At 33.7% G+C, this 66,606-nt stretch overlaps 3 protein-coding genes, 3 long non-coding RNA genes and 1 pseudogene across 9 annotated transcripts; all 7 read left to right on the top strand.

Annotated features, from left to right (window-relative positions):
* The first annotated feature begins 16,365 nt into the window (after positions 1 to 16,365).
* Positions 16,366 to 18,704, top strand: LOC136272162 (E3 ubiquitin-protein ligase TRIM71-like). The gene is made up of 2 exons (XM_066073293.1): positions 16,366 to 16,485; positions 16,863 to 18,704. Exon 2 carries the CDS (start codon positions 16,870 to 16,872, stop codon positions 18,532 to 18,534), a length of 1,665 nt encoding a protein of 554 aa, XP_065929365.1. The 5' UTR covers positions 16,366 to 16,485; positions 16,863 to 16,869; the 3' UTR covers positions 18,535 to 18,704.
* A 1,423-nt stretch (positions 18,705 to 20,127) lies between these two features.
* LOC136272173 (uncharacterized) lies at positions 20,128 to 23,644 on the top strand. Of its 2 annotated transcripts, XR_010710116.1 has the most exons (5): positions 20,128 to 20,227; positions 20,361 to 20,407; positions 21,072 to 21,384; positions 23,236 to 23,307; positions 23,545 to 23,644. It is a non-coding gene; the product is annotated as an uncharacterized lncRNA (long non-coding RNA). The 2 variants fall into 2 exon arrangements; XR_010710115.1 differs by lacking the exon at positions 23,545 to 23,644 and having other exon boundaries at positions 23,236 to 23,360.
* A 2,765-nt stretch (positions 23,645 to 26,409) lies between these two features.
* Positions 26,410 to 29,670, top strand: LOC117684413 (uncharacterized). Of its 3 annotated transcripts, none has more exons than XR_010710111.1 (4): positions 26,410 to 26,490; positions 27,403 to 27,612; positions 28,311 to 28,451; positions 29,089 to 29,668. It is a non-coding gene; the product is annotated as an uncharacterized lncRNA (long non-coding RNA). The 3 variants fall into 3 exon arrangements; XR_010710113.1 differs by having other exon boundaries at positions 26,417 to 26,786; positions 27,406 to 27,612; positions 29,089 to 29,670; XR_010710112.1 differs by having other exon boundaries at positions 26,417 to 26,786; positions 29,089 to 29,669.
* A 15,559-nt stretch (positions 29,671 to 45,229) lies between these two features.
* LOC136272380 (uncharacterized) lies at positions 45,230 to 48,038 on the top strand. The gene is made up of 2 exons (XM_066073863.1): positions 45,230 to 45,334; positions 45,682 to 48,038. The coding sequence occupies exon 2, from the start codon at positions 45,689 to 45,691 to the stop codon at positions 47,360 to 47,362; it is 1,674 nt and encodes a 557-aa protein (XP_065929935.1). The 5' UTR covers positions 45,230 to 45,334; positions 45,682 to 45,688; the 3' UTR covers positions 47,363 to 48,038.
* A 3,162-nt stretch (positions 48,039 to 51,200) lies between these two features.
* LOC136272170 (probable transcriptional regulatory protein HY04AAS1_0501) lies at positions 51,201 to 56,092 on the top strand. Its single transcript, XM_066073307.1, has 5 exons — positions 51,201 to 51,529; positions 52,154 to 52,263; positions 53,979 to 54,109; positions 55,652 to 55,727; positions 55,962 to 56,092. The coding sequence occupies exons 1-4, from the start codon at positions 51,205 to 51,207 to the stop codon at positions 55,659 to 55,661; spliced, it is 576 nt and encodes a 191-aa protein (XP_065929379.1). The 5' UTR covers positions 51,201 to 51,204; the 3' UTR covers positions 55,662 to 55,727; positions 55,962 to 56,092.
* A 1,121-nt stretch (positions 56,093 to 57,213) lies between these two features.
* LOC136272403 (uncharacterized) lies at positions 57,214 to 59,922 on the top strand. The gene is made up of 3 exons (XR_010710403.1): positions 57,214 to 57,369; positions 57,676 to 57,965; positions 59,796 to 59,922. It is a non-coding gene; the product is annotated as an uncharacterized lncRNA (long non-coding RNA).
* A 1,669-nt stretch (positions 59,923 to 61,591) lies between these two features.
* On the top strand, positions 61,592 to 64,131 carry LOC136272211 (polypeptide N-acetylgalactosaminyltransferase 5-like; annotated as a pseudogene).
* The last annotated feature ends 2,475 nt before the right edge of the window (positions 64,132 to 66,606 follow it).

The following is a 66,606-nucleotide window of genomic DNA, read 5'->3' as shown; positions in this document are numbered from 1 at the left end:
ATGTAATACAAAATTCACATGACAGGTATAATATAACAAACATTTCATACATGCTAACTACACCCCCCCCCCCACCTACCCATGATAACACCCCCCCCCCCCCCCTTCACACTTAGCTACTTCCTGTATAACTTTGGATCTGTTAGTGACTTACTATAAGTGTCTTTAGACTTTTTCTTGAAGAGCTGATGTCTTTTAGATCATTCTGTTTTATATATTAGTAGTTTTTGTTTCATTTTAAAGTAATTTTGCCTATTTTGCTGTTGTTTTAGATGATGGACCACTCTACTACCTTCACAACAGGTGCCCCTACAGATTCACGAAGTTTCAATGTTGAATTTCCATGACCTCGATTGAGTGAGTGCACAACTTTATGTATTCTACTTTCAAAATTTCTACTACTTGTAATACATTTTGGATTTGATTTTAAATATGCCCTATTCACAGATTCAGATTTTTGTGTACAAGTGTGATATTTAATTCTAGATTAAGATTATTATGTCCCAAAGCCAGATTTATACAGTCTTTTAACAACCACATGTCTTCTTCTGTCATGCTTAATTCAAAATCACGAGGCAACACTGAAGAGTTCCACTTGTTGTTTTTCAGTCTGCGACAGGGGAAGGAATGAAGTTGGCAGAACTTTCCGCCCTGTCCTTGGTAGCAGCTGATGATGGAAAGGACAGAGTTGACATGGCTCATTTCATCAAAGGTAAGTCACTGGAGAAGTGTTTGAAGCAGTTTTCGTACTCGGTCCTGCATCTAAGCTTCAGTCCAGGGCAAATCTTCGCCGCATGGATTCTCTCATAGCTTTTGTTCTTCCAGGAAACATGTGGCTGCTGAAAAGAGCATTAGCAGTCTGTTTTCTTTGAGAGTCAAAGAAGTGGCGCAAGTCTTTGAGGTTTTCAATCATATGCCCTTGCTTTTCAGATGCACTGAAAGCAGCGGCACTATCTCCATCACTGGTGAAATGGGAAATGACAAGTGGACGGTCATCACTTTGCAGCTCACTGATGCATTCTGCAGCCGATCTCTTTTCGTCTCCAATGGTGGTCTCTGGAGGAATGGTTGCAGTGCAGTCTTCATGTCCTGGGCAGGTAACTTCCTTTCCCTTGGCTCTAAGATGGGTGCCTTTCTTTCAGTTTATTGCCACAAAACACTGCCATAGCATTCTTCTTCTTGGTAACATTTTCACTTAAGGTGTATGTCACTTGTGTGGCAGCTTGGAATGGTGTTTTACCGATTGCACTGACGGTGGCATTGTTATACTGGGCGTCTCCTTCTGCCCTTATAGGTGTATTGGCAAGTCCACATTTCTCATTAAGCTCTTGAATGCCCTGCCTTATTTTCTTCATGCTGTTTTTGTTCACATCAGTGATGATTTTGCCTACTTTGTTGCAGGTCTGATGAATGTTGGTGCCTGATGCTGGTTTGATGTTTGCGCCAAGAAGCATACCACGCATACCCTCTGTTGTAAGGCTGGTACCCAAGTGACCGACAGCCATGGCAACATTAAGCTGTGTGGCTCTCCGTCCCCTTCCTGATCGACTGACTTCCTCGTACAGCTTTTCACGGTGACTGGTGTAATGGCACTTCTTACATCGAATGGAAAGGATCGATGCCAGGCCTCTCCTTTCCTCCCGATGCTGGTTCCAGTCCAGTGAACCGTCACAGTCTGGTAATTTCTGTAAGTGCTCTTTAAATGCATGGTTCCATATGTAACGGACGTGAGTGCTTGCTATTGCACAAGTATATATACGCAATCCTGCACGAGAATAACCCGTGAATTTAATTCTACCAAATTACGAATTTCTCTTAAATATTGCCCCTTTCGTTAAAACACAAGAATTACCTGTGTTTGGACTCGTATTTAAATTATTATCGAGGGTAATTAAGTATAAGACTTATTTAAAGTTTACGTAAATTTATTCAATAAAGAAATAACAAGACGTATAACTAATCAACAATAACAACTACACCTACAATTAATTCACTGACAATCGGGATTACCCAAATCAAACAGTGATACTACAGCACAACCTTCGTGTGTACGTTAATTCAATAAAGGGGGGGGGGGGGTTTGCACTAAACGAGAATGACCCAATTATTGTACAAATAAATTTAAACAAAATCGAGAAATAATCTAGAATTACCAGACTATATCTCACTTAACTGTTAACGCAGAACTTTGCAAATTATTTTCAACAATAAATCTGAATATACGTATAAACTATTTCTACTATAACAATATTATAAAATATCGATAATTCAATTATTTAGAATAATAAAATTCCAAAGAACTACTAACGATTCCTAATTATTGAATCGGTAAGACTTCAGAGATTAAACCTTTGTCTAACCTTAAATGAACTATGTCGTCTGTATCGAAATTTATCTAATACAAACTCTCTAAATATAAATTAATATCGTGTAAACGAGATTAACCCGTAATACCACGATGTATTAAAAAAATAAATTATTTAAAATCCCCTAATTCTACCTAAAATAATCGAAGTAGTTAAAAACACCCTCTAACCTCAATTGCTAAACCCAGAGTCCACCGGATAGAGTGATCTCCCCTTTTTATACACATACGGAGTCCCCCCGGTGACCCACGCCCTTCCCTAGGGATCACCGGCAATAACATAGACTAATGTATAAAATATAATTCAACAATTGAATTAGGTGATTTACACAATACATGACAAGTAAAATTATTGCAATTCATACAACAATACAATTTAATACAGAAATCCCAATAAAACCTAGTGCACAAAAGTTATGATTTGCATCGGGCGTGATATACTGAAATTCCATAACACTAATGGCGGTATGTAAAAACGAAAAGTACATACTTGGAAAAATCATGAAAACATTTAAAGTGGAGTTTGCCAACGAAAATAAAAGACCTGGAAGATTGAAATACAATCAAATAATCACGTTCATCTGATGCAGTAAGTAATAATAGTACAAATTATGACATCTCGCTGTGAAATGCAAATGGTAAATAAGGGGGACATGTCAAAAGTAGTACATGCGTGTGCAATATCAAAATACAATTTTATATCGTGTCACAATCGTCACACATAGTTTAGCAGTTTTTTTCGTGATGGAGTACTTTGTAAAGTCTGGAATTGGGGTTCGGTGACTCTGCATTCATGCAGGAGTCTACCGGCTGCACTTCACTCAGCCTGGGTCGCAAAATCTTCATTTGACTGCTTCTACGCTAAGCATCGCTTACTGTGAATATTCCATCCTTCTGCTGCTGTACGACGTCCTGAAACTCTTCTTTACTCAGCCTTCTTATAGGACATAGACACTGTACTGGGCTGGTGGTCCCTGTACTTTTCTGGCCCTTGTTGAGAGGAATGCTTCCTTTTTTGTACTGATGTTGATGCAGCTACTTTGGTCCTTTCTTTGGCATGATTTATATTGAACTGTACACTTGTAGACTTTCTAAGAATATGATGTTGTGTGTGGTGCCAATTTTTAAGTATAATTGTAAACTTTCATACTGTTTATTTATTTTAGAGCTGCCATGTCTTCTAAGAGGAACCCCATCTTTGATGACTGATGGAAAAGCTTCATCACCCCCCATTGCTTAAGAACCTCTTATCTTAATCACTAGCCATTAATCAGTGACCACCGTTATCAAAGTTCCAAGGTACATTATTGAAAACTCTTCTGGCACTATTTTTTCCAGTCTCTGTCTTTGTCTTAGAATTAAAATTAACAACTTTTTGCTGATTAATTCTAATGTTCAAGTCAATTTCCTTTTTCCTATCTAATTAATGTCTATTAATTAGAGCTGATTTTTTTTTAAAGCACATACACATAAACTCTAACATTTCAGGTTTCATTTTATTCCAAGCTCTTTTCACAACATCTCACTAATCAAATTTTATTTAGTTTTGAAAACATGTATTGTTGATGAATTTTAGCAGAAATTTACTCCAGATTTCAGCAATCTATTAAGAAGAGTTATCTCCTACTTTTTTAATCCCTTCCCGTCAAAAGTAGATTTTTATACACTAGCATATTGGAAATAGATACCTACTAGACATTTACTGCATATTTCATTAAATTTCATGAACTTTTAGTTGTCTTAAAGGTCTTACGCAAGGAAATAGCCAATCAAACTGAACTTAGTCAATTGTAGTTCCATATATATAGAGACAATTTCTTTTCTTTCTTCCTTTTTGGCCTATAGTATTGATTTTAGACCCAGTGGCTAGGAGAATTATTACTTTAGTGGAATTGTCACACAAATTTCAATGGAACTATTTTTTTTAGATGCACATGATGCAACTTCCTGGATGGTGCTGAGCCTGTTGGTCAACATGTGGAACCCCTGTGTACTTGGGGGTAGGTATGTTTACTCTCAATTGTCTCTCTTAGAAACCGCATAAGGCGTTATTTTTCTGATGTAAAATTTTTCTTGAAGCATTTAACTATAATATCTCTATCATGAATTATATGCTGAGAGTATAGTTAAATAATTAACTGAATTAAAGCTTTATAGTAACATATAGTGAAATTAACTCCTTGTGTGAGACCTTAAGAGAAACATGTAACTTTTGTTTAAACTGCATTTTTTCTAATTTCAGGAGTTGTCTCCCTTGTTAAAGTTAAACAATGTGGGATGCTGTCTTGTCACCAACGGTGAAATTTGACACCTGTATACCCGTATTTCTACCAATCGTCTCAGTCCTCTTTGTTGTGTACATCAGACAGGTAAGAAATTAAGTTAATGGAGGAAAGGGATAATGTACCTTAAAATACATTGCATACAGTGCAACTGTTTAAATCAACTTACTTATCACTCAATTTTTCAATAATTTTTTTAGATTTAAAGATCATTGATATTGTTGATTGAATTAGTTTTACTGTATTAATTAGAATCCAAATTAGAAGTGCATGCATTTTGAATCGTCAATTCCGATACTTTTTCATCTGCTTGCTAGAAAAATATCGTCACAGTGACATTATTCTGCTAGTTATAGAATTTCTTTTCCAAAACATGCAACAAAAGTATTGACAAAAAAATTGTGTGTTTATAAGATTTTTAAACTTAATCAAATATTATGGAATTTTTATGTTGTAAAAACTTTTTGTCTTTCAATATTTTTGTTTTGTTTAATGAATTTAAGACACTTAAAAGCCTAGAATCATTAACTTTCATGTATGTTTCAACAAAGACCTGAATAAAAGTAAATGACAAGCAAATTTTATATACTGAACTTTGAAACATCCTTTTATATTTCAATCCTATGTTATTCTTAAACTAATGATATCACAGGTCGCCCATGATGGCCGGAGGTCTTTTCTCCATCAGTAGAGAATATTTTACGGAACTTGGTACCTACGACCTTGGAATGGATATTTGGGGAGGAGAAAACTTAGAACTGTCATTTAGAGTAAGTAGGATCCTGGACATGGCACCAAATTTCTTTTTCTTGTCCATTCTTATATGTTGAAAGAACATTTACTGTTTGTAATATAATTTAAATTCATGTTTGATGAATCATAACATTTTTCAAAACTCATTTTCTGCAATACTGTTTTATAACTGGTTACTGGTTAAAAAAAATATTATGATATCATGACAGTTTTGTATCATTTAATTTTTCAGTTTGAAGGTCTGGATGTGTGTAGGTACCTAAGAAATCATTCCATGCTCTCATGTTGGTCACATTTTCAGAAAGAGAAGTCCGTACAAGTAGAGGACTGGTGTCAACGTTGTCAAGAAAAACTCAATACGATTGGCCGAAGTTTGGATGGACGAATACAAGAACTATTATTATGAAAGATTCAACTATGATCTGGTATGGAATTTCAAAAACTTCTTTTGATTTTTAGTTCCCTGAATGTGAAACTGAAGGAGAATAATTATCTGTCTGTCTGTCAGTTAGTCTGGCCAGGCCCTCTTGGTTTGCAGCCTATTTTTTCTACATGGTTTAAAGAACTGATTCAGAAATAAAAATGGGGACAGCTGGTAGATTACATGTTTTGGTTGTGCAATACTCTCAAAATGTGTAATTTGTTATGATTAAGACATTTTTATTTCACTTCGATTTATAATATGATGTTTTGTTTCTACAGTTAGAGTAAGAGTTTAAAAAATGACATACTCTTACAGCCAGTAAGTTGTTAAAATCATGACCCCCGGGGGTAGGGTGGGGCCACAATTGTGGGGTCGAAGTTTTACATAGGAATATATAGAGTAAATCTTTAAAAATCTTCTTCTCAGAAACTAATCAGCCAGAAAAGTTGAAACTTGTGTGGAAGCATCCTCAGGTAGTGTAGATTCAAAGTTGTGAAAATCACGACCCCCGTGGGTAGGGTGGGGCCACAATGTGAGATCGAAGTTTTACAAAGGAATATATAGAGTAAATCTTTAAAAATCTTCTTCTCAGAAACTAATCAGCCGGAGAGCTGAAACTTGTGTGGGAGCATCCTCAGGTGGTGTAGATTCAAATTTGTTAAAATCATGGCCCCTGGATGAAGGGGGGGGGGGCCACAATGGGGGTCAAAGTTTTACATAGGAATATATAGAGTAAATCTTTAAAAATTTCTTCTCAGAAACTAATCAGCCAGGAAAGCTGAAACTTGTGTGAAAGCATCCTCAGGTAGTGTAGATTCAAAGTTGTGAAAATCATGACCCCTGGATGTAGGTAGTGGCCACAATGGGGGGGGGGGTCTAAGTTTTACATAGGAATATATAGAGTTAATCTTTAAAAATCTTCTTCTCAGAAACTAATCAGCCAGGAAAGCTGAAACTTGTGTGGAAGCATCCTCAGGTAGTGTAGATTCAAAGTTGTGAAATTCATGACCCCCGGGGGTAGGGTTAGGTTACAATGGGGGGTTGAAGTTTTACATATGAATTTATATATAGAGTAAATCTTTAAAAATCTTCTTCTCAGAAACTAATCAGCCAGGAAAGCTGAAACTTGTGTGGAAGCATCCTCAGGTAGTGTAGATTCATAGTTGTGAAAATCATGATCGCTGGGGGTAGGGTGGGGCACAAGGGAGGTCGAAGTTATACATAGGAATATAGAGAGTAAATATTAAAACATCTTCTTCTCAGAAACTAATCAGCCAGGAAAGCTGAAACTTGTGTGGAAGTATCATCAGGTAGTGTAGATTCAAAGTTGTGAAAATCATGATCCCTGGGGGTAGGGTGAGGCTACATTGGGGGGTGTTAAAGTTTTACATAGGAATATATAAAGTAAATCTTTAAAAATCTTCTTCTCAGAAACTAATCAGCCAGATGATTCTTTATAATTGTTAAGACTTTGGCTCCAGGACAATTCTTCGGCCTCACAAGAAGGTTCAGAGTTTGATGTAGCTTTATATCGCATATATAAACAATTGTTAAAGATCTTTTGAGAACTGCAATACTCAACATGTGATATGACTATAAAATCATCCTGTTAGAAAAGGGACTAATGATTATGAACATAAGAATATGCAGGGGGAAAATGGATTTTATTTATACAGGATCTACATGTATTATTGTACAATGTCCAGATAGTTTGCATTATGAGTCCATTAAGCTGATTTTATCATACTTATTGTTCCTCAGGTGAGCGATGTGGCCCATGGGCATCTTGTTTTTTTTTTTAATACAGACAAAATTGAAGTAAACAAAGAGCTAATCCTGTGCCATATTTGATATTAATGGCCCTAAGAAATAAACTTGCTTTAATTTATGTTGCTATATTGAATTTCAATGTTGGATAGGTCAGCCACAACAGTACAGTTAATTTTCTCAAAAAATTCCTTTTCCTATTATAAAAATGATGTCACAAAATTATAAAATATCACCAAAATCGAACAAAAAAAATGTCAAAATTATAAATATAATATAGAAGTTAAGACACATTCTTGACAAGAAATGAAGAGTCACATGCATGATCAGGTTATTTAAAATGTGAGCAATATTATGATAATACTGCATAACAAATAATATATATTTATCTTGTTCAACACATGTACCCACTGCCATTGAAGTCTAATATATTAGAAAATTGGCAATTTCAAAGTTTGCATAAATTTTAACGTTAAGTTATGCATTGCTTACAGATCCGCAGCAAGGCCAAGCCGATGTGTATCGACAGTGTGGTGGATAACCACAACTACCACAAACCGGTCAACATGTGGCCTTGTCACAACCAGGGGGGCAACCAGGTGGGTGTGGTCAAATTCACAGATATTACTTAATTTATTGATTGATTTAATTTGATAACTATTTTATTCAAGTATAAATGAATACATTGAATTGGATTGAACAGCAGGTACAATGCCTATAAATGTTCTCTCCTAAAATTATTTCAAATTATGAATATGATTATAAACATTAAAGTTACAAATTATCTACTATTTATTAAAATTGGTTTTGTAAAAATAAATTGTCCTTAGTAGTACTTAAAATGTCTTTTTTTTTTAAAATCAAATTTTATGATATGTTTGAGATTTACCAATAATGTTATGGTTGAAGGGTATGCACTAATTCAATGAAGATTTATATATAAGAACAGTATAGTATTTAAAGTCTGGAGTGCAAGATTCTATGGATTTTCAAATCCGACAGGAATTGATGATTTTATTGTATAATTGTAGTATTGGATGTTGAGTAAGAACGGAGAAATCCGTCGAGACGATGGATGCCTGGAATATTCCGGAGGAGAGAGCGTTATTGTTTATCCATGCCACGGCCAGAAAGTAAACCAGGAGTGGCAATACAGAGAGGTAGGTCAAGGTCAAGGAAAGAAAAAAATTATCATAATTTAATTACTGTGGAATCATTAAAGTTCGTTGGGGCAATTTTTCATGGATTGCTGAAATTGTAAAGGTTTGTGGGGACTTTATTCGTGTATTCTCTTGAACCTGCAAAGGAAATATGCCTTTTTTTCCTATTTTATTAATTCATGGAGGATGTTAATTCATGGATGAGAGGTACCCATGAATTCCACGAAAATTGAGCCACCATGAAATCTATTGTTTCCACAGTAATATGCAGTGACTTTATATTTGTGGCAACTTCAATCCATGATTTACTTAAAATAAATGGTTTAGGGTGACCAATAAAAAAATTATTGTTATTCAGCTTTTATTTACGCTGCTTTTTATTAATAATTTTCTAGAGATTAAATGTTTTAGAATGACTCAAATTATTAAAATGACTGGTTTGCGGAAGATATTTTATCAACTTTTATAATTTTTTTCTTGTACACGATAAAAGTTGGTTAACAATATTGGCTCCATCAATTAAAGTGGGGTGAACAGTACATGCATACCTGTACATTCCTTTTCATACATTGTAACTTTCATGAACAGGACAACTCCATTTACCATGCCAACACACAGAAGTGCATGGAGACCAGCGTGGACGGTCAGAACTGACCATGAAGACATGCACAGGGAAAGAGAAATATTCACCCACCAAAAAAAAAAATGTACAACTGCCAAACCCCAATATTTGGGATAACAGTTTAACATCATACTGCTTAAAAAACACGTGTGATAAACTTGATAGTATATTTGAAAAAAAAAAGAAAGAGGAATATTTTTCTATGCAAACAGTATTTTTCTATGTTGATGTGACAATGGTTTCTTAGTCGTAAACACTTTGCTAGATCTGTGATCTCTTTCTGTATGCCATATATAACTGCAGGAGGGAAAGAAGAGGACATACATTGTCATCGGAGAAAAAAAATCATGTTAATATTATTCATATATCTTGAAGAAGTCAGTCATTCAAAGAAGGAAATATGCTACCTTGACAGTACTTTAAACATAATGTACTTATAGCTTTAGATTTTTGGAATCTAGAAAGTACTTTAACTTTAATTCAAAATATTAGATTAACAACTAATTGATTTGATTTATTTTTCATTAAAGAATTTGTTTTGCTCAGATTAATTTTTTCATAGGTGTGCAAAAATCTTGAGGCGAAATAAAGTCTCTGCAATGATCAGTTATTTTCATTTGGGGTTATTTATCATGTTTCTACGCTTTATCATACAAACAAATGTATAAGTTACACAGTTTTATTGCAATAATCATTTAATTTTTCAAAGTTGCGGTCAAGCTTTCAAGATCTAATTGGTGCTAGTTAGTTAAGAATTATATTGTTCACATTTTGCGATAATTTTATTTGTCATACAGAAAAGTCTGTGATTTTTTGCCAGACTTTCCTGCCCCATTGTTGTTGGTTTTGCTCAGAGAATCACAAACTACACAAAAAGTTGACTTAAAGTTGATTAAAGGATATGCTTGTTTGTTAAAACTATCTTAAATTATATATCTGTGTTTTAATTGTCGGCTACAAAATATTTTAGCAAAATATTCAAAGCGTTGTTTTTATTGTTGGAGATTGTTCATGCATGTGAATTTATTTATCACTTTTTTTTTCTTAAAAGAATATTTCTTCAAATAGCTTCAGTATTTTTTTTGTATACCGGTATCTGAATGGACACAATATACTAACATAGCCTTATCTTGAAGTATTGTACAATGTATAACTGGTTATTAATGCAGACATGTTAAGATCCAAAAAGTAGGTACATTTATATTTTGTTATTTTTTGCAATCTTAAACCAATGACTCAAATTTTAAATAAGAATAAGTATATAATTTCTCTTTGGCTAATAATCTTTTTATAAGCAAAATTATCCCTTTATCTCCTGAAAATTCCAGTTAAACACACAATATTTGATCTTCATTTGTGGGATTTTTCAAGTGTATGTACATGTATTTGGCATTTAGCTTGGTTTTGAATATGAAGTCAAATTGACTAATATTTTATTGACTTTTAATTCTTTTTGACAAGCCTCTATGAATACATGAAGGAGAAGTCCAGATTGTCAAACTTTTAGCAGATAGCATGCATTTCTTACTGCATAGACCCAGCTAAAGGTCTTGGACAGCTTTGTTGTAGAATTTTAGGGGTCCAAGCTTTAAACATCCCTTTATCCAGCCTTTATTTGCAAAAAAAATATGCATATATATTATGGACATGCCATCGACCTAAGGTCGAACTGTGTGTCTGCTTAAAGCCTAAAGTATAGAAAGAAAAGTCTCCTTTATACGACACATTCCATGTTTGTTTTTTACTTTGTGTATAATGAAGAGTATATATTTACTTTGATGTTGTTATATGCTATTGAATAATGTGGAACGTGTTTGGTTTTGTATATTTTAATGTATATATATGTAAGAATTAGTATTACATACTTCTTTAATCAGTACCAATGAAATCCAATACCCATTGTGTTATATATGTGATTCTGTAGAAGTGGGCGAATATTTGAGATAATTAACTTAATTGGTTATTTTTTGTTTTGTTTTAGAATGTATGTATTAATTTGCATATGTTACATGTACTAGAGGCTGTGTCCTGTATGTGTATTCTGACCATATTTGACTGACCAGATTATATAACCCCCCTCCCTCCCTCTCTCTCTCTCTCTCTCTCTCTCTCTCTCTCTCTCTCTCTCTCTGTCCTTCTCTCTTCCCTTTTTCTCTCTCTCTCTGTTGAAAGGAGAGCAAGAGCCAACATAGGTAATGTTGAAAAATCATAACTGGATACCTAAATTATCTGTCACCTGTTTTCTTCAGTCTGCTTGGTTTGGTTTAGAATTTGTTCTGTTTGCTTTACACATGTGGTTGATCTGCAAATACAAGTTAATTGGAATACATGTAATCAATTTTGAAGCGCATTTACATATGTTTATCTATCAAACACCTTTTTTTGTTTACAACAATCCTACTTAAGGAGGGTGGGCGGTTAACAAATTATCCATTAATTCTGTTCCAAAAAAAGTTGATGGTAATATGATATTTTTGGCTTGTATCTAGTGAAACAACAAATTATCTAACAGATCTGTCTAAAACAATTACCTGTATTATATTATTTTTGGCTTATAACTATTTTTAACAAAAATTCAAATCTTTTAGCTCTAAAATGTTAATATTTTGCCTAATTCTCTGTATAGAGCTCTTTGTTTCAAGAAGATTATTATAGTCTAAAAATGGCAATGACCAACAAGTCCTACTTAATGAATTTGGAACTTATGAAATTGCTTTAAAAAGACAATATCCTCAAGCTGTTGAGCAAAATCATTCTGATCAGCATGTGTGAAATTAATATGAATGCCTGTTTTTCAATCTTCACATATGTTTTTGAGAAATAGTAACGCAGTTAAAATGGCATTCTGATTTTTGTTTTAAATATGTATAAACTAGTAAATTTTTAAATTTCTCTCTATTCTGAAGCACAATCCATGATACATTCATTTATTATTGTTACTTAACAATTTTATAATCAGTTTTAATTATGTATTCTTCATTACAAGTCTTAAAGAATGACAGAAAACTAAACCTGTGTGATCTATATGTCAATTTAATCTCATGTATTATCCTTTAAATTCACATGTTGATTTTTGAATAAGTATTGATTAAAACTGTATTCTTTTGTTCTCTTTCTAATTTTTTTTAAAAAATAATTGTCTATATCTACATAATGATGTTTCAGTATTCTTTACTTTTCAGTATATTAAGACAAGAATATTTGATATTTTTTAGCTCTCAAGTCTTGTTGATGTTTCATAAAAGAATACATTATTAACTGAAAATGTATAATTAAATCTTCTTGTTTTCTTTTATATTGTCTTTTATGGTATATACCATATGTTTTAAATATGTACATGTATCTAATCAGGTGCATCAATATATTTGTCAGAATTGAAAAGAAATGCATTGGCTGTATTATATAAATGTAAAACCATCTATTTATTTTATTTTTCAATGGCGAATAAGTGGGAGGGGTCATTTAGATGTTTATGTATGTATCAATTCTGGTGCACATCAAAAAAGGATAGAAATGCAATAAATATGTGCACACTTGTATAAACTTGTCAGAATTGCAAGTCTGTAAAGATTTTCTGTAATTCTTCTTTTTTTCATAATGTGGTATATACATATGTTTATTATATATAAAGATAAAACTGGTGGTGTATGACTGGGGAAGCGAGGGCTGGTAACTAGCCAAGTGTGCCTTAATAAATTTAACTTACAAATGATACTGGTGTTTTGTTTTTTTACAACCGATTTGAAATCTATAACAAAACAGAACTGTTACATATCTCTATATTCTGCATGTATAACGTGAAAAATAAGGGCAACAAACAACCTATAACTAAGGGGGGGGGGGCAAATTAAAACAAGATAGATGATTTGTTGATGTCGAGATGGAGGTGTAACTAAATAGGGGGGTGAACACCTCAAAAGGTTAAGTGCGAGTCAGATAGTGTAAAAGGGGGAGATAGTTTGCTTGGGGCAAGGATTGCTATCATGCCATTCCATGAGTACCACTCTAGAACAAAGTCCATGAGTTTTGTACATCCTTCATTTATGCTCATTTTGACCGGGGGAGGGATGGGTACATGTATGACCAAATAAGGACAAAGGAAAAGAGAAAAAGTGTTGTTTCGACCTTGGCATTAGAAACAACTCGAGGTCACTGCACTCTTCATGTTAACACTGAAGATGAAGAATGAGTCGCACAAAAGGAAGAGAAAATATTCTTGGACAAGGATTTTGCATGAATTCATAAGACCTTGACCTCTGACCAAGTGACCTTGACCTCTGGCTATGGAAACTTCGAATCCTTTAGGTGATGTGAGTATTCTTTGACTGTTTGAGCAAAGTAGTAAAAAAATATGCTCCTGACTAAGATTTACTCAGCGATGTGATATGACTTTGGTTCAAGGGCATAGTACGTTTGTTACGAAGGAAAGCTGCAGATCTGTTTACTAGCTCTCTGGTTGAAAAAATTTGTATAGACAAATCAGTTTGTTTATCCGATTATTTTTCAACCAGAGAGCTACAGATCTACATCTATTACGAAGAGACACCCTGTTGGTGAAGTTTGAGCAATACGAAATGGCTATAGAGATACGAAACTTTACATCTTCATAAAAATGAGATTTCCATGTATTGCTTGTTTGATATTGTGATATTCCAAAAAATATGATTGTATTCATTTGTACAACATATTACGCATTACGTTTTAAAAGGCATAATTAGTAGTAAATGTGGTCTACTTTCTACATCATTTAAACTGGTATGCTTTTCTAATAGAACTATGCACATTATATAAATAGTGCCTGTTTGGGAGGGTAGATGTTGAAAGTGATGCCCCGAGAAAGCTATTGTCAACCAACGCGAAGCGGGGGTTGACAATGGTTTTCGAGGGGTGTCAATTTCAACAGTTACCCTCCCAAACAGACACTATTTATTTTATTATCCTGAATGTCTTATTTTTAAAGAAAATTTTACTGCTTTTATATAGAAATGAAGTGAATTCTACGGCGAACCGTACGCGCATAATTTACGCGCATGTAACAATTCGTTGTGTTACCCGTTCCCAAGTGTGTTACTGAGGCTGAGGGTATTAGAACGGATTATCAACTGCGTCTAAACCAATCAGATTTCAGTATTTCACAGGGAAGTATAATAATTGTAAATGTTTTACGCGGAAGAGATTTTCCAAGTTATCTTCCGTCCATCCATGAACCACGGCCAGGGAAAAGATTTCAAGTTTTTAAAAGACAAAACAAAAACAATAGACTCTCGTGTTGATACAAGAATAAAATATAAGAAATGGTCAATATTGTGTGCTAATATGATCAGTTTAATGTAGGTAACTTTAAATATATATATATATATATATATATATATATATATATATATATATATATATATATATATTACATGTACATTGTTTTATATGTTTTTCAAGCACGCCCATATACATGTACTTCAACTCTAAATAGTAATGGGAATTTGGCCAATTCATACACACCTATTTTTTTAAAAAATATTCAATATAGCATGAGAGCCAGAATTATGAAAATATTCATCGAAACTCAGTTTGAATCAAAAATCAATATTTGTACACCCCGATGTTGCATATAACTGCATTCATCTTTACAGTTGGTTCGTGTTGCCGAATTTTTATTTTTTGTAGACAGTGCTGAAAATTGAACATAAATGTAAGTATCATGGAACACATGCACTGTACATAGACCTTCATTTAGGTAATTATTTCATAAATTATATAGTTTGACAAATTATACAATTATATGCATAGGTCTGTGTTCTGAATTTGTAAATGAAAAAGTTTTAAGAATGTTTTGAATAAATATATCAGTCAATCTGTCTGTTTGTGCAATTTTGTCCAGGCTAAACCGGCCACTGTTTTAGAGAATTTTGGAATGTCAACAATATCAACTTTCTATATAAAGAAGCAATATCCAACCCATGTAATCTTAACAATCATTCAAGAATGTGATATATCTTCAACACATTTCACATCTTTTGGATGGTATGCATGGTCATTCTTCAATAAGAGACACCCCGATTTCAAATAGTAATGAAAATAATGAAAACTGATCATTTTATAAATTTCAAGAATTTTTTGATTTGATTTGATTTGAATTATTTTTGATAATTTTATCAATGAATATGTTTTAATATTTTATAGAACAGAAGATAAAACTATGAATATCTTAAAACTTCATAATTTGTCTTGTATACTTGGAACAGCTTTCGAACAGTGAGCAGCTATTCCTCCATGTTTTCCAGAGCTCTTCCTGAATCTTTTCGAAAAGCAGATTCCACTTTCATGTCAGTTGCTAATTTTCATAAGAACCCCCTTAATTTAATCACAGTATGCTTATACAGCCTTCAGTAAGCTGGCAAATTTAATTGTTGGAAGTCATGGTTTATTTTTAATTTATGAACCTGCATTGAATTTTGTTATCCATGATAAAACGATATTTAGTTTACAGGACTTTTATTTACATTATTTATGTAGGTGTGAAATGTTTACACATAATTAATAGCCTTTTATTTTTAAACCCATAGAATACTCAAGCGCAATTAGGCGCGTGTTTTCCTTTGTTCAGATACTAGTAGGTTAATTAAATAAAAACAAATCAAACTTAGTAAAACTTGACAGCACGTACAAATTATCCGATATACGGCATTAGATGTTTTACATTACAAGGCGTCATTTAAAAAATGGGCCGCTGAATTGTACGTGCTAATAAGATTTCATCGTATAATATAAGCATAATGAAATTCATGCACAACAAACTGCATTGATTTATTTGGAATTCTATACTGTATACAGTATATGTCAAAACTCCAATATTCTTGCATACATGTTCTTCATTTGAAATTAAATCATCGCATCGTGACCATGTTGACTGTTCAGTAACGAAAGAGAATAGACTAGAAGGGTAGTTTTGATAAAAGGTTATAATACATGGGGAATAACTCTAATTGCTTTCCATTCTTGATGTCATGTGACTACATTCCATACAAGCAAACTCAGCCATGTTTAAGTTACGTGTACACGTCTGCATGTTTGATGTCCGATTCGACGAATATGTAAATTGATTTATTTTAAACAAGGTTTGTATCGCTTATAATTGACTTAATTTATTAGACGAAAATTGAGATACCTACAAGTAACGTTAGTCGTTTTAAATTAATATCTTTCAAATAAGTACTTTCGTTTTAATTTTCTTTATGAGTTGACCTTCAACAAATATATTTTATGCTTAAATGCTTATCAATTAATGCAAGTTGATTATTCTATTTGGTTATTGTAACCCTTGATAAAAGCAGGGCTGCATCATACGGTTTTCACGTTGGCTCTTAATATTAACCATTAACACCCAGAGACATAAATAATGTTATTTATGTCTCTGTTAATACTACATTTTCTTCTGGATTGAAAACAAACAGTATATTTAATTTTTCATTTAATTTTTTCATTATATTTTTAGAAAAGCGATGGATCCTCGTTCTAGTGCCCAGGACGTGCACCGATGTGACCTTTGTGAGACCGCCATAGTACACAGCTACTGTGACTTTTGTCATACCAACCTCTGCAAGCCTTGTGTAGTAGATCACATCTCAGATAGATATGACAAACATAAAATAGTCCCTTTTAAGGAGCGAAAATCTACTCTGATTTACCCAAAATGTGTGACACATTCAAACAAAAATTGTGACTGGCAGTGCAAAAATTGCAACGACATATTTGTTTGTTCTTCTTGTACTGCATCAGAAATACACAGAGGACATATTTTTGTAGAAGTTTCAGAAGTTTACACGACAAAGAAAAATGCTATTGCGGACGAGGCAAATAAGTTAGAAAATGTTATTTCTCCTACCTATGAAGAAATTGCACTCGACTTGGAAAATCAGCTTGCCGACCTGGATGGAGGATATGAGAAACTTACAACAACAATGTCCAAACAAGGAGAGCAATGGCACAGAGAAATTGACATTGTTGTCAATAAAATGAAAACTGAAATCAGTGAGATTAAAGTAAAACACAGAGATATTTTACAAAAACACTTGGATGAAATCAAACAGAAACAGGCTCTCATAAAACAAACATTACTGGCCACAGAAGAAATCAAGAAATCCACTGAAGTATCTCCTACCATTGAATACAGCTCTAAGATCAGAGAGTTCAGCAAGCTGCCTCCCAAATTGAAGATCACAGTGCCAACATTCATTCCAAAACCATTAGACCATAAAAAGTTGAATCGCTTGTTTGGAAAGATCACTCCTTTGTCTACTGCTACAGAAGAGAATGTCTTGTCATTAAACCAACCAAACACTTCAGTGAGAGAACTACTGGATGAACCGGAGCTTGTTGCCACAATCCAAACAGGGTATGAAAACGTTTACAATGTTACCTATCTAAATGAAGATTGCGTTTGGACATTCGGATCGACGAAGGATATTAAATGCTTTAACATTAAAGGTGAATTGCTTCATACAGTTAGCAACAGATCAAAACAACGACCCAATGATATAGCTGTAGACAGTGAGGGGAATTTACTAATCAGTGACGGGATATCAAGGACAGTGAATAAAGTAAAGAATGGACAGACAGAGGAGTTGATCAGATTACGGGGATGGAGTCCTGGTTATCTGTGTGTCACCTCTAATGGTGATCTCCTGGTTTCCATGTTCAGTGATGATTTCACTCAATCCAAAGTTGTCCGTTACTCGGGATCTACAGAGAAACAAACAATTCAGTTTGATGATGAAGGTAAACCTCTGTACTCAGGGAATAGTTATATTAAGTACATCACTGAGAACAGAAACCATGACATCTGTGTAGCTGACTCTGAGGCTAATGCAGTTGTAGTGGTTAATCAGGACGGGAAACTCAGATGGAGATACATCGGTCATCCTTCAGTTACCAAAAAAAACCCATTTAAACCATTTGGTATCACAATAGACAGTCAGAGTCGTATCCTGACAGCGGACAGGGACAACCATCGTATCCACATTCTGAATCACGATGGACAGTTTCTCCGTTACATTGATAACTGTGATCTGGAGTATCCGCTTGGTTTATATGTGGACAATAATGACAATCTGTTTGTATCAGAAGTTTTAAACGGCAATGTAAAGAAAATAAAATTTCTCAGATAGACACCAAACTGGGTGATAGAGATTAATCAAGACTATTTCCATGAATTTGATGATTTGTTGTAAGTAAAGTAAACTTTGTTCATATCAGGGGTGCAGAAAAGGTGTATTTCATACTATGTATTAATAAATATTTACATTCAGTGTATATTATTATCATTGCATTGAAAATCTGCGATGTTCAATTTCATGTGAATACACTTAGCCTAGTCATGCGTCATGAGCTCAAAGAAAAACGTCATCACGCATTTTGAGTTATTGTACGACTAAAGGAAATGTTCACGCTAATTTGATATTTACTTATGATATATGATATACTGTTGTAATAGTATAATGCACACAGCACAATACATGTAAACTTAAGATTACTGCAGGTGCTATTACAATATATCACTGAAGGTTCACATCAAAACATGGCTGAGGCAAAATAATTCCCGAATTTTCCTTTGAATTTGGGGCGTTTCCGCATGCGACCGGAGCTGATTTTTTATGAGATGATAAGAAATGTGTAAGAGGTCTAACTATCCAAGTTTTGTAATAATGTGAGGTCATTTGAATTTTTGATGCTTGTTGTTTCTGGAGGGGGGTGAAAAAGGCCCGGGCCTGATTTTCAAGAACATGTGTAACTTCGAGGTAAACAAAGTATCACGCCTTGCTGGATGCACGTGTGTATTTTGGTAGAAAATTGTAAATGAAGTGTTGTTTAAAAAGATGTCAAGAGGATTTTTTCCAGAAGTTTGATTTGAATTTTTAATCTGTATGTAAAGTTGTGCAATTTTTGTAAGAAATTATAGTAAAATTTAATACTGTAGTGCAACCTGCTGCTGATTACAAAAAATCGTGTATATTATATAGGTATATAGTCGTTGGAACCGGAGGGGGGGGGGGGCTAGGGGGGGGGGGGGGCTTTGTCCCCCCCCCCCTCCCCCTACTTTTTTTGCAAAGTTAGCCCTAACCATTAGGCATATAGTATTATAGAGGGTTCAGCTCCCCCCCCCCTCCCACGGATTACGAATGTCATGATTTGTGAAAGAATTTTTTTTTCTTTTAAGTATAGATATCCCCCCCCCCCTCCCCATGCGGTTTTGTAACGTTAAAACGTTAAATATCACGAGACTCTGAAAATTATAAAATTATAAAACAGCAGTTTCTCTAGCAATTTAGCTATGTCTTATCAGAGACATAAATTACAATTTATTATGTTATATTATTTATATCTATGGTCTTATCTATTAACTAACGGTAAAAGCATAACAATTACAGCAATATTATAGCTTTATGGCAATAAAAAGAAATTCTGTCAAGGAAATATAAGGAGCTAAATCAATAAAACTCTTCAGGTATTTCACCTTATTGAATAACAGTTTAATTAAGGTGCAAAACTTGTTTGTGTTTGGTCTCTCTCTCTCTCTCTCTCTCTCTCTCTCTCTCTCTCTCTCTCTCTCTCTGAGTGTTTTTTTCTGTTAAGAAAAAATAGAGAGAGAGGCATACAACAATTATTCAGTGTTGTATTTTGAATTATTTTCTCCAATCCGGAATTATACCGTATCGTTTACGGTTTAAATTTTATGAATGATGTACTAAAATTACCTTCCTTAAAAAAGAGTAAATTTGTTTGCCCGACCAAGGCCGGTTAGCCGTTATAGTCGTTTAGGTACAGCCCAAATGTAGATAACTAAGGAGTGAATGCTGACAGGTATGCATTTTACAAACCAGTTAATGATGCTTAATCTAAACTTTAAATAATAAAGTTCTAACCATTGTTTTCTTCGTCAACATTACGAAACGTGTTTAGACCGAATTTCCTCTAAATAACATATTCGTTACAGGGTACAAAGTTACTTTGGAGTAAAGAAAATTGTTTGCAGACTAGAAGGTAATATTTTTAAAGATTTAGTTCCAAACTTATTTTCCTGGCAAGATAAAAAGACGCTTCTCTCTAGTGGAATTTACAATGTCTCATCACTCTCGAGATCATGTTGAGGTACAATATCTGGAGAATTATGTAAACAGGTTGGGACCAGCCGTCAAATGGAATATTATAGTCTGTTTGGGAGATAATATCTTAAATGGGATATGAATTTTAAGTGCAAAAATTTTGAAATTAGCTAAAAATATGGTAAATCTGCATATGAATACATGTACATGAAATGGAACAACTTATGACTAACAACTTTTTCTGTAACCGTTCTATTACACAGATTGTTCCCTCAGTATATCCAAAACTTCTTGAGGGTCAATCTTGCAAACTATATGCTTACAGGAAAACTTGCTAACCAAAAGTTGTTGCATGTTAAAAATTACCTAATCCAATAAAAATAATTTTTTGCACTTTAAATTTACCCATTTTGGCTATTATTGGTAAAATTGTTTTTATTGACATATGTCTGTGTTGTTCAAGATTTTCCATTACCTTTAAATTAAATATCAAATTTTTATTTCGGAATACTAACTTTACCAAAAGCTTGACTAATTAAATTTATAAACCTCATTTCTCTTTTTCTTGTAGAATTTTTTCAACATGTCTATTGATTTTGCAGATAGTGACTGTGATATTTTGAAAATGGAATTAACATTGAGAACTTTACCTCGTGTTTTACACAAAACACAGACTGTGAGTTGCCCCAGAATCAGCCTGTGTCACACATGTCTCTTTCAAAATTGTGTGAGTAAAAAGTCATCAATCCCAGCTAGATTGAGCACAAAGACAGATATTGTAGCTGAGAGGACTCTGTTCCAAATGTTGCCTGTTGTTTACTGGCAGACTGACAGACATATGAGGAGATTGCCATAGAGTGTGAGGCTGAGGACATACCCAAGGAAACAAACGAAGAAGGTCAATAAGTGATCAAGGTTAGTCCTGGGATCTTGTTAGCTAAACGAGGCCAAAAATAAACAAAAATAAATGATTTGTCACTCCAAATGCTGTTGCAATGATTAAATTTACTGATAACTGGAAAGAAAAATAAACTCAATTTTAGGCTTAAATATTAATTTATTTCCCTTTGCAACTCTTGCAATAAAAAAATAAAATTGCCTACTTCATTAGATTTTGAACATTTTGTTCAAGAACCAATACATTAATTTTGTTTGTCTGGCCTACCCTAAACCGCCTCCCCACTCCTACTTTCAGTGGGGTATTTTTTTTTATAGAAAAATAGATAGGAATAAATCAACTGAGCTTCCATGAATATCAATGATTTGGTAATATAGATATATAAAGTAAGATATTGACATTAAAGGGAAGTTCAGTTTATTCAACCATTTAAGATTATAAATCTCTTTTTTTCCATTTTTTTTTTGGGGGGGGGGGGTTAAAAAACTTAAAATACACATCATTTACAACTTACATTATTTATTATAAATGCAGATTTACTTCAAAGGAGGCATGTAGTCAACAAATTAACCATCACATCTACATTTTATTTTAAAAAATGATTTGTTTAGCTATTAACTATTATTTAATAAGGCCAATAAAAAAAAAAAAAGTGTGTTTCATAATTCATCAAATTTTAAAATAGGGTAGGTAGGTCGTTTTTTTTTTTTTTTTTAAATGAGCTTTTAAGTTTTCCCCTTTCCTAGCATATGCTTTTTCTATACAATAAGAAAATGTATTACAGGTTGAGCAATCGTGGATAGAGACAACTGTTACAGAATTAAAGCTTTCTTAAATCTAAGGTTTATTTAGAATGTATACGAAGATTTTATTTTCATGTAAATAGAAAATATAAATATGACAGCCACTATAAATTAACAGAGTATAATACTCATTACCACAAATATATCATAAATTGGTTATTAGTACTATTTTCCTGGTCAACTGGTCAACTGACATAACAATAAACATTAATATCGTAACTGTAACTGTAAGTGTTGAATTCAGAAACAGAGGAAATTCTGGTTGATCAGACGAGAGCCTTAGTATTAAATCTTTTCAATAACTCCCCCCCAAAAAATGAATACATAATTAATGGTTTAAGACTAATTTTAAAAATTTCATTTGCAATTGAACTGTAGCATTTTAAAATCATATTTATAATATGTGAATGATTGTTGGGCCTATTCAAAGACTTACGATGTCTGCAGTCTCCACACCCAGAAATAAAAAAAAACTTTGCCTCTGCTTTTTTCTTGTACATCTTTATATTAATTTTCAACACATCACTGCCCTATGAAACTATTTATTGCATTGATAATTAAGCTAAAATAACCAAGGATAACTTTCATCCATACTGTCAATCTGCACTTAGAAATCTTTAAAACGCTTTGATAAGTGGTGTTTTCTATTGAATAGTTACAAGTGTTTTTTTTAACTCTGATTTGTAAGACTCTATTGTTTAAACCAATTACGGTTGGTAATCTGGATTTGGAATAAATAGTGTTAGGGTCGGCGCATAAAAAATAGGGTCGGTCGGGAAACCGGAAACACAAATTTTTTTTTTGGCCTAAAGAAAATTTCATTTATTTTCACTTTAAAATTTCAATGGTTCCCCTATATCTTTATATAGAGCTCTTTTTTAAAAGGAGATTTATATAGTCTTAAAGGTCTTGCGCAAGGAAATATATATAGAGACACTTTCTTTAATTTCTTCCTTTTTTGGCACCTTATTTTAGGCCTATAGTATTGATTTTGGACTAGGTGGCTAGGAGAAATATTACTTTAGTGGAATTGTCACACAAATTTCAATGGAACTATTTTTTTAGATGCGCATGATGCAACTTCCTGGATGGTGCTGAGCCTGTTTGTCAACATGTGGAACCCACATGCACTTCGGGGTAGGTATGTTTACTCTCAATTATCTCTCTTAGAAGCCACATAAGGCGTTATGCTTCTGATCTAAAAATTTTCTTGAAGCATTTAACTATAATTTCTCTTTCATTAATGATATTCTGAGAGTGTTCTAGTTAATTGATTTAAAACTGAATTAAAGCTTTATATTAACATATAGTGAAATTAATTCATTGTGTGAGACCTTAAGAGAAACATTTAAACTGCATTTTTTCTAATTTCAGGAGTTGTCTCCCTTGTTAAAGTTCAACAATCGCGGATAAACAATGCGGGATGCTGTCTTGTCACCAATGGTAGAATTTGACGCCTGTATATCCGTATTTCTACCAATCGTCTCAGTCCTTTTTGTTGTGTACATCAGACAGGTAAGAAAATCAAGATAATTGTTTGCAAATATTTCAATAAGATAACAATGAGAAAAATAACATATTTACATGAGCAGAGCACCTCATAAAAGGACATGTCACATGTTACACACTCTCATCATTCACACATTACCATACATTCAGTGCACATTATTAAAACATAGCAATCATTAAATGTAATACAAAATTCACATGACAGGTATAATATAACGAACATTTAATACATGCTAACTACACCCCCCACCCCACCTACCCATGATAACACCCCCCCCCTTTTCACACTTAGCTACTTCCTGTTTTACTTTGGATCTGTTAGTGACTTACTATAAGTGTCTTTAGACTTTTTATCGAAGAGCTCATGATATCTTTTAGATCATTCTGTAAAATTTTCTTTGGAATTTATATTTTAATAGTTTTTGTTTCATTTTAAAGTAATTTTGCCTATTTTGCTGTTGTTTTACATGATGGACCACTCTACTACCTTTTACAACAGGTGCCCCTACAGATTCACAAAGTTCCAATGTTGAATTTCCATGACCCCGATTGAGTGAGTGCACAACTTTATGTATTCGACTTTCAAAATCTCTACTTCTTGTAATACATTTTGGATTTGATTTTAAATATGCCCTATTCACAGATTCAGATTTTTGTGTACAAGTATGATATTTAATTCTATCAAGATTATTAGGTCACAAAGTCAGATTTATACAGTCTTTTAACAACCACATGTCTTCTTCTGTCATGCTTAATTCAAAATCACGAGGCAACACTGAAGAGTTCCACTTGTTGTTTTTTTAATCTGCGTCAGGAGAAGGAATGTAGTTGGCAGGACTTTCCGCCCTGTCCTTGGTAGCAGCGGATGATGGATAGGACAGAGTTGACATTTCATCAAAGGTAAGACACTGGAGAAGTGTTTGAAGCAGTTTTTGTACTCGGTCCTGCATCTAAGCTTAAGTCCAGGGCAAATTTTCTCTGCATGGATTCTCTCATAGCTTTTGTTCTTCCAGGAAACATGTGGCTGCTGAAAAGAGCCTTCGCAGTCTGTTTTCTTTGAGAGTCAAAGAAGTGGCCGGGTCTTTGAGGTTTTCAATCATATGCCCTTTCTTTTCAGATGCACCGAAAGCAGCGGCACTATCTCCATCACTGGTGAAATGGGAAATGACGAGTGGACGGTCATCGCTTTGCAGCTCACATGCATTTCGCAGCCGATCTCTTTTCGTCTCCAATGGTGGTCTCTGGAGGAATGGTTGCAGTGCAGTCTTCATGTCCTGGGCAGGTAACTTCCTTTCCCTTGGCTCTAAGATGGGTGCCTTTCTTGCACAGTTTATTGCCACAAAACACTGCCATAACATTCTTCTTCTTAGTGACATTTTCACTTAAGGTATATGTCACTTGTGTGGCAGCTTGAAATGGTGTTTTCCCGATCGCACTGAAGGTGGCATTGTTATACCGGGCATCTCTTTCCGCCCTTATAGGTGTATTGGCAAGTCCACATTTCTCGTTAAGCTCTTGAATGCCCTGCCTTATTTTCTTCATGCTGTTTTTGTTCACATCAGTGATGATTTTGTGTACTTTGTTGCAGGTCTGATGAATGTTGGTGGCTGCATGATGCTGGTTTGATGTTTGCGCCAAGAAGCATACCACGCATACCCTCTGTTGTAAGGCTGGTACCCATGTGGATGACAGCCATGGCAACATTAAGCTGTGTGGCTCTCCGTCCCCTTCCTGATCGACTGACTTCCTCGTACAGCTTTTCACTGTGACTTGTGTAATGGCACTTCTCACATCGAATGGAAAGGATCCATGCCAGGCCTCTCTTTTCCTCCCCATTCTGGTTCCAGTCCAGTGAACCGTCACATTCCGGTAATTTCTGTAAGTGCTCTTTAAATGCATGGTTCCATATGTAACGGACCTGAGTGCTTGATATTGCACAAGTATATATACGCAATCCTGCACAGGAATAACCCGTGAATTTAATTCTACCAAATTACGAATTTCTCGCAAATATTTCCCCTTTCGTTAAAACACAAGAATTACCTCTGTTTGGACTCGTATTTAAATTATTATCGAGGGTAATTAAGTATAAGACTTATTCAAAGTTTATATTTTATTCAACAAAGAAATTACAAGACGTATAACTAATCAACAATAACAAGTACACCTACAATTAACTATCTGACAATCGGGAATTACCCAAATCGAACAGTGATACTACAGCACAACCTTCGTGTGTACGTTAATTCAATAAAGGGGGGGGGGGGTACACTAAACGAGAATGACCCAATTAGTGTACAAATAAATATTACCAAGATCGAGAAGTCTAGAATTACCAGACTATATCTCACTTAACTGTTAATGCAAAACTTTGCCAATTATTTTCAACAATAAATCTGAATATATGTATAAATTATTCCTACTGTAACAATATTATAAAATATCGATAATTCAATTATTTAGAATAATAAAATTCCAAAGAACTATTAACAATTACTAATTATTTATTTGGTAAGACTTCAAAAATTAATCGTTCGTCTAACCGTAAATAAAATGAACTATGTTGTCTGTATCGAAATTAATCCAAACAAACTCCCAAAATATAAATTAATATCGTGTAAACGAGATTAACCTGTAATACCACGATGTATTAAAAAAATAAATTATTCAAAATCCCCTTATTCTACCTAAAATAATCGAAGTTGTTAAAAAACACCCTCTAACCTCAATTGCTAAAGGAATGAGAGTACCAATGCACCGGATGTTGACATCAGAGAAGTGTTAATACAAGATTGAGCCGCGCAGAAAAAGGTATGGCTAAGGTGATTGGCTGAATTAATTGCTGAAATAATGATTATTTCAAAGTAAATTTATCACTGTTTAAAATGAATGATGGATTGAAGAAGTACCGCTAAAAGTGAAGAAATAAGAGGGGTTGAAATAGGGGGTGGGTGTCAATTTTGGGACTTGGATTTATTTGCTGCAGATCGCTGTAAGTTGTAAACAAGCTCAATTTTGACCTATAAACGCCATGGGACCCTATGTATTTCTATTGATTTTGTGTTAGTGCTTGGAATGAACTTTCAAATGTGACCAAGGATATGTCTGTAAGTATAATAGCAAACTAGCCAGGTGGGTTTAGGTTAACATTGAGCCCTATGGGAAATGAATTGGTACTCTTTTCCCTATAGAGACCCTATTTTTTAAATGTTTTGTTGCTTAAAAATTGAAAAAGGTTAATTATTTCATAATGAAAAGAGCAGATATAACATTTTAAAACACTAGAAGTAAAATTAATACTGTAAGTGTAAATTTGAGGGTGGGAGTGGCTGTCATTTTCAAAATAAGGGGGGGGGGGGGTACTGAATGAGTGTAAAGGGTAATATAAGGGTGACCAGGCAAGAATAAATGCAAAAAAATGTGGGGTTTTATGGTAAATTGGATAAAATAATTGTTGATCACCTGTGTTGCACTCCACTATTTCAGTTCTTTGCTTGTATATTTAATTTAATTGTACAAGATTTTTTAGATAAATCTTGACTGACCAGCTGTTCAATATAGAATCTGGACCAAACTTAGGTTTAACTCAGACTTTTTTCTGATATTCTGTTATTTTTGTGTGCTCCATATTACCATTGACTTCTCAGAAGTGTCTAAAGTCTTTTTAAATAGATTAAATGATGCTAGCCAATGCCAATTGAATTCGTCTGAGTTATTTTTCAGCAGACCATTTATTGTACATGGATTGCGCAGCTTGATCGAAAGAGTGATTCGGATCAAATACTGCCTCCCATACTTTTCAGCCATCCTTGCAGAGGAGTTAGGCAGTCTTCTTTCAAGCCTGAAGTGGTCTCGTGCAATGAGGTTGATGTAAAAGAAGGTTTGCGTCACACACCCTGAGACTACATCCACTGTCAACATTGTCAGCATCTGGTAGGTTGCCATGTTTCATTTTTTTTTATCCCCAGTTCAATGATTTGGAGTTTTTGGGCTAGAAGGAATACAGTTTAGAGTTTGGGAATATGTCTAGTCTGGAATGTAGAATGAGTGCCCCCCCCCCCCCCTCCCCCAGGGTTGGGAAAGGGAATGTTTAATTTACATGATCATTACACATGAAACAGAATGGGGACCACTTTCTAGTCTTGGGGTGACACCTGGGACTCATGTCAGCTGAATATGGAATATACTTTATTTGCATGATAATATTTTATGAGTGGGGACTTTTTGTGAAGTTTTAATGGTTCAAATGCTTGAAAATGTCAACTGTGTAGAGAACAAGACAGCAGTTTTTAGAGTTACTTCCCTTTGGCTTACTGGTCAGTGTTGCAAAATTTCAACATAATGCAATTTCTTTTATTTAGACTAGCTGCATCTTATTTTAAATTTTTTTCCTTGAATGTTATTCTGACTGCATAAATCACATGTGGTAATACATGTAATTACATGTAATTTCATGTAATTGTGCTTTTTATGTACCCCACCCCTGAATAATCATTTAATTTTGTATTTATGTGTGTAATATTGATATATATGTATATTTGTAAGACATGTATGATAAAAATTGATGTATAAACATTGGTTTGTGCAATGAATAACTTGTAACACTGATTTTCTCTCATTCGTGCACTTAGGAGGATTTTCATTTTTTTGCCTCCTCTGTCTTCGGAGATGGTGGCACCAGGGCAGCGGAGTCATTTTGTCCCTTTATAACGCTGATAGAGAGTCCGTATCCATCAGATCCATCATGACAGATATTTTTCTTCATGATGCAGGTAAAATTATTAGTATACTAGTCTCTGTCTCTTTACTGTGAGACATATTTGTGGTATCAAACCAGAACAATTACCCTTCTAGATTTTTTAACATTGTCAAAAAATTCTCTTTTTCTAGGTGTAAATTCCAAAAATTTTACAATTTATCAGTTCTGTTTATTACTACAATGACTGAGCTGTAATATAATGTCAAAAATATGTACCTCTCCTTTTTCAAAATTACTGTAATACAAAATGACAGGGGGCACCTGCTAGTTCTCTAAGCTACATTAGACTGGGGGGTGGTGATATTGTTCACACCTGCTAAATCAACAGGAAAGGCCAGATTAGGATTATTTGACTTATCAGAGTCAATAATGATTAAATTTTCATGATATGAATGTTTTTTACTTATAAGTCAATATTTAGCCTGTTTAATTTGCATAATTCACCAGGTTTTCATCTAATTTAAGAGGTTTTCTTAAATTCTGGGTAGAATCCACCCTTATTTTAAAAAATTATCAAATTTGTTCATGATACCCTTAAATACATTTAAACAAACACATTCATTCCGTTTTTCCATGTATTTTATTTGTTAAAGTCATTAAAAAGCAGTCAATTCATCTTGAGTCTCACTGTGAGCCCACTCTCATTACAGCATTTGCCGAGGGAGAGAGCCTGATACTCAGATGAGCACAGCATAAATATAAATCAAAATCCAGGACTCAAGTTTCACACACAATTAGAGGTATGTATAAGGTTCATGAAAAACACAAATTTGCCTAATTCTGAGGTGAGTAAAATTATGAGTATAGGAATGAGAGTACCAATGCACCGGATGTTGACATCAGAGAAGTGTTAATACAAGATTGAGCCGCGCAGAAAAAGGTATGGCTAAGGTGATTGGCTGAATTAATTGCTGAAATAATGATTATTTCAAAGTAAATTTATCACTGTTTAAAATGAATGATGGATTGAAGAAGTACCGCAAAAAGTGAAGAAATAAGAGGGGTTGAAATAGGGGGTGGGTGTCAATTTTGGGACTTGGATTTATTTGCTGCGGATCGCTGTAAGTTGTAAACAAGCTCAATTTTGACCTATAAACGCCATGGGACCCTATGTATTTCTATTGATTTTGTGTTAGTGCTTGGAATGAACTTTCAAATGTGACCAAGGATATGCCTGTAAGTATAATAGCAAACTAGCCAGGTGGGTTTAGGTTAACATTGAGCCCTATGGGAAATGAATTGGTACTCTTTTCCCTATACCCCAAGTCCACCGGATAGAGTGATCTCCCCCTTTTATACACATACGGAGCCCCCCGGTGACCCAAGCGCTTCCCTAAGGATCACCGGCAGTCACCGGCAATAACATAGACTAATGTATAAAATATAATTCAGCAATTAAATTAGGTGATTTACACAACACATGACAAGTAAAATTATAGCAATTCATACAACGATACAATTTAATACAGAAATCGCAATAAAATCTAGTGCACAAAAGTTATGATTTGCATCGGGCGTGATATACTGAAATTCCAAAACACTAATGGCGGTATGTAAAAACGAAAAGTACATGCTTGGAAAAATCATGAAAACATCTAAAGTGGAGTTTGCCAACGAAAATAAAAGACCTGGAAGATTGAAATACAATCAAATAATCACGTTCATCTGATGCAGTGAGTAATAATAGTACAAATTATGACATCTCGCTGTGAAATGCAAACGGTAAATAAGGGGGACATGTCAAAAGTAGTACATGCGTGTGCAATATCAAAATACAATTCTATATTGTGTCACAATCATCACACATAGTTTAGCAGTTTTTTCTTGATGGAGTACTTTGTAAAGTCTGGAATTGGGGTTCGGTGACTCTGCATTCATGTAGGAGTCTACCGGCTGCACTTCACTCGGCCTGGGTCGCAAAATCTTCATTTGACTGCTTCTTACTGTGATTATTCCATCCTTCTGCTGCTGTACAGGGTCCTGAAACTCTTCTTTACTCAGCCTTCTTATAGGACATAGACACTGTACTGGGCTGGTGGTCCCTGTACTTTTCTGGCCCTTGTTGTGAGGAATGCTTCCTTTTTTGTACTGATGTCGATGCAGCCACTTTGGTCCTTTCTTTGGCATGATTTATATTGAACTGTACACTTGTAGACTTTTTGTAAGAATATGATGTTGTGTGTGGTGCCATTTTTAAGTATAATTGTAAACTTTCATACTGTTTATTTATTTTAGAGCTGCCATGTCTTCTAAGAGGAACCCCATCTTATTGATTGAAAAGCTTCATCACCCCCCATTGCTTAAGAACCTCTTATCTTCATCACTAGCCATTAATCAGTGACCACCGTTATCAAAGTTCCAAAGTACATTATTGAAGACTCTTCTGGCACTATTTTTTCCAGTCTCTGTCTTTGTCTTAGAATTAAAATTAACAACTTTTTGCTAATTAATTCTAATGTAATATGAGAATTAATTTTCACCTTATCAGATATTTTAAGCATTGTAGCTGCTAATTATTTTGTACATATATTTAAATAATGTATGAAATTGTGTTTTATTTTAAATGAGCCGTTACCCTGTCTGCTTACGCTGTATTGATAATTTATGCACAAACTGCCAGTTGTGACGTTTACATGTAACTCTGTATCTGGACTGCATAAACTATATCACTGCGATAATTGGCCAAGAGATCTCACAATAATCACTTCTTGTTTTTTTTTTATGATGTAAACAATTGTCAGAAACACACTATTTAAACTGGTTCGCCATTTCATATTTCAGCAATTATGCTTCATCGATAAATTCAGTAATTTTCAACACATTAGTTTTAGTTGAGGCTGTATATTTATTTTGTTGTAGCTTATTCCAAAGAATTCACAACAGATACTGACAATGAATATTACATTACATTTTATTGAACCGTGTGCAAGTGTGCATGTGTTTTCAAACATAGTGATACAAAAAACTTTAAAGGACTATATATGATAAGGGCCTAAAATGGCCCCCTAAAATGAACATAATCATTTTACTATCATTCTTTGTTTTCTTTGTACAGATATGTATGTGATGTGTTTACATAATATTCATTTTGGTTCAAGTGCCCACAATTTAGAAATACGACATTGTAAAGACAACCTTTTCCCGCCATTTTTGCATTTTTAGCGTAAAACAGCTTGTTTTCAAGCAGTTTTTCCTTCCGAAAACATAGAGCGCATTCTTGAACAAATAAAATGTTTTAATCAGAGATGTATCAAGCCAAGACTAATAAGTGACAAAAAAAATTTCCTTTTTCAAGCATGCGCTCTATATTTCCCATTCGTAAATAGATAAGAAAAATGTCAATTTTTGGCTGATTTTGATTGAATTATAGAAATGGCGTCACTTCTGACGTCATAAATTGTCAGTGAGTGCAAATAAATCAAATAAATAGATGAAAAATATATCTTATATCAACTCTTCTAAAAAATTAGTTAACATTTTATTGTATCCGAAACACTTAGAAAATGGCAAATTATGGGGGCCAAATTTAACTCTTATCATATATAGTTCTTTACGATACAAATGTGTTTAATTTTGGACTGACCTGTGATTTACATGAACCTTATTTTGTAACCCACTCAGTCTATAGGAACATTAATTTTATAACAGGAACCTTAATATTCATCAGACAATATTTACTGAATTTGACGCTTTACTTGCTGCTGACTTTCTCTCAAACACGCTAATCGATCGACCTCGGATTGTAAAATTCACGTGCAAATCGAGTCGCCATATTACAATTTTACATATATAATTAAACCACATTTTACGAAGTTTCAAAGATTTTCAGTTCAGATTTTTTGTAAGCAGATATATGCTGTAAAACGTCTTATGGATTTCATGGCGTGTCAGCTTGTGTATCTCTAAATAATTTGCAGCAAACTCTGGCTTTTCTGTGAGAAAAAACAATCGGTTTAACTCATGCAATATTCCATATACATTTATGGTACATTGTGAACGGTAATGTAAGATATAATAGTTTTGTTCACTAAACAGTTTCTGATGAATTTTTTCACAATAAACTGAATAACGCAATTTGATGAGCGAAGTACAATTTCATTCTGTGACTTTAATCCATGTGCGCCCGTCGACGTCTCTGCCATTAGAGAACCTTTTCTTTGGTTTTGGGGGGATTTTTTCACTAACAGATAACATTATTACACATGTACGTAAATATCGCCCCTTTTGTTCTCAAATAATTTTTATTTCGCGAGTACAACTCTATTATGAGCTTTCTTCGACATTTGTTTCCATAATAGGCAGGCCTGATATATAAATGCGCCAGTTTCTTGCGACTCGCAATCGAAATACACAACGGTTAGAAAATGTCATCACTCAACGAAATGCTACATCATCCATAGCATATACATCCATGCTATATTTGCGATAAATAATGAAACATGAAGGCAAAAAATGTGCTTCATAGATGACTGTAGTTTTCTGCTGAGCTACAGAACTATAGCTTTCCGGAAATATTGCTGGGATTTGCTAACCCTAGGTATAGTGTACATAGTACATGCAAAGTATATACACTGCTGTACGGTCAGAAAAACATGCGTTCAACTTGGATTTTGTTTGTTTGTTTTTTTTGAAAACTAATTTTAAATAAATAATCAATATTTGTTGTAAGTTTACTAGAAGGGTTTAATGTAGCAAGTAAATTATGCGTGTTAAAATGTACTGAGAAGCAATGAAATATACATGTGACTTTCCCAAATCCATTCAAATGATTTGAATGAATCTATAGCTTATTGCAATTAATGATTAATGAAACTGCCGCGACTGAATATTGTATGATATTTTTTTTTCAAATTTTTATTCACTAGCCTTTTTGAAAACAAACACATAGACTGTAAACGTATAACATATAATATGATTTCGAATTTCCTCTGTTCTGTAAACACGGTAACAATTTATTACAATAATGCATAAATAACAAGTGATTTTATATCAACCCTATATACAGGATTCAACTCTTCCAGATCACGTATATGTAATCTTATTATAATCATTTTATAAACATTACATTATGAATTATGAATTCACATACATTCATATGGCAAAAGGACATGGGGAGGGGAAGTGGCAAAACACATATTTTGACCTATTCAAAGATTCATGTAAGAACCAACACTCTACAATATCATGACAGTTTGGTATGATTTTATTTTTCATTTTGAAGGTCTGGATGTGTGGTGGTACATTAGAAATCATTCCATGCTCTCATGTTAAAATTGGTCACATCTTCAGAAAGAGAAGTCTGTTCAAGTGTAGAACTGGTGTCAACGTTGTCAAGAAAAACTCAATCCGATTGGCCAAAGTTTGGATGGACGAATACAAGAACTATTATTATGAAAGATTCAACTATGATCTGGTATGGAATTTCTTTTCTTTTGATTTTTAGTTCCCTGAATGTGAAACTGAAGGAGAATAATTATCTGTCTGTTTGTCAGTTAGTCTTGCCCGGCCCTCTTGGTTTTCAGCTTATTTTTTGTACATGGTTTAATGAACTGATTCAGAAATAAAAATGGGGACAGCTTGTAGATTACATGTTTTGGTTGTGCAATACTCTCAAAATGTGTAATTTGTCATGATTAAGACATTTTTATTTCACTTCGATTTATAATATGATGTTTTGTTTCTACAGTTAGAGTAAGAGTTTAAAAAATGACAAACTCTTACAGCCAGTAAGTTGTTAAAATCATGACCCCCGGGGGTAGGGTGGGGCCACAATTGTGGGGTCGAAGTTTTACATAGGAATATATAGAGTAAATCTTTAAAAATCTTCTTCTCAGAAACTAATCAGCCAGGAAAGCTGAAACTTGTGTGGAAGCATCCTCAGGTAGTGTAGATTCAAAGTTGTGAAAATCATGAACGCTGGGGGTAGGGTGGGGCACAAGGGAGGTCGAAGTTTTACATAGGAATATAGAGAGTAAATATTAAAACATCTTCTTCTCAGAAACTAATCAGCCAGGAAAGCTGAAACTTGTGTGGAAGATTCAAAGTTGTGAAAATCATGATCCCTGGGGGTAGGGTGAGGCTACATTGGGGGGGGGGGGGTGTTAAAGTTTTACATAGGAATATATAGAGTAAATCTTTAAAAATCTTCTTCTCAGAAACTAATCAGCCAGATGATTCTTTATAATTGTTAAGACTTTGGCTCCAGGACAATTCTTCGGCCTCACAAGAAGGTTCAGAGTTTGATGTAGCTTTATATCCCATATTTAAACAATTGTTAAGGATCTTTTGAGAACTGCAATACTCAACATGTGATATGACTATAAAATCATCCTGTTAGAAAAGGGACTAATGATTATGAACATAAGAATATGCAGGGGGAAAATGGATTTTATTTATACAGGATCTACATGTATTATTGTACAATGTCCAGATAGTTTGCATTATGAGTCCATTAAGCTGATTTTATCATACTTATTGTTCCTCAGGTGAGCGATGTGGCCCATGGGCATCTTGTTTTTTTTTTAATACAGACAAAATTGAAGTAAACAAAGAGCTAATTCTGTGCCATATTTGATATTAATGGCCCTAAGAAATAAACTTGCTTTAATTTATGTGGCTATATTGAATTTCAATGTTGGATAGGTCAGCCACAACAGTACAGTTCATTTTCTCAAAAAATTCCTTTTCCTATTATAAAAATGACAAAATTATAAAATATCACCAAAATCGAACAAAAAAATTGTCAAAATTATCAATATAATATAGCAGTTAAGAGACATTCTTGACAAGAAATGAAGAGTCACATGCATAATCAGGTTAATTAAAATGTGAGCAATACTATGATAATACTGCATAACAAACTCTATATATTTATCTTGTTCAACACATGTACCCACTGCCATTGAAGCCTAATATATTAGAAAATTGGCAATTTCAAAGTTTGCATAAATTATAATGTTACGTAATGCATTGCTTACAGATCCGCAGTAAGGCCAAGCCGATGTGTATCGACAGTGCGGTGGATAACCACAACTACCACAAACCGGTCAACATGTGGCCTTGTCACTACCAGGGGGGCAACCAGGTGGGTGTGGTCAGTATAGAATTTGAAGTCTGGACTGCAAGATACTATGGCTTTTTAAAACTGACAGGAATTGATGATTTTATTGTATAATTGTAGTATTGGATGTTGAGTAAGAACGGAGAAATCCGTCGAGACGATGGATGCCTGGATTATTCTGGAGGAGAGAGCGTCATTGTTTATCCATGCCACGGCCAGACAGGAAACCAGGAGTGGCAATACAGAGAGGTAGGTCAAGGTCAAACAAAGAAAAAATTATCATTATTTATTTACTGTGAAATCATTAAAGTTTGTTGGGGCCATTTTTCATGGATTGCTGAAATTTTAAAGGTTTGTGGGGACTTTATTCGTGTATTCTCCTAAACCTGTAGATTTATCCCAATTTATTAATTTATGGAGGATGTTAATTCATGGATGAGAGGTACCCATGAATTAAACGAAAATTGAGCTACCATGAAATCTATTGTTTCCACAGTAATTTGCAGTGACTTTATGTTTGCGACAACTTTAATCCACGATTTACTTAAAATAAATGGTTTAGGGTGACCTATAAAAAAAATCACTGTTATTCAGCTTTTATTTACGCCAACTTTTGTTAACAATTTTCTAGGGATTAAATGATTTAGAATGACTCATATTAAAAGGACTGGTTTACAGAGGATATTTTATCAACTTTTATAACTTTTTTTCTTGTACACGATAAAAGTTGGTTAGCAATATTGGCTCCATCAATTAAAGTGGGATGAATAGTACATGCATACATGTACATTCCTTTTCATACACAGAAGTGCATGGAGACACGCGTGGACGGTCAGAAGCACAGGGATAGACAGATAGATCTGGACCTGGAAGAGGAAGTCACGTAGTGGGATAATCAGGAACAACTAAGGGGCAGACAACTACTGCTGTTGTGTGAAGGGTTCTCTCCTTTTGGAGAGAGAAATATTCACCCACTAAAAAATAATGTACAACTGCCAAACCCCAATATTTGGGATAACAGTTTAACATCATACTGCTTAAACAACATGTGTGATAAACTTGAGAGTATATTTGAAAAAAAAAGTAAGAGGAATATTTTTCTATGCAAACAGTATTTTTCTATGTTGATGTGACGATGGTTTCTTACTCGTAAACACTTTGCTAGATCTGTGATTTTTTACTGTATGCCATTAAACTGCAGGAGGGATAGAAGGGGAAATACATTGTCATCAGAGAAAAAAATCATGTTTATATCAACTTGTGTCAGTTTGCAGATTTCATTGAAATTGATGGCTGATGAAGATATATTCATATATCTTTAAGAAGTCAGTCATTCAAAGAAGGAAATATGCTAACTTGACAGTACATGTATGTTAAACATAATGTACTTATAGCTTTAGATTTTTGGAATCTAGAAAGTACTTTAATTTTAATTCAAAATATTGAATTAAAAATAAATTGATTTATTTATTTTTCATTAAAGAATTGATTTTGTTCAGATGATAAAGCACATGAATTTATTCATAGGTATTCAAAAATCTTGAGACGAAATAAAGTCTCTGTAATGATCAGTCGTTTTGGGTTATTAATCATGTTTCAATGCTTTATCATACAAACTAATGTATAAGGTACCTGCCAGAGTTTTATTGCAATAATCATTCAATTTTTCAAAGTTGCGGTCAAGCTTTCAAGATCTAATTGGTGCTAGTTAGTTAAGAATTATATTGTTCACATTTTGCGATAATTATGTTTGTCATACACAGAAGTCTGTGATTTTTTGCCAGACATTCCTGCCCCATTGTTGTTGGTTTTGCTCAGAGAATCACAAACTACACAAAAAGTTGACTTAAAGTTGATTAAAGGATATGCTTGTTTGTTAAAACTATCTTAAATTATATATCTGTGTTTTAGTTGTCGGCTACAAAATATTTTAGCAAAATATTCAAAGCGTTGTTTTTCTTGTTAAAGATTGTTCATGCATGTGTATTTATTTATCACTTTTTTTTCTTAAAAGAATATTTCTTCAAATAGCTTCAGTATTTTTTCTGTACACCGGTATCTGAATTGACACAATACACTAACATAGCCTTATCCCGAAGTATTGTACAATGTATAACTGGTTTTTAATGCAGACATGTTAGGATCCAAAAAGTAGGTACATTTATATTTTGTTATTTTTTCCAATCTTAAACTAATGACTCAAATTTTATATAAGAATAAGTTTATAATTTCTCTTTGGCTATTGACCTTTTTATAAGCAAAAATATCCCTTTTTCTCCTGAAAATTCCAGTTAAACACACAATATTTGATCTTCATTTGTGAGATTTTTCAAGTGTATGTATATATTTGGCATTTAGCTTGGTTTTGAATATGAAGTCAAATTGACTAATATTTTATTGACTTTTAATTCTTTTTGACAAGCCTCTATGAATACATGAAGGAGAAATCCAGATTGTCAAACTTCTAGCAGAAAGCTTGCATTTCTTACTGCATAGACCCAGCTAAAGGTCTTGGACAGTTTTGTTGTAGAATATTAGGTTTAAGCTTTAAACATCCCTTTATCCAGCCTTTATTTGCAAAAAATATGCATATATATTAAGGACATGCCATCCACCTAAGGTCAAACTGTGTGTCTGCTTAAAGCCTTAAGTATAGAAAGAAAAGTCTCCTTTATACGATACATTCCATGCTTGTTTTTTACTTTGTGTATAATAAAGAGTATATATTTACTTTGATGTTGTTATATGCTATTGAATAATGTGGAACTTGTTTGGTTTTGTATATTTTAATGTATATATATGTAAGAATTAGTATTACATACTTCTTTAATCAGTACCAATGAAATCCAATACCCATTGTGTTATATATGTGATTCTGTAGAAGTGGGCGAATATTTGAGATAATTAACTTAATTGGCTATTTTTTGTTTTGTTTTAGAATGTATGTATTAATTTGCATATGTTACATGTACTAGAGGCTGTGTCCTGTATGTGTATTCTGACCATATATGACTGACCAGATTATATACCCCCCTCCCTCTCTCTCTCTCTCTCTCTCTCTCTCTCTCTCTCTCTGTCCTTCTCTCTTCCCTTTTTCTCTCTCTCTCTGTTGAAAGGAGAGCAAGAGCCAACATAGGTTAATGTTGAAAAATCATAACTGGATACCTAAATTATCTGTCACCTGTTTTCTTCAGTCTGCTTGGTTTGGTTTAGAATTTGTTCTGTTTGCTTTACACATGTGGTTGATCTGCAAATACAAGTTAATTGGAATACATGTAATCAATTTTGAAGCACATTTACATACGTTTATCTATCAAACACCTTTTTTTTTGTTTACAACAATTCTACTTAAGGAGGGTGGGCGGTTAACAAATTATCCATTAGATCTGTTCCAAAAAAAGTTTATGGTAATATGATATTTTTGGCTAATAGCCATTACATTGTATCTAGTGAAACAACAAATTATCTATCAGATATTTTTGAAACAATTACCTGTATTATAATATTTTTGACTTATGACTATGATTTAGTGAAACAAAAATTCAAATCTTTTAGCTCCAAAATGTTAATATTTTGCCTAATTCTCTGTATAGAGCTCTTTGTTTCAATGAGATTATTATAGTCTAAAAATTGCAACGACCATCTAGCCCTACTTAATGAATTTGGAACTTATGACATTGCTTTAAAAAAGACAATATCCTCAAGCTGTTAAGCAAGATCATTCTGATCAGCATGTGTGAAATTAATATGAATGAATCTTCACGTTTGTTTTTTTAGAAATAGTAGAGCAGTTAAAATGGCATTCTGATTTTTGTTTTAAATATGTATGAACTGGTAGTATGTGTGCATGCATGAGAAGATCTTTTTGTTTTTTAAATATCTCTCTATTCTGAAGCACAATCCATGATACATTCATTTATTATAATTGTTACTTAACAATTTTATAATCAGTTTGCATTATGTATTCTTCATTTCAAGTCTTATAGAATGACTGAAAACTAAACCTGTGTGATCTATAGGTCAATTTAATCTCATGTATTATCCTTCAAATTCACATGTTGATTTTTGAATAAGCATTGATTAAAACTGTATTCTTTTTTTCTCTTTCTAATTTTTTTTAAAGTAATTGTCTATATCTACATAATGTTGTTTCAGTATTCTTTACTTTCAGTATATAAATTAAGACTAGAATATTTGATATTTTTAGCTATCAAGTCTTGTTGATGTTTAATAAAAGAATACATTATTAACTGAAAATGTATAATTTAATCTGCTTGTTTTCTTTTATATTGTCTTTTATGGTATATACCATATATTTCAAGTATATACATGTATCTAATCAGGTGCATCAATATAATTGTCAGAATTGAAAAAAAAAATGCATTGACTGTATTATATAAATGTAAAACCATCTATTTATTTTATTTTTCAATGGCAAAAAGGGGGAGGGGTCATTTAGATGTTTATGTATGTATCAATTCTGGTGCACATCAAAAAAGGATAGAAATGCAATAAATATGTGCACACTTGTATAAACTTATCAGAATTGCAAGTCTGTAAAGATTTTCTGTAATTCTTTTTTTTTCATAATGTGGTATATACATATGTGTATTATATATAAAGATAAAACTGGTGGTGTATGACTGGGGAAGCGAGGGCTGGTAACCAGCCAAGTGTGCCTTAATAAATTCAACTTACAAATGATACTGGTGTTTTGTTTTTAGCTCACCTGAACCGAAGGTTCAAGTGAGCTTTTCTGATCACCCGTTGTCCGTCGTCCGTCCGTCCGTCCGTCCGTCTGTCCGTCCGTCTGTAAACTTTTCACATTTTCAACTTCTTCTCAAAAACCACTGGGCCAAATTTAACCAAATTTGGTACAAAGCATCCTTATGAAAAGGGGGTTATAAATTGTTAAAATAAAGGGCACAGCCCTTTTCAAAAGGGAGATAATTGCGAAACAGTAAGTTTAGGGTGCATGTCTTTAAAATTCTTCTTCTCAAGAACCACGGCACCAGAAATGCCAATATTTACACAAAAGCTTGTATATATAGTGAAGATTCTAAATTGTAAAAATCGTGACCCTCGGACCAAAACTGGGGCCCCAGGCGGGGTTCAAAGTTTAACATAGAAATACATAGGAAAATGTTTAAAAAATCTGCTTCTCAAGAACCACTGCACCAGAAATGCCAATATTTACACAAAAGCTTTTATATATAGTGAAGATTCTAAATTGTAAAAATGGTGACCCTCGGACCAAAAATGGGGCCCCAGGCGGGGTTCAAAGTTTAACATAGAACAACATATGGAAAATGTTTAAAAAATGTTCTTCTCAAGAACCACTGCACCAGAAATGCCAATATTTACACAAAAACTTGTATATATAGTGAAGATTGTAAAAATCGTGACCCCCGAACAAAAAGTGGGGCCCCAGTAGGGGTTTAGATTTTAACATATGTAGGAAAATGTTTTAAAATCTTCTTCTCAAGAACTATAGTGCAACTGTTTGGGATATCACTATGCATACATGTACATCCTTAAATAATGTAGATTCAAAAAATTGTAACTCCCGGAAAATTGATGGGCATCAAGAGGGGTTCAAAATTTAAACATTTTAAAAAACATAAAGGAAAAGTTTAAAAATTTTCTTCTCAAGAACTACAATGTTTTAGTTTGTGGAATTTCTATGCATGCATCCTTCGCTTATGTAGATTCCTAATTGTTAAAATCGTGACCCCCGGACCAATACTGGGGCCCCAAGATGGGGTCAAAATTTATTAAAGAAATATAAAGGTAACATGTTAAAAAATCTTCTTCTCGAGAACTACAATGCTTCAATTTGTGAGATTACTATCATGCATACAACCTTGGATAATGAAAGTTCGACAGTTTTAAAATAGTGACCCCTGGACTAATACTAGAGACCCAAGATGGGTTTAAAGTTAAATGTAGAAGTACCGATATATATGGAAAATGTATAAAAATCTTCTTTTCGAGAACTACAATGCATCAATTTGTCAGATAACTACGTCAGCACCCTCAAATAGTGTAGATTCGAAATTATAAAAGCCGTGATCTCAATCTAATACTGGGGCCCCAAGAGGTGTTCAAAGTTTAGCATAGAAATATAGAGGGAAAATGTTGAAAAATCTTTTTCTAGGGAACTATAATGCTTCAGCTTGTGAGATAACAAGGCAAGCATCCTTAGATAATGTAGATTCCAAATAATTAAAACTTTAGCCCTAGACTAATACTGTGGCCCCAAGAGGGGTTCAAAGTTTAACATAGAAAGATATATTGAAAATGTTTTTAAAAAGTTTTTCTCGAGAACTATAATGCTACAGTTTGTGAGATTACTATGCAAGGATCCTCAAATTGTGTAAACTCTAATGTAGTGGAACCAAGAGTTATCTTTCTTGTGTTCTGTACAGTCTGAGAGTTATTCCTCTTGAAGTGGAACTCTGTTATGTTCAGTTTTTCAGGTTGTGTACGTGCGGTCCCACCGCAGTGCTTCACATTTTCATTCCTATGTTACTATTTATGTTGTTCAAGCCAACCATAAACCTCGGACCATAACTGGGTCCCCAGAAAAAGGTTCAATGTTTAAAATAGAAAAAGCATATGCTACGAAATGTAATGTTACAAGGAACTGCTGTTCAGGTGAGCGATGTGGCCCATGGGCCTCTTGTTTTTACAACCGATTTCAAATCTATAACAAAACAGAACTGTTACATATCTCTATATTCTGCACGTATATAACGTGAAAATAGGGCAACAAACAACCTTTAACGGGGGGGGGGGCAAATTAAAACAAGATAGATGGTGTTTAGATGAACTTTTTACTAAACGGGGTACATGTAGTGACCATCTAAAAAGGTAAAGTGCGAGTCAGATAGTGTAAAAGGGGGAGATAGTTTGCTTGGGGCAAGGATTGCTAATATAATCATGCAATTCCATGACTACCACTCAAGAACAAAGTCCATGAGTTTTGCACATCCTTCATTTATGCTCATTTTGACCAGGAGAGGGGTGGGTACATGTATGACCAAATAGGGGTAAAGGACAAGAGAAAAAATGTTTCGACCTTGACATTAGAAACAACTCAAGGTCACTGCACTCCTCATGTTAACATTGTAGATGAAGAATGGGTGGCACAAAAGGAAGAGAAAATATTCTTGGACAAGGATTTTGCATGGAGAATTCATACGACCTTGACCTCTGACCATGTGGCCTTGTCCTTTGGCTATGGAAACTTCAAATCCTTTAGGTGATGTGTGTATTTTTTTACTGTTTGAGCCAAATAGAGATAAAATATGCTCCTGGCTAAGTTTAACCCAGAGATGTGATATGACTGGTTCAAGGGCATCGTACATTTGTTACGAAGATAGCTGCAGATCTGTATACTAGCTCTTTGGTTGAACAAATTCGGATAGACAAATCAGTTTGTCTCTCCGATTTTTTTCAACCAGAGAGCTACACATCTACAGCTATTACGAAGAGACACACTGTTGGTGAAGTTTGAGCAACACGAAATGGCTATAGAGGTGACAAATCTTTACATCTTTATGTAAAGGAGATTTCTGTGTAATGTTTGGTTGATATTGTGATCATATTCCAAAAATATATGTATTCATTTGTACAACATATTAAACATTACGTTTTAAAAGTCATAATCAGCACTAAATATTGTCTATTTTCAACATCATTTAAACTTTCGAATACAACTATGCACATTAGTACACGTTTTATGCGGAAGGGAATTTTCTAAGTTATGATGTAATCTTCCGTCCATACATGAACCACATGGGTAACATTTAATTTTTTTAAAAGACAGCAAATACAATAGACTCTCGTGTTGATACAAGAATAAAATATAAGAAATCGTCAATATCGTGTGCTAATACGATCAGTTTAATGTAGGCAACTTTTTAAAGAAATATATAATACATGTACATTGTTTTGTATGTTTTTCAAGCATGCCAATATACATGTACTTAAACTCTAAATAGTAATAGGAACTCGGCCATTTCATACATACCTATTTTTTAAAAAAAAAAATATTCTATATAGCGTGAGAGCCAGATTTATGAAAATATTTATGGAAACTCGGAATTAAAATCAATATTTGTACACCCCCAGGTTGCATATAGCTGCATTCATCATTTTACAGTTTGGGTTTCGTTTTGCCGAGTTTTTATTTTTTGTAGACAATGCTGAAAAATTGAACATAAATGTAAGTATCATGGAACACATGCACTGTACGTAGACCTTAATTTAGGTAATTATTTCATAAATTACATAGTTTGACAAATTATACAATTATATGCAAAGCTCTGTGTTCTGAATTTGTAAATGAAAAAGTTTTAAGAATATTTTTAATAAATCCATCAGTCAATCTGTCTGTTTGTGCAATTTTGTCCAGGATAAACCACTGTTTTAGAGACTTTTGGAATGTCAGCAATGTCAACTTCCTATATAAAGAAGCATTATCTAACCCATGTAACCTTAACAATCATTCAAGAATGTGATTTCTTAAACACATTTCACATCTTTTGGATGGTATGCATTGTCATTTCGAAAATATGTCGACCAGACGCTACAAAATTGTAAACTTGATCTGTAGTTTGACATTTTGAAGCTGTTCAGCAAATTTCATATTATTCCTCAAACGCATTAAAAAAAGTGTTGAAAACTGAAGTGGGACAGACAGACGGACGGACTGACGGACGTAGAGGAAAAATATAGTCCCCTCCGGTGAATCCGATTTCAAATAGTAATGAACATTATGAAAAATGATCATTTTATAAATTTCAAGAATTTTTTTATTTGATTTTATTTATTTTTGATAACTTTATAAATATGTATATATTTTTTGATATTTTATATCATATAACAGATGATAAAACTATGAACATCTTAAAACTTTATAATTTGTCTTGTATACTTGGAACAGCTTTCGAACAGTGAGCAGCTATTCCCCCATGTTCCCCAGAGCTCTTCCCTAATTTTCCTATTGTGTTCAAAAATTGGATTCCACCTCCATGTCAGTTGCTCATTTTTATAAGAATCCCCTTAATTTTATCACAGTATGCTTAAATACAGCCTTCAGTAAGCTAACAAAATATAAATCTTGGAAGTCATGGTTTATTTTAATCTATATGAACCTGCGTGTTTTTTTTAATCCATGATAAAACGAAACCTTGTTTACAGGACTTTTATTTACATTATTTATGCATGTGTGTAATGCTTACATATAATTAATCGCTTTTTATTTTTAAACCCATAGAATACTCAAGCGCAATTAGGCACGTGTACTCCTTTGTTCAGATACTAGGCCTAGTAGGTTAATGAAGTAAAAAAAAAATAAGTAAAACATGACAGCACGTACAAAATACCCGATATACGGCATTATCTAAAGAATGTAAGATATATTACATTACAAGGCGTCATTTAAAAAATGCGCCACTGCAGCTGAATTGTACGTGCTATAAGATTTATTTCTAGAAGCATAATGAGATTCATGCATAAAACGCTAGATAGGTTTTTTTTTTTTAATTCTATACTGTATACAGTATCTGTCAAAACTCCAACATTCTTGCATACATGTACTTCATTTGAAATTAAATCATCGCATCGTGACCATGTTGACTGTTGAAAAGAGAGGGGTGGTTTTGATAAAAGGTTATAATACAAGGGGAATAACTCTAATTGTATCCATTCTTGATGTCAGGTGACCACATTCCATACAAGCAAGCTCAGCCATGTTTAAGTTACGTGTACACGTCTGCATGTTTGATGTCCGATTCGACGAATATGTAAATTGATTTATTTTAAACAAGGTTTGTGTCGCTTATAATTGACTTAATTTATTAGACGAAAATTGAGATACTTACATGTTACGTTAGTCGTTTTAAATTAATATCTTTCAAATAAGTACTTTCGTTTTAATTTTCTTTATGAGTTGACCTTCAACAAATATATTTTATGCTTAAATGCTTATCAATTAATGCAAGTTGATCATTCTATCTGGTTATTCTAAACTCTTGATAAAAGCAGGGCTGTAACATATGGTTTTTACGTTAATGGCTCTTAATATATTAACAATTATTCCTCCTACTTTTTCTTCTGGATTAAAGACAAACAGTTAATTTAATTTTTCATTTAATTTTTTTCATTTAATTTTTAGAAAAGCGATGGATCCTCGTTCTAGTGCCCAGGACGTGCACCGATGTGACCTTTGTGAGACCGCTATAGTACACAGCTACTGTGACTTTTGTCATGTCAACCTCTGCAAGCCCTGTGTAGTAGATCACATCTCAGATGGATATGACAAACATAAAATAGTCCCTTTCCAGGAACGAAGATCAACTCTGATTTACCCAAAATGTGCGACACACTCACACAAAAATTGTGACTGGCAGTGCAAAAATTGCAACGACATATTTGTTTGTTCTTCTTGTACTGCATCAGAAATACACAGAGGACATATTTTTATAGAAGTTTCAGAAGTTTACACGACAAAGAAAAATGCTATTGCGGACGAGGCAAATAAGTTAGAAAACGTTATTTCTCCTACCTATGAAGAAATTGCACTCGACTTGGAAAATCAGCTTGCCGACCTGGATGGAGGATATGAGAAACTGACAACAGCAATGTCCAAACAAGGAGAGCAATGGCACAGAGAAATCGACATCATTATCAATAAAATGAAAGCTGAAATCAGTGAGATTAAAGTAAAACACACAGACATTTTACAGAAACACTTGGATGAAATTAAACAGATACAGGCTCTCATAAAACAAACATTACTAGCCATAGACGAAATCAAGAAATCCACTGAAGTATCTCCTACCATTGAATACAGCTCTAAGATCAGAGAGTTCAGCAAGCTGCCACCCAAAGTCAAGGTTACACTGCCAACATTCATTCCAAAACCATTAGACCATGAAAAGTTGTATAATATGTTTGGGCAGATCACTCCTTTGTCTACTGCTATAGAAGAGAATGTCTTGTCACTAAACCAACCCAACACTTCAGTCAGAGAACTACTGGATGAACCGGAGCTTGTTGCCACAATCCAAACAGGGTATGAAAAACTTTTAAATGTTACCTATCTAAATGAGGATTGTTTTTGGACAAGTGGATTGACAAAGGATATCAAATGCTTTAACATTAAAGGTGTATTGCTTCATACAATTAGCAACAAATCAGAACAACGACCCAGTGATATAGCTGTAGACAGTGATGGGAATTTACTATTTAGTGACGGGATATCAAGGACAGTGAAAAAAGTAAAGAATGGACAGACAGAAGAGTTGATCAGATTACAGGGATGGACGCCTGGTAAACTGTGTGTCATCTCTGATGGTGATCTCCTGGTTACCATGTTCAGTGATGCTAAAACTCAATCCAAAGTTGTCCGTTACTTGGGATCTACAGAGAAACAAACAATTCAGTTTGATGATGAAGGCAAACCTCTGTACTCCGGGAATAAAAACGTAAAATACATCACTGAGAACAGAAACCATGACATCTGTGTAGCTGACTATGAGGCTGGTGCAGTTGTAGTGGTTAATCAGAACGTTAATCAGAACGGGAAACTCAGATGGAGATACATCGGTCATCCCTCAGTTACCAAAAAGGTACCATTTAACCCAATTGGTATCACAACAGACAGTCAGAGTCGTATCCTGACAGCAGATTATTACAACCATTGTATTCACATTCTGGATCAGGATGGACAGTTTCTTCGTTACATTGCTAACTGTGATCTGAAGGGTCCGTATGGTTTATGTGTGGACAATAATGACAATCTGTTTGTATCAGAACATTTGAACGGCAATGTAAAGAAAATAAAATTTCTCTGATAGACACCAAACTGGATGATATAGATTAAGCAAGACTATTTCCATGAATTTGATGATTTGTCGTAAGTAAAGTAAACTTTGTTCATATCAGGGGTGCAGAACATGTGTATTTCGCAGCATTGTTAAGGCGTCCCGATGCTAAAATACGGCTGGAAAACGATATTATTTGAATCATGGCAAAAATAATTTTACCGGGAGTATTTCTTTAAATCTATGTTACATTTATTGACATCGATGTTAAACATTATATTTGATGCATTTTTGTGACGTCATATATACTTCGTAATCACGTGACAGGCGAATCCTAATATTGCAAATGATCTAGTTAAAACGCATCGGCGCAGGTGATTAATGACATTAAATCATACATATTTTTAAGAAAATCCTTTGTTAAGTCATAAACTTTGAAGTTCTTGCTTGGGAAAGAAATAGATATTTCGTTTATAGAAGATATTGTTGAAACATTCCACAAAATCATCAAAATAATGCACATTTTTACTAATCAAAAGCGATTTACAAAAAAATGGGGTAAATCCGTAGGTTTCCGCAGCACGATTCACATTGGTACTTATATTCTCTACCAATTTTACGTAAAATATTCTAAAATTGTGTTGATCTTTCACCTGCGCCAAGCTGGTTTTACATGCATTAAAAGGACTATGTGCGGTTTTATGCATTTTTTGCCCCCAAAATTAAAGTTTTATAAAGCGCTTTAAAAATAAGGGTAAGATAGTTAGAATCATATTAAAATAAGGGTGCAAAAGGTTATCACCACAGTGACGTCATAGTGTAGAAATGACGTCATGAAGATTGCCTAATTTTGATAAATTGATGTTTTGAGGCAAAATATGGGTGTTTTCCGATGATTTTTCGACTGGGAAACATTGAGCGCAGGCTTGCTCAAGTACCATTTTTTAGTATAATGGGTATAATTATCTGAAGAAAAACATATGTTAAAATCTTACTTGAGCAGACTTGCGCTCTATACTTCCGAATGCAAAATATAAAGGAAAAATGAGAATATTTTCATCCGTTTGCAAATTTGCGGGAATACGGTCATAAAGTTGACGTCATAGATAAATAGCCAATGAGCAATGGTGGTTCAAATCAAGATTAAAGTGATAGGCGTCCACTGTACAATAATTTATGAAGATTTGATTTTTATACGACACTATTTAAAAATTGGTTAAAATTGGGGGCAGATATTAGACCATACCACACATAGTCCTTTCTTCATTCAGTTGTTTACACGTAGCAGGGAGGGTCTCCAAACCACTAGTTTATAAATAGTCTTTAACTTAAAACGAAGCTTTAAAACTGCCGATTATTTGATACTGGTTTTTAATATGAATGAATTCTGTACGTCTAGAATTAACTGCAACATCTATATAAAGGAAACATGGGGTATTATACTGGTTTGATATAATTCACTTTTAACGTTAAGATACATTCCCTGAGAACTATCGACAGGAATGCAGATCGTGACGTCAAAGTTAATTATGACGTCATATCGTATGAACTACAGACAAGTGACTTTCTACATATCGAATCGGGAAGCCTTAACATGCCCGCGTTCATACTATGTATTAATAAATATTTACATTCAGTGTAATTTATTATCATATTGCATTGAAAATCTGCGATGTTCAATTTCATGTGAATTCACTTAGCCTATTCATGTGTCAAAGGACAAATAAAAATGTCATCACGCATTTTTGAGTTACGACTAAAGGAAACGTTCACACATACATAACCAATTTGATATTTACTTATGCTATATGATATACTATTGTAATAGTATAAAGCACACAGTACAATGCACATAAACTTAAGATTACAAGAAATCATGTATAGCAACCAGATTAATTAATTGTCTTCGTTTGTACTAAACATGGTGGCGGTAAATGATTCATCAAAATTAGGCATTTTATCCACAGGGACCAAGCCTGTTTAACATTAATTTCAATGTAACCATAAAATTTTCTTCATTTATCATATGTTTACATTGAAATTAATGTTTAAACAGGCTCAGTCCCTGTGATTTCGTCTGCATGGAGGGAAAGTGTCGGGGGGTATGGGGGCTACACGGAGGTGATTGTCTTAAATAGACAAAATGACGAATCACATGTATGTCTACCTGATATTGGATCTATTAGGATCCAATAATTGTTTACAGCATCTCATACACTGATCACGTGACACATTATTTTACAAATTTCACTTCAAGAGAAAGTGATATACTAATACATTGTATTTTCATTGGGAGTGGAATGGGGGGGGGGGTGGCGAGGCCTATGTCTATTTTTTAATACTATGTTTGATTTCTCTCCCCCCCCTCCCCCCCCCCCCCCAATCTAGATCAATGCACTTTTTATTTTATGTCAGTGGACTTTCCTCCTCGGCAGATTTAAAGAAACATGCAGTTTTCTAACGTTAAATATCAGGAGACTCTGAATATTATAAAATTATAAAATAGCAGTTTCTCTAGCAGTTTAGCTATGTCTTGTCAGAGATATAAATAAATTATGTTATGTTATGTTATTTATATTTCTGGTCTTATTTATTAACTAACGGTAAATGCATAACAATTACAGCAATATTATAGCTTTTTGGCGACAAAAAGAAATTCTGTCAGGGAAATATAAGGAGCTATATCAATGAAACTCTTCAGGTATTTCACCTTATTGAATAACAGTTTAATTAAGGTGCAAACCGACTTGTTTGTGTGTTTGTGTGTGTGTGTGTGTGTGTGTCTCTTCTCTCTCTCTCTCTCTCTCTCTCTCTCTCTCTCTCTCTCTCTCTCTCTCTCTCTCTCTGAATGTATGTTTTCTGTTGAGAAAAAATATAGAGAGAGGCATACAAAAACTATACAGTGAAATCTTTGATGTCACTAATTTTTTACTTCTCCAATCCGGAATTATACGTATCGCTTACGGTTTAAATTTTATGAATGATGTACTAAAATTACTTTCCTTTCAAAAGAGTAAATTTGTTTGTCAAAGGCCGGTTAGCCGTTTGGGTCGTTTAGGTACAGCCCAAATGTAGATAACTAAGGAGTGAATATTGACAGGTATGCATTTTACAAACCAGTTAATGATGCTTAATCTAAACTTTAAAAAATAAAGTTCTAACCATTGTTTTCTTCGTCAACATTACGAAACGTGTTTAGACCGATTTCCTCTAAATAACATATTCGTTACAGGGTACAAAGTTACTTTGGAGTAAAGAAAAATTGTTTGCAGACTAGAAGGTAATATTTTTAAAGATTTATTTCCAAACTTATTTTCCTGGCAAGATAAAAAGACGCTTCTCTCTAGTGGAATTTACACTGTCTCATCACTCTCAAGATCAAGTTGAGGTACAATATCTGGTGCAAAAAATTTGAAATTAGCGGAAAAAAATGGTAAATCTGCAAATGAATACTTGTACATGAAATGGAACAACTTATGATTAACAACTTTTTCTGTAACCGTTCTATTACACAGATTGTTCCCTCAGTATATCCAAAACTTCTTGAGGGTCAATCTTGCAAACAAAACTTGCTAATCAAAAGTTGTTGCATGTTAAAAATTACCTAATCCAAAAAGAATTGTTTTTTTGCACTTTAAATTTATATCCGATTTGGGCTACTATTTGTAAAATTGTTTTTATTGACATATGTCTGTGTTGTTCAACATTTTCCATTATCGTTAAATTAAATATCAAATTTTTATTTCTGAATACTAACTTTACCAAAAGCTTGACTAATTAAATTTATTAATCTCATTTCTTTTTTCTTATAGAATTTTTTCAACATGTCTATTGATTTTGCAGATAGTGACTGTGATACTAGTATTTTGAAAATGGAATTAACATTGAGAACTTTACCTCGTGTTTTACACAAAACCCAGACTGTGAGTTGCCGTAGAATCAGCCTCTGTCACACACGCCTCTTTCAAAATCGTGTGAATGAAAAGTCACTAGTTGCAGCTAGATTGAGCACAAAGACAGATATTGTAGCCGAGAGGACTCTGTTCCAAATGTTGCCTGTTGTTTACTGGCAAACTAACAGACATATGGAAGGGCACAGTAAATTCTCTAACATCAAACATCGGAAAGAGGCGCAGGACAGTAAAAAGTCAGCGCTGATGGGACGGTATGTCAAGCTAGCACAGTCAGCTGTAAAAAGTAAGTAGAGAGAGCTTCCTGGATTGTATCGTATATTGAACTTCACATACCAGTAATTAAAGTTTTAATTTATATTTTAAAAAATCTCTGCTGAGGTAGGTGTTGGACACTAAAAAAAAAATCAATCAACCAATTTACAGCAAAAAAAAAATATAAAATTAATTCACATACTGTATTCATATGATATGCACCTTTTAATTTTTAAATGAGTTTATTTATTGATTTTTTATTAATAGATAAACTATTTTTCAAGACTGAGACTTTGACCTTGAAAATAATCAAAATATATACAAAAATATTTCATTACTTCTTTGGCTAAAAGTATTTGTTTTTATGAAAAACTTAATATTTTAATTTTTTGACCATGTGAGGTAATGTTGGTTAACTGTATTATATTTACATCTACCAAGTACATGTATGATTCATATAAGCTTTATAGAAACTGACAAGATTGAAATCGACACGCCCCATTTTTTGATTGGTTTTTGATTCAGCAACCTAAGAAAAATTTGATTCATGTGGGTTATGTATTTTTTCTGCAATGTCACCATCTTTGCATGAATCAATAATCAAGAAGGCATTTTATTGCTTAAATAGTTACATTTGGTGTTATTTCTATTTCAGTGGGTGGGTCTACTGATCCCAAACTTAACCCCAAGCTGGCCCAGGTTATAGAGAGTGCAAAGAAGAGCAGTCTGGGTGTTGAAACCATAAAAAAACTACTTGAAAGAATGGTAGGAAGAACTTTGATTGAGATTTGCTGGATTTTGTTACATTCAAATTGATATACAGATTTAAAGATCATGTAAATATATATTATTACCGCGGTAAATAATTAATACGATTACATTAATTAAAGGTTGTTTAATTTTCATGATCTACAAAATAAATAGATATTTTACAATTTTACACCCTTCATGACGTAAAACATATATTATATAATTATATACATGTTCAGTACATGTATATGATTGATAGGAGACGAAATAGGTATTTTACAATTTTACACCCTTCATGACATAAAACATATATTATATAACTATATACATGTTCAGTACATGTATATGACTGATAGGAGACGAAATAGGTATTTTACAATTTTACACCCTTCATGACATAAAACATACGAGGGTCAATCAAAAAATACGAAGACAATGTGGCTGTCCATCATATATTTTTCATGAAAGTCATACTTAACAGATTAATCTGTGTACCAACACTTATGTTATTGATATGCGAAGTTTTAGTCCATTTGATGAAACGGTATTTTTGTTACCCCTTTTTAAAAACAACATGTCACCACGGCGCACGGTAACGTTCAAAACATGGTGTCAACATTAAACACGCACAGTTTATAGATATACCCCATCTTTATATCACGCTTAGTCTCTTGTGCCTTTCTCCTCACAATTTAAAACTGCACTGAACCACATAACATCTTATTTGCACACATTTGTTCGAGAATCATAAGTAAGTTCTTCAAAGTTTTCATTTTCTAACTGTGTATCTCTTAGTTTACAGTAAGGATAACCCTGAAGTCGGTTGACGTTACTTATTTTTTGACCAAATATTTACAGATATTCTTCTCTGTTTCGGACTGTTTTATATTCAAAATACAATTACCACCATCCCCCACAAAATTTATTACAGTTAAACACAAACTTGCAAATAATTGTTGACTTATTTTTTGCACCATTTAGCATTTTCACGGCTTGTGTCGGCTTTTTTCTGGGTTAAATTCATTTTGTTTGTACCTCTCGTTGCGCCTGGACGTCCGGCGACGTCGATGTTTTTAGTCAATTCTAAAGAGGACTATCTGTCTTTAGTTACTAATATTTGTTCGACAAAACAAAATATCCCATCATTATTTGGAACATAGAATACCATGACTATACTTAATTTGAGGTTTCAATATTATTTGGTTTTTAGCCCAATTGAAAGAGATATTACTTTCAACATTATATGGTTTATTGTTGACATAACACAAATTTTGACCGTGCGCCGTGACCTCATTTTTGCAGGATTAGATTCTAAATAATTCTTAGAAATAAAGGTATTTATTAACTTTTTTTTGCAAATTGTTTGAAACTATTGTTTAATTATGTCTACCAAATTTAGTAATGATATGACGTTAAGTAACATAGCTATGACAAAAGTCTTCGTATTTTTTGATTGACCCTCGTATATTATATAATTATATACATGTTCAGTACATGTATATGATTGATAGGAGATGAACCAATCTAATTAAAATTAGACCTTTGATCCATGCTTTTAATGGATCACTAAACAACTACTTTGTCATGTTTGTGATCCAATTGTGATCATCAAGATCCAATTTTGATTAGACTGGATATGAACAAGTCTCCCCTTCTCAACATTATCAAAGTAAAGATTATGATTTGAATAGAACATGTTAGCTACTTTTGAACTTTATTTTATTTAAAAGAAAAATAAAGAATACAAAGATATCATGATAGAAGTTTGTGGACCAGCCAACTCCATTTTCTTGGTTATGGTAGACGCAACGAACCAAGTGAGTGCTAGGACAGAGGTGAAAGCAGCAATGAGGAAACATCCGTAAGTTTGTGTGTTGTTCAGGTAGAAATGGAAACATTATCTATATTAAAGTTTGTATGAGTTGTTAAAGCAGCTATGTAGACATTTTTGTGCAATTCTGTATTAATTTAAGTCAAAGCAGATTACTAGTTCATATCTCTACATAATGATGAATTTTACTGTAGACAATCTTCGCTAGCCAAGGGTTTTAGGTCCACTCTGCTCCCCATTAATCCTTGGCAGATCTCATTACGAAATCTTGATGACAAGCTCCGCTTTATGATTGGCTGTAGCCGTGAGTAGCTGATCCAATCGCAGCATTTACAACAGTCGCTTGTCTATAAACGTTTAAAGAAACACACGTGTGATCTTTTGTAATATATTTGGTGCTTTTAACAAGTTGAGACACAAGTGTTTGAGTACATTGCCTCCCAAACGATGGTCTAACCAGATTGCTCTAAAAACGATATAATTTACTGCATTGAACGGAGATTTACAAACTTGTCATGGCTAGCGTGATAGTATGGGATGTAAACATGGCGAAAGTAGCCTCGGAAGTTGCCTATCCCATTAGTATGTAAGTTCCTGCTAATGCTTTTAGATGTTCAATGAGCTGTATTTTATTAAATTTCTTTTGTCCGCAATATTCACGAAGATGATACCTGGTTTTATAGCATGAATGCTTTCATATATCGGCGACTTTTTCACTCCCAGTACAGGTCCTTACAAATACTACAAATAAAACATTCCTTGCTTTCTTTAGGTTATATCTTCATTCCTATTTCAGGGATAGACATTAACTTTTCAATCCACTTGCCTTAAATAAACCTGCCTACTTCATTAGATTTTGAACATTTTGTTCGAGAACCAATACATTAATTTTGTTTGTCTGGCCTACCCTAAACCGGCTCCCCACTCCTACTTTCAGAGGGGTATTTTTTTAATAGAAAAATTAGATAGGAATAAATCAACTGAGCTTCCATGAATATCAATGATTTTGTAATATAGATATATAAAGTAAGATATTGACATTTAAGGGAAAAATGGGGAAATGAATAATCGGTTCTCTCTACCATTTAAGATTATAGATCCCTTTTTTCCATTTTTTTTTTGGGGGGGGGGGGTTTAAAAACTTTAAGTACACATCTTATACAACTTACATTATTTATTATAAATGCAGATTTACTTCAAAGGAGGCATGTAGTCAACAAATTAACCATCACATCTACATTTTATTTTTAAAAATGATTTGTTTAGCTATTAACTATTATTTAGTAAAAAAAAATCATTTATTTTCACTTTAAAATTTCAATGTTTCCCCTATATCTTTACATAGAGCTCTTTTTTAAAAGGAGATTTATATAATCTTAAAGGTCTTATGCAAGGAAATAGCTAATTAAACTGAATCAATTGTAGTTCCATATATGTAGAGAATTTCCTTTCTTTCTTCCTTTTTTGGCACCTTATTTTAGGCCTATAGTATTGATTTTGGACTAAGTGGCTAGGAGAATTATTACTTTAGTGGAATTGTCACACAAATTTCAATGGAACTATTTTTTTTAGATGCGCATGATGCAACGTACTTCCTGGATGGTGCTGAGCCTGTTTGTCAACATGTGTAACCCACGTGTACTTGGGGGTAGGTATGTTTACTTTCAATTATCTGTCTTAGAAGCCGCATAAGGCGTTATTTTTCTGATCTAAATTTTTTCTTGAAGCATTTAACTATAATTTCTCTTTCATGAATTATATGCTGAGAGTATAGTTAATTAATTTAAAACTAAATTAAAGATATATAATAACATATAGTGAAATTAATTCCTTGTGTGAGACCTTAAGAGAAACATTTAAACTGCATTTTTTCTAATTTCAGGAATTGTCTCCCTTGTTAAAGATCAACAATCACGGATAAACAATGTGGGATGTTGTCTTGTCACCAACGGTGGAATTTGACGCCTGTATACCCATATTTCTACCAATCGTCTCAGTCCTCTTTGTTGTGTACATCAGACAGGTAAGAAAATTAAGATAATTGTTTGAAAATATTTCAATAAGATAAACAATGAGAAAAATAACATATTTACATGAGCTGAGCACCTCATAAAAGGACATGTCCAGGTTACACACTCTGATCATTCACACATTACATGTACCATACATTCAGTGCACATTATTAAAACATAGCAATCATTAAATGTAATACAAAATTCACATGACAGGTATAATATAACAAACATTTCATACATGCTAATTACACCCCCCCCCCACCTACCCATGATAACACCCCCCCCCCCCTTCACACTTAGCTACTTCCTGTATAACTTTGGATCTGTTAGTGACTTACTATAAGTGTCTTTAGACTTTTTTCTTGAAGAGCTGATGTCTTTTAGATCATTCTGTTTTATATATTAGTAGTTTTTGTTTCATTTTAAAGTAATTTTGTCTATTTTGCTGTTGTTTTAGATGATGGACCACTCTACTACCTTTTACAACAGGTGCCCCTACAGATTCACAAAGTTCCAATGTTGAATTTCCATGACCCCGATTGAGTGAGTGTACAACTTTATGTAATCTAATTTCAAAATTTCTACTACATGTACTTGTAATAAATTTTGGATTTGATTTTAAATATGCCCTATTCACAGATTCAGATTTTTGTGTACAAGTGTGATATTTAATTCTATCAAGATTATTAGGTCCCAAAGTCAGATTTATACAGTCTTTTAACAACCGCATGTCTTCTTCTGTCATTCTTAATTCAAAATCACGAGGCAACACTGAAGAGTTCCACTTGTTGTTTTTCAGTCTGCGACAGGAGAAGGAATGAAGTTGGCAGGACTTTCCGCCCTGTCCTTGGTAGCAGCTGATGATGGAAAGGACAGAGTTGACATGGCTCATTTCATCAAAGGTAAGTCACTTGAGAAGTGTTTGAAGCAGTTTTCGTACTCGGTCCTGCATCTAAGCTTCAAGTCCAGGGCAAATCTTCTCTGCATGGATTTTATTCTTCCAGGAAACATGTGGCTGCTGAAAAGAGCCTTAGCAGTCTGTTTTCTTTGAGAGTCAAAGAAGTGGCCGGGTCTTTGAGGTTTTCAATCATATGCCCTTTCTTTTCAGATGCACCGAAAGCAGCGGCACTATATCCATCACTGGTGAAATGGGAAATGACGAGTGGACGGTCATCGCTTTGCAGCTCACTGATGCATTCCGCAGGCGATCTCTTTTCGTCTCCAATGGTGGTCTCTGGAGGAATGGTTGCAGTGCAGTCTTCATGTCCTGGGCAGGTAACTTCCTTTCCCTTGGCTCTAAGATGGGTGCCTTTCTTGCACAGTTTATTGCCACAAAACACTGCCATAACATTCTTCTTCTTAGTAACATTTTCACTTAAGGTATATGTCACTTGTGTGGCAGCTTGAAATGGTGTTTTCCCGATCGCACTGAAGGTGGCATTGTTATACCGGGCATCTCTTTCCGCCCTTATAGGTGTATTGGCAAGTCCACATTTCTCGTTAAGCTCTTGAATGCCCTGCCTTATTTTCTTCATGCTGTTTTTGTTCACATCAGTGATGATTTTGTGTACTTTGTTGCAGGTCTGATGAATGTTGGTGGCTGCATGATGCTGGTTTGATGTTTGCGCCAAGAAGCATACCACGCATACCCTCTGTTGTAAGGCTGGTACCCATGTGGATGACAGCCATGGCAACATTAAGCTGTGTGGCTCTCCGTCCCCTTCCTGATCGACTGAATTCCTCGTACAGCTTTTCACTGTGACTTGTGTAATGGCACTTCTCACATCGAATGGAAAGGATCCATGCCAGGCCTCTCTTTTCCTCCCCATTCTGGTTCCAGTCCAGTGAACCGTCACATTCCGGTAATTTCTGTAAGTGCTCTTTAAATGCATGGTTCCATATGTAACGGACCTGAGTGCTTGATATTGCACAAGTATATATACGCAATCCTGCACAGGAATAACCCGTGAATTTAATTCTACCAAATTACGAATTTCTCGCAAATATTGCCCCTTTCGTTAAGACACAAGAATTACCTCTGTTTGGACTCGTATCTAAATTATTATCGAGGGTAATTAAGTATAAGACTTATTTAAAGTTTACATTTTATTCAACAAAGAAATAACAAGACGTATAACTAATCAACAATAACAAGTACACCTACAATTAACTCACTGACAATCGGGAATTACCCAAATCGAACAGTGATACTACAGCACAACCTTCGTGTGTACGTTAATTCAATAAAGGGGGGGGGGGGGGTACACTAAACGAGAATGACCCAATTAGTGTACAAATAAATATTACCAAAATCGAGAAGTCTAGAATTACCAGACTATATCTCACTTAACTGTTAATGCAAAACTTTGCCAATTATTTTCAACAATAAATATGAATATATGTATAAATTATTCCCACTGTAACAATATTATAAAATATCGATAATTTAGAATAATAAAATTCCAAAGAACTATTAACGATTACTAATTATTTAATCGGTAAGACTTCAGAGATTAACCCTTCGTCTAACTGTAAATAAAATGAACTATGTCATCTGTATCGAAATTAATCCAATACAAACTCCCTAAATATAAATTAATATCGTGTAAACGAGATTAACCAGTAATACAACGATGTATTAAAAAAATAAATTATTCAAAACCCCTTATTCTACCTAAAATAATCGAAGTAGTTAAAAAACACCCTCTAACCTCAATTGCTAAACCCCAAGTCCACCGGATAGAGTGGTCTCCCCTTTTTATATACATACGGAGTCCCCCTGGTGACCGACGCGCTTCCCTAGGGATCACCGGCAGCACCGGCAGTCACTGGCAATAACATAGACTAATGTATAAAATATGATTCAACAATTAAATTAGGTGATTTACACAACACGTGACAAGTAATTCATACAACAATACAATTTAATACAGAAATCCCAATAAAAGTTATGATTTGCATCGGGCGTGATATACTGAAATTCCATAACACTAATGGCGGTATGTAAAAACGAAAAGTACATGCTTGGAAAAATCATGATAACATTTAAAGTGGAGTTTGCCAACGAAAATAAAAGACCTGGAAGATTGAAATACAATCAAATAATCACGTTCATCTGATGCAGTGAGTAATAATAGTACAAATTATGACATCTCGCTGTGAAATGCAAATGGTAAATAAGGGGGACATGTCAAAAGTAGTTGTAAATGCGTGTGCAATATCAAAATACAATTCTATATCGTGTCACAATCGTCACACATAGTTTAGCAGTTTTTTCTTGATGGAGTACTTTGTAAAGTCTGGAATTGGGGTTGGGTGACTCTGCATTCATGTAGGAGTCTACCGGCTGCACTTCACTTGGCCTGGGTTGCAAAATCTTCATTTGACTGCTTCTACGCTAAGCATCGCTTACTGTGAATATTCCATCCTTCTGCTGCTGTACAAGGTCGTGAAACCCTTCTTTACTCAGCCTTCTTATAGAACATAGACACTGTACTGGGCTGGTGGTCCCTGTACTTTTCTGGCCCTTGTTGTGAGGAATGCTTCTTTTTTTTTACTGATGTCGATGCAGCCACTTTGGTCCTTTCTTTGGCATGATTTATATTGAACTGTACACTTGTAGACTTTTTGTAAGAATATGATGTTGTGTGTGGTGCAAGTTTTTAAGTATTGTAAACTTCCATACTGTTTATTTATTTGAGAGCTGCCATGTCTTCTAAGAGGAACCCCATCTTTGATGACTGATGGAAAGGCCTCATCACCCCCCATTGCTTAAGAACCTCTTATCTTTATCACTAGCCATTAATCAGTGACCACCGTTATCAAAGTTCCAAGGTACATTATTGAAGACTCTTCTGGCACTATTGTTTCCAGTCTCTGTCTTTGTCTTAGAATTAAAATTAACAACTTTTTGCTAATTAATTCTAATGTTTAAGTCATCTTCCTTTTTCCTAGCTAATTAATGTCTATTAATTAGAGCTGAATTTTTTTGAAAGCACATACACATAAACTCTAACATTTCAGGTTTCATTTCATTCCAAGCTCTTTTCACAACATCTCACTAATCAAATTTTATTTAGTTTTGAAAACATGTACTGTAGATGAGTTTTAACAGAAATTTACTCCAGATTTCAGCAATCTGTTAAGAAGAGTTATCTCCTACTTTTTTAATCCCTTCCGGTCAAAAGTAGATTTTCATACACTAGCATATAGGAAATAGATATGTACCTACTAGACATTTACTGCCAATTTTATTAAATTTCATGAACTTTAAGTTGTCTTAAAGGTCTTACGCAAGGAAATAGCCAATCAAACTGAACTTAGTCAATTGTAGTTCCATATATATATATAGACAATTTCCTTTCTTTCTTCCTTTTTTGGCACCTTATTTTAGGCCTATAGTATTGATTTTGGACTTAGTGGCTAGGAGAATTATCACTTTAGTGGAATTGTCACACAAATTTCAATGGAACTATTTTTTTTAGATGCGCATGATGCAACGTCTTGGATGGTGCTGAGCCTGTTTGTCAACATGTGGAACCCCCGTGTACTTGGGGGTAGGTTTTTACTCTCAATTATCTCTCTTATAAGCCGCATAAGGCGTTATTTATCTGATCTAAGAATTTTCTTGAAGCATTTAACTATAATTTCTCTTTCATGAACTATATGCTGAGAGTATAGTTAAATAATTAACTGAATTAAAGCTTTATAGTAACACATAGTGAAATTAACTCCTTGTGTGAGACCTTAAGAGAAACATGTAACTTTTTTTTTCTAATTTTAGGAGTTGTCTCCCTTGTTTAAGTTCAACAATGGCGCATAAACAATGTGGGATGCTGTCTTGTCACCAACGGTGGAATTTGACACCTGTATACCTGTATTTTTACCAATCGTCTCAGTCCTCTTTGTTGTGTACATCAGACAGGTAAGAAATGAAGTTAATGGAGGAAAGGGATAATATACCTTAAAATACATTACATACAGTGCAACTGTTAGGTAAACTTACTTAATATCACTCATTTTTTCAATAATCTTTTTAGATTTAAAGATTATTGATTTTGTTGATTGAATTAGTTTTACTGTATTAATTAGAATCCAAATTAGACGTGCATGCATTTTGTATCGTCTCTTCCGATGCTTTTTCATCTGCTTGCTAGAAAAATATAATCACGGTGACATTATTCTGCTAATTATAGATTTTTTTTCCCAATACATGCAACAAAAATATTGAAAAAAATATGTGTTTATAAGATTTTTAAACATAATCAAATATTATAGAATTTTAATGTTGTAAAAATGTTTTGTCTTCCAATATTCTTGTTTTGTTTAATGAACTTAAGACACTTAAAAGCCTAGAATCTTTAACTTTCATGTATGTTTCAACAAAGACCTGAATAAAAGTAAATGACAAGCAAAATTTATATACTGAACTTTGAAACATCATTATATATATAATCCTATGTTATTCTTAAACTAATGATATCACAGGTCGTCCACAATGGCCAGAGGTTTTTTCTCCATCAGTAGAGAATATTTTACGAAATCGGAACCTACGACCCTGGAATGGATTTCTGGGGAGGAGAAAACTTAGAACTGTCATTTAGAGTAAGTAGGATCCTGGTCATGGCACCAAATTTCTTTTTCTTGTCCATTCTGATATATTGAAAGAACATTTACAGTTTGTGATATAATTGAAAATCATGTTTGATGAATCATAACTTTTTTTCAAAACTCATTTTCTGTGGTATTGTTTTATAACTGGTTATTATGAATTATTATGATAATATGACAGTTTGGTATGATTTTATTTTTCATTTTGTAGGTCTGGATGTGTTGTGGTACCTTAGAAATTATTCCATGCTCTCATGTTGGTCACATCTTCAGAAAGAGAAGTCTGTTCAAGTGTAGAACTGGTGTCAACGTTGTCAAGAAAAACTCAATCCGATTGGCCGAAGTTTGGATGGATGAATACAAGAACTATTATTATGAAAGATTCAACTATGATCTGGTATGAAAGTTTTAAAAATTTCTTTTGATTTTTAGTTCCCTGAATATGAAACTAAAGTAAAATCTGTCTGTCTGTTTGTCAGTTAGTCTAGCCTGCCCCTCTTATCTTAGCTTATTTTTTTCTGGATGATTTTAAGAACTGATTCAGAAATAGAAACTGGGACAGCTTTTAGATGATGTTTTGGTTGTGCAATACTCTCAAAATGTTTTTAATTTGTTATGAAAAATGACATACTCTTGAATAACAAATTGAGGATATTCATTTGGAAAATGTAAATTGTATAATGTAAAGTCAACAATAATCTAATTAAATTAATTTAGATAGATAATAGATGAATACATTGTTTTCCATAGGGAGATTACGGAGATGTCACCGACAAAAAGAAGCTCCGGGAACGTTTGCAGTGCCATAGCTTCCACTGGTTCGTCAAAAATGTCTACCCAGACCTGTTTGTTCCAGGGGAAGCCATTGCTTCTGGAGAGGTACGAAAGATAATATCATCATTTTATCGTCTCATCTGTCATTGTTTTCATGTTTTTTTTTAATACAGACAAGATTGAAGTAAAAAAAGAGCTAATCCTGTGCCATATTAGATATTTATGGCCCTAAGAAATAGACTTGCTTTAATTTGCTATATTGAATTTCAATGTTGGATAGGTCAGCCACAACAGTACAGTTAATTTTCTCAAATGAAGAGTAACACGCATAAATAGGTTATTTAAAATGTTAGCAATACTATGATAATATTGCATAACAAACTACATATATTTATCTTATTCAACACGCGTATTCAACATGTATTCAACACGCGTACCCACTGCCATTGAAGCCTAATATATTAGAAAATTGGCGATTTTAAAGTTTGCATAAAATTAATGTTACGTAATGCATTGGTTACAGATCCGCAGCAAGGCCAAGCCGATGTGTATCGACAGTGCGGTGGATAACCACAACTACCACAAACCGGTCAACATGTGGCCTTGTCACAACCAGGGGGGGCAACCAGGTGGGTGTGGTCAAATTCACAGATATTACTTAATTTATTGATTGATTTAATTTGATAAGTATTTTATTCAAGTATAGATGAATACATTGAATTGGATTGAACAGCAGGTACAATGCCTATAAATGTTCTCTCGTAAAATTATTTTAAATTATGAATATAATTATAAAAATTAAAATTAAGAATTACCTACTATTTATTGAAATTGGTTTCGTGAAAATGAATAGTCCTTTCAGACTAGTAGTTAAAATGTTGTTTTTTAAAATCAATTTCATGATATGTTTGGGATTAACCTGTAATATTATGGTTGAAGGGTATGCACCAATTCAATGAAGATTGATAAATATTAAGAACAGTATAGTATTTGAAGTCTGGAATGCAAGATTCTATGACTTTTCAGAACTGACAGGAATTGATGATTTTATTGTATAATTGTAGTATTGGATGTTGAGTAAGAACGGAGAAATCCGTCGAAACGATGGATGCCTGGATTATTCCGGAGGGGAGAGCGTCATTGTTTATCCGTGCCACGGCCAGAAAGGAAACCAGGAGTGGCAATACAGAGAGGTAGGTCAAGGTCAAGTAAAGAAAAAAATTATCATAATATAATTACTGTGGAATCATTAAAGTTCGTTTGGGCCATTTTTCATGGATTGCTGAAATTTTAAAGGTTTGTGGGGACTTTATTCGTGTATTCTCTTAAAGCTGCAAAGGAAATATGGCTTTTTATCCTAATTTAGTAATTTATGGAGGATGTTAAGTCATGGATGAGAGGTACCCATATATATACCAATATTGTCTCCATCAGTTAAAGTGGGGTGAAGAGTACATGCATACATGTACATTCCTTTTCATACATTGTAACTTTCATGAACAGGACAACTCCATTTACCATGCCAACACACAGAAGTGCATGGAGACCAGCGTGGACGGTCAGAAGCTGACCATGAAGACTTGCACAGGGATAGACAGACAGATCTGGACCTGGAAGAGGAAGTCACCTAGTGGGATAATCAGGAACAACTAAGGGGCAGACAACTACTGCTGCTGTGGTGTGAAAGGTTCTCTCCCTTTGGAGAGAGAAATATTCATCCACTAAAAAAAATGTACAACTGCCAAACCCCAATATTTGGGATAACAGTTTAACATCATACTGCTTAAACAACACGTGTGATAAACTTGATAGTATATTTGAAAAAAAAAGAGTAAGAGGAATATTTTTCTATGCAAACAGTATTTTTCTATGTTGATGTGACGATGGTTTCTTAGTCATAAGCACTTTGCTAGATCTGTGATTTTTTACTGTATGCCATAAAACTGCAGGAGGGATAGAAGAGGAAATACATTGTCATCAGAGAAAAAAAATCATGTTAATATCAACTTGTGTCAGTTTGCAGATTTCATTGAAATTGATGGCTGATGAAGATATATTCATGTATCTTGAAGAAGTCAGTCATTCAAAGAAGGAAATATGCTAACTTGACAGTACATGTACGTTAAACATAATGTACTTATAGTTTAGATTTTTGGAATCTAGAAAGTACTTTAATTTTAATTCAAAATATTGTATTAAAAATTAATTGATTGATTTATGTTTCATTAAAGAATTGATTTTGCTCAGATGATAAAGCACATGCATTTTTTCATAGGTATTCAAAAATCTTGAGATGAAATAAAGTCTCTGTAATGATCAGTTATTTTCGTTTTGGGTTATTAATCATGTTTCAATGCTTTATCATACAAACTAATGTATAAGGTACCTGCCAGAGTTTTATTGCAATAATCATTTAATTTTTCAAAGTAGCGTTCAAGCTTTCAAGATCTAATTGGTGCTAGTTAGTTAAGAATTATATTGTTCACATTTTGCGATAATTATATTTGTCATACAGAGAAGTCTGTGATTTTTTGCCAGACATTCCTGCCCCATTGTTGTTGATTTTGCTCAGAGAATCACAAACTACACAAAACGTTGACTTAAAGATGATTAAAGGATATGCTTGTTTGTTAAAACTATCTTAAATTATATATCTGTGTTTTAATTGTCGGCTACAAAATATTTTAGCAAAATATTCAAAGCGTTGTTTTCTTGTTAAAGATTGTTCATGCATGTGTATTTATTTATCACTTTTTTTTCTTAAAAGAATATTTCTTCAAATAGCTTCAGTATTTCTTCTGTATACCGGTATCTGAATGGACACAATATACTAACATAGCCTTATCCTGAAGTATTGTACAATGTATAACTGGTTATTAATGCAGACATGTTAAGATCCAAAAAGTAGGTACATTTATATTTTGTTATTTTTTGCAATCTTAAACTAATGACTCAAATTTTAAATAAGAATAGGTTTATAATTTCTCTTTAGTTATTGACCTTTTTAGAAGCAAAAATATCCCTTTATCTCCTGAAAATTCCAGTTAAACACACAATATTTGATCTTCATTTGTGAGATTTTTCAAGTGTATGTATATATTTGGCATTTAGCTTGGTTTTGAATATGAAGTCAAATTGACTAATATTTTATTGACTTTGAATTCTTTTTGAAAAGCCTCAATGAATACATGAAGGAGAAATCCAGATTGTCAAACTTCTAGCAGATAGATTGCATTTCTTACTGCAGAGACCCAGCTAAAGGTCTTGGACAGTTTTGTTGTAGAATTTTAGGGGTCCAAGCTTTAAACATCCCTTTATCCAGCCTTTATTTGCAAAAAAATATGCATATATATTATGGACATGCCATCGACCTAAGGTCGAACTGTGTGTCTGCTTAAAGCCTAAAGTATAGAAAGAAAAGTCTCCTTTATACCATACATTCCATGTTTGTTTTTTACTTTGTGTATAATGAAGAGTATATATTTACTTTGATGTTGTTATATGCTATTGAATAATGTGGAACGTGTTTGGTTTTGTATATTTTAATGTATATATATGTAAGAATTAGTATTACATACTTCTTTAATCAGTACCAATGAAATCCAATACCCATTGTGTTATATATGTGATTCTGTAGAAGTGGGCGAATATTTGAGATAATTAACTTAATCGGTTATTTTTTGTTTTGTTTTAGAATGTATGTATTAATTTGCATATGTTACATGTACTAGAGGCTGTGTCCTGTATGTGTATTCTGACCATATATGACTGACCAGATTATATACCCCCCTCTCTCTCTCTCTCTCTCTCTCTCTCTCTCTCTCTCTCTCTCTCTCTCTCTCTGTCCTTCTCTCTTCCCTTTTTCTCTCTGTCTCTGTTGAAAGGAGAGCAAGAGCCAACATAGGTAATGTTGAAAAATCATAACTGGATACCTAAATTATCTGTCACCTGTTTTCTTCAGTCTGCTTGGTTTGGTTTAGAATTTGTTCTGTTTGCTTTACACATGTGGTTGATCTGCAAATACAAGTTAATTGGAATACATGTAATCAATTTTGAAGCGCATTTACATATGTTTATCTATCAAACACCTTTTTTTGTTTACAACAATCCTACTTAAAGAGGGTGGGC

This window comes from Magallana gigas, chromosome 10 (assembly GCF_963853765.1).
Source record: "Magallana gigas chromosome 10, xbMagGiga1.1, whole genome shotgun sequence".
Taxonomy (NCBI): Eukaryota; Metazoa; Mollusca; class Bivalvia; order Ostreida; family Ostreidae; genus Magallana; species Magallana gigas.
This window is presented reverse-complemented; position numbering and strand designations above follow the sequence as displayed.

Coding starts and splice junctions, on each gene's coding strand:
- LOC136272162 (XM_066073293.1), top strand. CDS start 16,870: ATGGATCCTCGTTCTAGTGCCCAGGACGTGCACCGATGTGACCTTTGT.
- LOC136272170 (XM_066073307.1), top strand. CDS start 51,205: ATGGAATTAACATTGAGAACTTTACCTCGTGTTTTACACAAAACCCAG. Junction 51,530..52,153: donor AGCACAGTCAGCTGTAAAAA/GTAAGTAGAGAG, acceptor TTTCTATTTCAG/TGGGTGGGTCTACTGATCCC. Junction 52,264..53,978: donor AAAAACTACTTGAAAGAATG/GTAGGAAGAACT, acceptor TTTATTTAAAAG/AAAAATAAAGAATACAAAGA.
- LOC136272380 (XM_066073863.1), top strand. CDS start 45,689: ATGGATCCTCGTTCTAGTGCCCAGGACGTGCACCGATGTGACCTTTGT.